At 45.5% G+C, this 72089-nt stretch overlaps 1 protein-coding gene and 1 long non-coding RNA gene across 3 annotated transcripts; both read left to right on the top strand.

The window, feature by feature from the left end:
• Positions 1 to 18380: 18380 nt before the first annotated feature.
• Positions 18381 to 23233, top strand: LOC123148988 (uncharacterized). Of its 2 annotated transcripts, none has more exons than XR_006474301.1 (6): positions 18381 to 18739; positions 18819 to 18984; positions 19119 to 19831; positions 21064 to 21175; positions 22712 to 22840; positions 22938 to 23233. It is a non-coding gene; the product is annotated as an uncharacterized lncRNA (long non-coding RNA). The 2 variants fall into 2 exon arrangements; XR_006474300.1 differs by having other exon boundaries at positions 18382 to 18739; positions 18814 to 18984.
• A 27470-nt stretch (positions 23234 to 50703) lies between these two features.
• LOC123148987 (uncharacterized) lies at positions 50704 to 53595 on the top strand. Its single transcript, XM_044568522.1, has 2 exons — positions 50704 to 50991; positions 52295 to 53595. The coding sequence occupies exons 1-2, from the start codon at positions 50925 to 50927 to the stop codon at positions 53338 to 53340; spliced, it is 1113 nt and encodes a 370-aa protein (XP_044424457.1). The 5' UTR covers positions 50704 to 50924; the 3' UTR covers positions 53341 to 53595.
• The last annotated feature ends 18494 nt before the right edge of the window (positions 53596 to 72089 follow it).

Below are 72089 nucleotides of genomic sequence, written 5' to 3'. Positions count from 1 at the left end.
CTTTGGAGACACCTGTAGTACTCCTTTATAATCACCCAGTTACGTTGTGACATTTGGTAGTACCCAAAGTGTTCCTCCGGTAAATGGGAGTTGCATAATCTCATAGTTATAGGAACATGTATAAGTCATGAAGAAAACAATAGCAACATACTAAACGATCGGGTGCTAAGGTAATGGAATGGGTCATGTCAATCAGATCATTCTCTTAATGATGTGATCCCATTAATCAAATAACAACTCATTGTTCATGGTTAGGAAACATAACCATCTTTGATTAACGAGCTAGTCAAGTAGAGGCATACTAGTGACACTTTGTCTGTCTATGTATTCACACATGTATTATGTTTCTGGTTAATACAATTCTAGCATGAATAATAAACATTTATCATGATTATAAGGAAATAAATAATAACCTGGGGGGCGCCCTCCTACCTCGTGGCTTCCTTGTTGCTTCGCTTACGTCCACTCCAAGTCTTCTGGATTGCGTTTGTTCCAAAAACGATCCTCATGAAGGTTTTATTCCATTTGGATTCCGTTTGATATTCCTTTTCTATGAAACACTGAAATAGGCAAAAAAACAACAATTTGCACTAGGCCTTTGGTTAATAGGTTAGTCCCAAAAATAATATAAAAGTGCATAATAAAGCCCATTAAACATCCAAAACAGATTATATAATAGCATGGAACAGTCAAAAATTATAGATACATTGGAGACGTATCAACAGTCCGGCGCTGGAGTTCAGATACATTCCGGCGTTGGAACTCGGAAGCGATCCGGCGTATGTGCTCGGCTGCAAAAGATACCTCGAATGCAGTCCGGCGTTGGAGCTTGGATGCAAGAGGACATTGCTGCACAATAAACACTTCAAACCCGAGGTGTGGCATAAAAATAATAAGGAATTGATAAAGGCCGAAGAATTAAAGGGCTCCTAGGATACCCGACGTGTGAGATCTTCAGATTTAGCTCGTCAATCCTCAAGATAGAAGATGGGAAGATTTGTTGAACCAGTTTTCAAGACCGACGACCGAACACGAAGAATAGTTCGAAAGAACTGAGGAGCGTCCCTGATACGTCTCCAACGTAGATATAATTTTTGATTGTTCCGTGCTATTTTATTATCTATTTTGGATGTTTAATGGGCTTTAATATGCACTTTTCTATTATTTTTGGGACTAACCTATTAACCGGAGGCCCAATGCCAGTTGTTGTTTTTGTGTGCCTATTTTAGTGTTTCGTAGAAAAGGAATATCAAACGGAATCCAAACGGAATGAAACCTTCGCGAGGATCTTTTTTTCGAACAAACGCAATCCAGGAGACTTGGAGTGGACGTCAAGGAAGCAATGTGGCGGCCACAAGGTAGGGCGGAGCGCCCAGGGGGGCCAGACGCGCCCCCACCCTCATGGGCCCCTCGTAGCTCCACCGACCTACTTTTCCACCGCCGCAACCTTCTGTACCCGTGAGATCCCATCTGGGGACCTTTTCCGGCGATCTGCCGGAGGTGGATTCGATCACGGAGGGCTTATACATCAACACCATAGCCTCTCCAATGATGTGTGAGTAGTTTACCACAGACCTTCGGGTCCATAGTTATTAGCTAGATGGCTTCTTCTCTCTCTTTGGTTCTCAATACAAAGTTCTCCTTAATGTTCTTGGAGATCTATTCGATATAATTCTTTTTGCGGTGTATTTGCCAAGATCCGATGAATTGTGGGTTTATGATTAAGATTATCTATGAACAATATTTGATTCTTCTCTGAATTCTTATTTGCATGATTTGATATCTTTGCAAGTCTCTTCGAATTATCAGTTTGGTTTGGCCTACTAGATTGATCTTTCTTGCAATGAGAGAAGTGCTTAGCTTTGGGTTCAATCCTGCGGTGTCCTTTCCCAGTGACAACAGGGGCAGCAAGGCACGTATTGTATTGTTGCCATCGAGGATAAAAAGATGGGTTTTAGATCATATTGCTTGAGTTTATCCCTCTACATCCTGTCATCTTGCCTAATGCGTTACTATGTTCTTATGAACTTAATACTCTAGATGCATGCTGGATAGTGGTCGATGTGTGGAGTAATAGTAGTAGATGCAGAATCGTTTCGGTCTACTTGACACGGACGTGATGCCTATGTTCATGATCATGCCTAGATATCATCATAACTATGCGCTTTTCTATCAATTGCTCGGCAGTAATTTGTTCACCCACCATAATATATGCTATCTTGAGAGAAGCCACTAGTGAAACCTATGGCCACGGGTCTACTTTACATCATATTAGTTTCCCGTCAACTAGCCATTTCTGTCGCCGTTTATTTTTGCAATCTTTACTTTTCAGTCTATACAACAAAAGTACCAAAAATATATATCTTATTATCTTTATCAGATCTCACTTTTGCAAGTGGCCTTGAAGGGATTGACAACCCCTTTATCGCGTTGATTGCAAGGTTCTTATTTGTTTGTGCAGGAACTAGGCAACTTGCATGTAGTCTCCTACTGGATTGATACCTTAGTTCTCAAAAACTATGGGAAATACTTATGCTACTTTGCTGCATCACCCTTTCCTCTTCAAGGGAAAAGCAGCGCATGCTCAAGAGGTAGCAAGAAGGATTTCTGACGCCGTTGCCGGGAGATCTACACTCAAGTCAAGACATACCAAGTACCCATCACAAACTCTTATCCCTCGCATTACATTATTCGCCATTTGCCTATCATTTTCCTCTCCCCCACTTCACCCTTACCGTTTTATTCGCCTCTTTTTCGTTCGCCCTTTTCCCGTTTGCCTTTCTTTCGCCATGGCCAAATCAAAATGGGGTAAGGTTTCTCTCTCGGGTTTTAGTACTTTGGATAGTCCCTCTGTCCTCTCTAAGCTCATAATAATGATGCTATGGAAAGACCTACCGGGGTTATCAATGAGAGTTTGAATAATTTCGATGAAGATGATCTCGTGATTTTTCGTTATTTTCTTGATGAGTCTTTGAAAGATGCTTGGGATAGGCTGTTATGGATCTAAGCCAGTTATGTACCTTAATATCAAACTAAGATATACTTAAAAAGCGTTTATGTTGGCTTACCCTCTTCGTTCAAGCAAGTTTTAGATTGTATTTTTTAAGAAGGTTTTCTTGAGGGGGATGCCATATATACCTATGAAAAGATGAAAACTATATTTGGGCACCCCATGAGTGGGAGGGTTGAATCCACCTCTCTTTTGTGCTTTTATCAAAATGAAATTATCAAAGAGTTGAAGGCTAGCTTAGATGCAAATTTTCGTAGCGTGCTTAATCTTTCTTCCACCATTAATGGCCATGTGCTTTCTCAAAATAGAAGGATAAATGCTATAGATAAGAAAATTTCTCTTTTCTTTCCCAACACCAAAGATGGCAATACTTAGATCTATCCTTGTTTTTATGCCTAGCTAGGGGCGTTAAACGATAGCGCTTGTTGGAGGCAACCCAATTTTATTTTTGTTCCTGTTTAGTAATAAATAAATCATCTATCCTATGTTATGATTGTGTTTTTATGTTTAATTTAGTGTTTGTGCCAAGTAAATCCTTTAGGATCTTCTTGGGTGATTGTTATTTGATCTTGTTGTAAAAAAACAGAAAGTATGCACTCACGAGAATAATTTTCATTTTTTACCAGAGAGCGATAAAATATCAATTCCAACTGAAGTAGATCAATATACAAATTATTTAGGACTTCCTAATTTTTCAGGATTTTTGGAGTTACATAAGTATTCAAAACCAACAGATTTCTACAGTATGTTCTGTTTTTGACAGATTCTGTTTTTCGTGTGTTGTTTGCTTATTTTGATGAAACTATGACTAGTATCGGGGGGTATGAACCATAGAGAAGTTGGAATACTGTAGGTTTAACACCAATATAACTAAAGAATGAGTTCATTACAGTACCTTGAAGTAGTGGTTTGTTTTCTTATACTAACGGAGCTCATGAGATTTTCTATTGAGTTTTGTGTTGTCAAGTTTTCATGTTTTGGGTAAAGATTTGATGGATTTTGGAATAAGGAGTGGCAAGAGCCTGAGCTTGGGGATGCCCATGGAAACCCAAGGTAAAATTCAAGGACAACCACAAGCCTAAGCTTGGGGATGCCCCGGAAGGCATCCCCTCTTTCGTCTTTGTCCATCGGTAACTTTACTTGAGGCTATATTTTTATTCACCACATGATATGTGTTTTGCTTGGAGCATCTCGTATGATTTGGGTCTTTGCTTTTTAGTTTACCACAATAATCCTTGTTGTACACAACCTTTTGGAGAGACACACATCAATCAGAATTTATTAGAATACTCTATGTGCTTCACTTATATCTTTTGAGCTAGATAAATTTTGCTCTAGTGCTTCACTTATATCTTTTTAGAGCATGGTGGTGGTTTTATTTCATAGAAATTATTGAAATCTCATGCTTCACTTACATTATTTTGAGAGTCTTTTAGAACAGCATGGTAATTTTCTTTGGTTAAGAAATTAGTCCTAATATGATAAGCATCTAAGATGGGTATAATAAAAACTTTCATATAAAGTGCATTGAATACTATGAGAAATTTGATACCTGATGATTGTTTTGAGATATGAAGATGGTAATATTAGAGTAATGCTAGTTGAGTAGTTGTGAATTTGAGAGATACTTGTGTTAAAGTTTGTGATTCCCGTAGCATGCACGTATGGTGAAACATTATGTGATGAAGTCGAAGCATGATTTATTTATTAATTGTCTTCCTTATGAGTGGCGGTCGGGGATGAGCGATGGTCTTTTCCTAGCAATCTATCTCCCTAGGAGCATGCGTGTAGTACTTTGTTTCGATAACTAATAATTTTTTTCAACAAGTATATGAGTTCTTTATGACTAATGTTGAGTCCATGGATTACACGTTTAATGGGCTTTAATATGTTTTGGATGTGTGAGTAGGCCCAGTTCTCCAACATATCTATATTATCTATTTTGGATGTTTAATGGGCTTTAATATGCACTTTATATTATTTTTGGGAGTAACCTATTAACCGGAGGCCCAGTGCCAGTTGCTATTTTTTTGCCTATTTCAGTGTTTCGCAGAAAAGGAATATCAAACGGAACCCAAATGGAATGAAACCTTCGCGAGGATCTTTTTTGGAACAAACACAATCCAGGAGACTTGGAGTGGACGTCAAGGAAGCAACGAGGCAGCCACGAGGTAGGGCGGCGCACCCCATCCTCGTGGGCCCCACGTAGCTCCACCGACCTACTTCTTTCGCCTATATATACTCTTATATCCTGAAAACATCCAGGGGAGCCACGAAACCACTTTTCCACTGCCGCAACCTTCTGTACCCGTGAGATCCCATGTGGGGACCTTTTCCGGCGATCTGCTGGAGGGGGATTCGATCACGAAGGGCTTCTACATCAACAGCATAGCCTCTCTGATGATGTGTGAGTAGTTTACCACAGACCTACGGGTCCATAGTTATTAGCTAGGTGGCTTCTTCTCTCTCTCTTTGGTTCTCAATACAAAGTTCTCCTCGATGTTCTTGGAGATATATTCGATGTGATTCTTTTTGCGGTGTGTTTGCCGAGATCCTATGAATTGTGGTTTTATGATTAAGATTATCTATGAACAATATTTAATTATTCTTTGAATTCTTATTTGCATGATTTGATATCTTTGCAAGCCTCTTCGAATTATCAGTTTGGTTTGGCCTACTAGATTGATCTTTCTTGCAATGGGAGTAGTGCTTAGCTTTGGATTCAATCTTGCGGTGTCCTTTTCTAGTGACAGCAGGGGCAACAACGACACGAGGTGGGCGATTTGACCAGCGCAACATTCTTGTGTGTCCATTTAGACATCCAGGCAAGAATCTGGTCCTTGTCTTTCCATGCACACCTGTATATTTAGACATTCTTGTTTCTATGTATGCCCATAGAAGACATTAAATATGTCTAAAACATGTGAAAGCATGCATTTTTTTTACTGGGCTCGAAACATATCTGACCTCTGCTGCTCAAGGAGGAATTCTAAATGCCCAATTTGATCAATTTTTTTAGTTTAATAAAGGTTGTCCCTGATTCTCAATCTCTTAGGTACAGTATGTTAGTTAAATAAAGGCCATTCATGTCCATAGTTTAATAGGTACAATGAGCTTTTCAATTTGTTGTTCTCATCTTTCTTAGAGTGGTTTCATCTTCATCTTTATGCACACATGATTTCAGTCTTTAGATGAAGCTTTTGTGGGTACGAGGAGGCGCTGTTCGTTGACGAGCAGATGAGGTATGATGGTGGCGGCGACGAAGGGGTCATATCCCCGTTGGCGAGCTGGACGCGCCCCCTCCTCCCTCTTTCTTGCTTCCAGGTGAGCATCTCCACCGTCCTCGGAAGGTAAGCATTCTTGATAGATGGTTTAATCTGGTTTCGATTGGTGCACTGTGTCTCTGCGGTATATGGATTTTGATTGAGGCAATCATCATATAAATAAAATGCTAACATGCTCTGGATTCCTGAATTTAGTTGTTAAACTGCTATTCTCTTTCTGGATGGCATACCTGTTTTGTTTGGTGTCCTTGAACCAAATACCACAATATGAGCTTGAAGGTTTCAACTTGCTTGATTGCATACATGATATGTTTGATGTCCTTAAGCAAATATCATAATGTGAGCTTGAAGGTTTCGAGGATATATAATCACTGGGATACAGAGGGAGCATGCCGTCGTCCACGGTCCGCCCAACCACCCCGTTGCCCGGCTGTCATCCTAGCCTGTTGCACCCTCGCCCTGGCCCGGTGAGAAAACCCTTGCAATTGTTTGGATGTGATTACTGCTGCTCATGTATTGTAATACATGCGTCTCAAATAAGTGTCTCAACTTTAGTACAAAGTTGAGACACTTATTTGGGACGGAGGGAGTATGTTAAATTTAGATGGATTTACGCTTGGATTTTACATTTATCTTCCCGCTCTCTTGGTATTTTGTTGTCCTTGTTGGGTGGACTACCGTTTTGAATTGACGTCTTTTCGTCATGTCTACAGGGTCATCGCATTGGATGTCCTTGGTGGCTTGTCAGGGTTGTTTCAGGAGCACCAGAATCTGGCGTTGTTCGGGCAGGTGTCACATATCCTCAACAACCTATTGAGTCAAGGTGACCCCTGGAGAAGCCACTTTTTGTTTCGTCTACAGTATACTCCATGTTTAGTTCCAATGATGCCCTATCCCTTTTGTTCCTGCTCTGAAGAATACCACATGTATAGGCTTTAGATTTTTGTAATCATCTATGTGCTAAACATCCCTTTGTGCTCATGTGTTTTATATATAATCAAGCATCTATCCATGATGATATATATGCCCAGCTAATGTTTGAAAAGACCCATCATCTGTATCACCACTGCTGGATAACCATTATAAATCTATTAGCGGTACCGGTCATATAAAATAGCTACTGTTACTGATCATTTGTATTACCACTGCTGGATAACCATTATAAATATATCACCTAATGTTTCTTTCATTTATTTGATTTAACTTTTTATTTGTTTGATTTAACATTTTTTTGACAAAATAATTTAATTTAGTTGTGCCAATTCAAATTTACACCATGTTGTTGGGCTTAGAAAAAATAAGTTTTGTTGGGCCGACGTGGGCACCAGGCACGGTTGCTGACGCCTTGACCTTATCGACCCCCTTCCCTGCGTGTACCAAACCTTCTCTCGCTCACCCTATCTCTTCCAGACTATCGGCATTGTTCCTCAACTTCGATTGCAATATCAGCACGACAGTTCCTCAGGTGGATCCTCACTGAATCAGACCGCTTAACCAACTTCAAGGTGAACCTTTACCAACATGGTACTATTTCCATTTTGAGTTAGTGTTGTTCCGTAGAGACATGGTCAAAGATTGAGAAATTTTAGATTTGCTTGCATCTTGGTTTGCCTGTGACTGAAATGAATATTTTTTTCGTTGCTAACAAGAAAAGATCAGTCGTCTCATGCAGATGCATACCCTGTTGATCTGTTAGTGCTCATTTCAGAAGTGTTTGATTCATCCTAGCTAATTCAAGTAAACCTGGGTACAACAATAGATAGACATTTATTTATGGACAACAATAGTAGTGAGCAGGCAATGTAAAATGCACTTATGTTAGTTCAACGAAACTGACCATACTTTGTTCTTGCTTCTATATCCTGATTTGGCAATTTTATGATCGGTCTCTAAATATTTCAACTTGCACGGTTCGAATTAGTTTCACATGCGAAAGTATATAGTTTGAACATAGGTATTCCTTAATTTTTCATATAAAAGGTTTATAATTATTACCCTTAGTGCTTGCTAAAACTTGAAGTTACTAGCAAATGCAAAGGTTTCTGTTACAAAAGGTTTTTAATCATTATCCTTGATGCTTGAATTTGGACCTTGCACCTTACTTGGGTAACATAGAGCCAAATGGCACATTGTCCAAATACACGTTCAAAACACTTCGGGTTTGCCATGGTCTCTATCCTCAATCAAACATAAAGTTACTAAAAAAAAGGAAAATATTTTTCAACACGGACATGGTTTCAAATAGGTCTCTGCGCCATTTGGCGCACCGGGTCATCTAGTACTACTTAACAATAACAATGTTAGGCAACTTCTCAAGACAGGTATTCATCTTCAGGACAAGCGATACACAAACTTCACAACAAAAATAGGCAATAACCAACAACTAAAAGCAACTTAGCGACTTCACAAGAACGGTTGGCAGCTTTACCACAACAATATAGAACTTCACAATGGCGGAAGGCGACTTAGCAACAACTGAAAGCAACTTAGCAACAACTAAAAGTAACTTAGAAACTTGACGGAATTTAGCCCTGCCGACACAAGTGATGTTGGTCTTCACCGAAGTCCGTATACTCGTGAAAGACGTTTATCATGATTCCGATATGTGATGGTGTTATCTGACCTTGCGAGTGATGCACTCCACGGTTAGTACGAAGAGGAGGTCGTGATAGTTACCTCTATGGCATGGACCGATGACGAGTTGTGATACGATGTGATAGAAGATGTAGTCGTATGACGTATAGGTGGTCGCAAGATCTCCCGTTCTGATAAACTTGCTCGATATAGATGAGGACCATGTGACGACATGGACCGCAATGGAGTGATGCCTTGGCTCCAGGGGCGTGGCTCTGCTTCATTTTGAGATAATAGTGGTGGTCGTCTTAAGAGGCACAGATTGGCTGCTGTATTGATCATCGTAAAAGAGATCGCGACGTGATCCAGCAAATGCCCTGAAAGAAAGGAACACGAAGGGCGTAGTCCGGCGTCAGGGCCATAAGATCAGTCGGCCCGGCTCCCAGCCAATGGTATTAATGAGCGGTACGCTAGGCGGCACACGGATGGATCGCCCGTCGAGGTGGTGCTCGGCCGTAAGACTAGCCGACCTGGCTCCCGGCCAACGCTGCCAATGAGCAGTACATCAGACGGCATGCGCGACGGATCGGTCGGTGAAGCGGCGCTCGGCAGAGTACGCGGACGAATTGGTTGGCGAGGAATTTGAGATAGACAGCGACAGGGCGAGCTAGGCAACACGAGCTGTCACGTGCATGCAAGAACATATAGCAAAGCGGACAGCAGCAAGCTGGCAGACGCAGGTGGTACGCACCAGCTACTTTGCCATGCACACGTACGTGGCTGGCTAGCTGCTGCCGGATGGATGGATGCATTGCGGAGCGCTGGTTGTTACTGCTAGCAACGTATTCATCGCATGGAGGAGTGCTGGAGCCGTTATGTTCGGCGCGCACGCGAGGTAGGGTGCGCTCCATACCACGAACCAGCGCACCGGCGCTCCCAAGCCAGGTCCAACTTGCTATGCTGGGCCGGCTCATTCCCGCAGCGCTGCGGAAAGCTTAAGGCGAGGGGATGCTCTTGCGTACCTCTTCGCACAAACGCAAAACAACGCACCACCATGTAACGGTCATGAACAGCTCGCTGCTAGAGTAAATTAGAGCAATGGGGGGTCATTGTTACTACACCACCGGAGACCCGGCCAGGCTGGCAGCCCCAGCTCTCCACTGTACATCCGCCAATTCTTGCACACATGAACAATTTGCTTGTTTGAAGTTGCTCGATACTCTATATTCGAAGCGGACAGTTCTTACATACTCCCTCTGTCCCAGAATATAAGAACATTTTTAACACTATGCTAGTGTTAAAAACATTCTTATATTTTGGACGGAGGGAGTAGTTGATAGTATTTGTATGTATCTTTTTTTATCTACTTGTATTGACATCTCCAAAATATTTATAGTTTGAATTTATTCTAGGGTACTACTGTTTTGAACTATTGTGAATGAGTACCAAGCTTGAAATTAGTCTGCGACACATGGCTCGTCAATCGTGCCGCTGCCGGTCTGCAGCTCCCACTAGTGCAGAACCGGGCAATAGCATTGGTTCGTAAGGCCCTTTAGTGCCGGTTTAGGAAGCGGCACTAACGTTTCGGCACTAAAGCCCTCCCCCCCCCCCCTTTAGTACCGGTTCAGCACAAACCGGTGCTAAAGGGAAACCACGTGGCACGAGCCAGCTCCGGGGGCCGGGAGCCCTTTAGTACCGGTTGGTAACACCAACCGGTACTAAATGATTGTGGGTTTTTGTTTTATTTTGTATTTTTAATTAAATTTGTGTTATCAATTTAATTTAGGATTGTTTTACGTTATAATGAGTTGTAGTCGTCATCATCATCATCATCATCGCATATTAATAAATAAATAAACTCTAGCTAGCTAAAAATTATCATAGTCGTCTAATTACCACTATTTAATCATCATAGTCATTACCGCTAGCTATCTAATCATCATCAACGCTGGCTAGCTTAAAGAAGAAACATTCACTTTGTAACAGAAGCAAAGATATCATCAAGTTCAACATAATCATCACCAACATCGAAGTTCAGGACACGGACATGAGACAAATACTAATTAAGAGCATGAACTAGTAGCTACTGATCCTGCTGCTCCCTCTCAGGTAGAATAGCATAGAACATGTATAGTTCTCCTGATTCATCATACTGGAGCATGCAGATGAATCTGTCTCCTAATCTTGGGTTGCGCTTCTCCTTGCTGCCCCCTAGTACTTCTCTGCGATCGTTAACAATTTTGCTCCAATCTTTCACTATTAAGCATTCTTCGCTTTCAGAAATCCTGAATGCACTCATGTGCAATGTAGGAAATCTTGGTCGTAAGCTAACCATTGACATGCGACCTTTTATCTTGATCCACTAAGGCACAACTGTCATCGAAAGTCCCTGTTGAAGAACATCGTATAGTAATTAATATACTAAGCAATGAAAGTTTAGCTTCAAAAATAATGTATGCAAAAGATGCACTAATTAAGGACAAATATTTAAAATTTTACCATCTTTCGATTATAGATGTGACCGTAGTTCAATACGATCACCATTGGTCGCACGTTTTGAGTACTAACATTTCTAAGTTCAGGAAAAAAATTTGTCTTGACAGTATTAAGATTCTCAAGCCATGAAACATAATGACTTATCTCCTCGCAGTTTAGTTGAGCCCCGGGGCAGTAGTAGGTCCTATCTACCAAGCGTCGCACATGTTTGCTTGAACCGAAATAAGCTGACAATACAAATTAGTTGTCAACTATTTTTAAATAAACTGTATCAAAGACATAAACATATGCATGCATGGTTGAGAAAACTCACCAAATGGTAGAACTGGAGGCGTTTGCACATCGACCCAGATGTCTATATTACCTTTAATATCATCTTCCAGACGAATATCAAAGGTGATAACCATATCAGGCTCAAATGCATAAGCCTTGCATAGTGCTTGCCAAGTTTTGCATTCAAAATGGGTGTATGTGTCTCCATTATATAATTTGACGTTGAAAGTATACCCATGCTTCGTCTTCAAGTAAACTCTCTTTACCTCCATATCATCTATAGCACTAAAACTTATCTTATCCAAGACAAAAATTCTTGCATGGCAGGGGATGCGCTAGTAGAATAGTGAAAATTTAAAATTATAAGTTGAAGCAAATGAACCATAAGTTTTGCATTCAAATAATAATTGACAAAGTGACTTACTGTATCAACTTCGAATGTCTTATCCAGCTTGATGCTGAAGCACCTACCATCAACAAGGAAATTTTGGTCGCATAGGCCGCGCTGATCTTCACAGTGTTCGCACATAATGAAATCTTTTTCGTCGTCAGATGACATTTCCTATGTTCATATAGGTGAAACATTAAACACCTATATCTAGCCAAATATATATTCATCTAACATTTGACATTAATATATCTAACTATATTCATATCTAACAATTGACATTACTATATATTTAACTTTTCAATCGAATTCATCTAACATTCGACATTAATGTAACATTTATATAAACTAAAAATATATAAAAAATTAAATAAACAGAAAAACTCATTAACAAATAATATTTTAATTAGATCATCAAATCTCAGATACCTAAATTTTCTTACTAAAAATAAACTAGTTATATTAATTATTTAACTAGTTCAAATCTCATATACATAAATAAACTAGTTCGACAATTTTCTTACTAAAAATAAACTAGTTATATTAATTATTCAACTAGTTCAAATCTCATATACCTAATTAATATCTAGCTATATTCATCTCTAACAATTGACATTAATATATATTTAACTTTTCTATCTAATTCATCTAACATTCGACATTAATCTAATATTCGATCATCTAATTAACTTTTCTAAAAAACAGAAAACAGAAAATATGTAAAAAAATGTGTGTGTGTGTGTATGTGTGTGTGTATATATATGTGTGTATGTGTGTGTATGTGTGTGTGTGTATACTGCAGTGCCGCCCCGTACGTCGCCGCCCCGTACGTACGAGCGGGGACGCCGGCGTACGGGGCGGGGGCGGCGGCGTACGTACGGGCCGATGCGCGCGGCGCGGGTGCGAGAGAGACGTACGGCCGCGGCGTGACGACGGACGGCGGCGGCGTTCGGGGCGGCAGCGCGAGACGACGACGACAGGCGGCGGCCGGGACAGCGACAATGACGACGGACGACGGGCGACGGGCGGCGACGACGGGATCGAGCGGCGCGCGGCGATGTCTCGCGAGAGGTTGGAGACGAAGTGGGGAGATGAAACTGAAATTTTCGTAAGTGCTATATATATAGGATGGGCCTTTAGTACCGGTTCGTGGCTCCAACCGATACTAAAGGCCTATTTTCGCCAGGCCAAGCGGCGGGAAACGAAGGCTTTTAGTACCGGTTGGAGCCACCAACCGGTACTAAAGGGTGGGCTTTAGTACCGGTTAGAGCCACCAACCGGTACTAAAGGCCTTGCGCTGCCACCCCAAAGTTTAGTCCCACCTCGCCCGGCGAAGGGCAGCCGCACTGGTTTATAAACCCAGCCGTGGCTACCTCTTCGAACTCCTCTATATAGCAGGCTTCTTGCCCTAATTAATTAGGGCGCGCTGACCTGTGAGTCTGCTGGCCCTTCTGGGCTTGCATTTGCACACCCTAGGTCTGGCATGCCCACTGGGCAGCGCGCCAACAAATTTTTTATATAGTTTTTTCTTTTCTGCATTACTTATTTTCTTCTATTTATTTTTGAGTAGTTTTTATATAGTTTTTCTTTTCTGCATTATTTATTTTCTTCTATTTATTTTTGAGTAATTTTTTGTATAGTTTTTTTATTTTCTGCATTATTTATTTTCTTCTATTTATTTTCTTCTGGAAATTAAATGCTGCATACTGAACAATTAGGTAAATGACCAAAAAACAACAAATGATGTTAGAACATGTTGGAAATTGATGACATCGCTTTAAATGCTGGATACTGAACACAAAAGAAGTCCGGAGTTCAAATAAGTTTAAAAAACATTGAAGTGGCCATATAACAGATGAGTTCTCGTCCGAAACCCTGATACTCGGAAAGAGTATGTCCAGTTTGTACACGAAGTGCGTCCAGTTTTTGCCGTGACCCTCTCTACTCTTTCGCGCATGCTATGCGGGTGATATGATGATACCATGCCAAGTTTCAACATTTTCAGGATTCATTTTGTAGTGATTTTCAATTTCACGGTCATTTAGCTCTCTAAACAATTAGGTAAATGACCGAAAAACAACAAATGATGTCAGAACATGTTGGAAATTGATGACGTCGCTTTAAATGCTGCATACTGAACACAAAAGAAGTCCGGAGTTCAAATAAGTTTAAAAAACATTGAAGTGGCCATGTAACAGATGAGTTCTCGTCCAAAACCCTGATACTCGGAAAGAGTATGTCCAGTTTGTACACGAAGTGCGTCTAGTTTTTGCCGTGACCCTCTCTACTCTTTCGCGCATGCTATGCGGGTGATATGATGATACCATGCCAAGTTTCAACATTTTCAGGATTCATTTTGTAGTGATTTTCAATTTCACGGTCATTTAGCTCTCTAAACAATTAGGTAAATGACCAAAAAACAACAAATGATGTCAGAACATGTTGGAAATTGATGACGTTGCTTTAAATGCTGCATACTGAACACAAAAGAAGTCCGGAATTCAAATAAGTTTAAAAAACATTGAAGTGGCCATGTAACAGATGAGTTCTCGTCCGAAACCCTGATACTCGGAAAGAGTATGTCCAGTTTGTACACGAAGTGCGTCCAGTTTTTGCCGTGACCCTCTCTACTCTTTCGCGCATGCTATGCGGGTGATATGATGATACCATGCCAAGTTTCAACATTTTTAGGATTCATTTTGTAGTGATTTTCAATTTCACGGTCATTTAGCTCTCTAAACAAGGTAAATGACCGAAAAACAACAAATGATGTCAGAACATGTTTGGAAATTGATGACGTCGCTTTAAATGCTGCATACTGAACACAAAAGAAGTCCGGAGTTCAAATAAGTTTAAAAAACATTGAAGTGGCCATGTAACAGATGAGTTCTCGTCCGAAACCCTGATACTCGGAAAGAGTATGTCCAGTTTGTACACGAAGTGCGTCCAGTTTTTGCCGTGACCCTCTCTACTCTTTCGCGCATGCTATGCGGGTGATATGATGATACCATGCCAAGTTTCAACATTTTCAGGATTCATTTGTAGTGATTTTCAATTTCACCGTCATTTAGCTCTCTAAACAATTAGGTAAATGACCGAAAAACAACAAATGATGTCAGAACATATTGGAAATTGATGATGTCGCTTTAAATGCTGCATACTGAACACAAAAGAAGTCCGGAGTTCAAATAAGTTTAAAAAACATTGAAGTGGCCATGTAACAGATGAGTTCTCGTCCGAAACCCTGATACTCGGAAAGAGTTGTCCAGTTTGTACACGAAGTGCGTCCAGTTTTTGCCGTGACCCTCTCTACTCTTTCGCGCATGCTATGCGGGTGATATGATGATACCATGCCAAGTTTCAACATTTTCAGGATTCATTTTGTAGTGATTTTCAATTTCACGGTCATTTAGCGCTCTAAACAATTAGGTAAATGACCGAAAAACAACAAATGATGTCAGAACATGTTGGAAATTGATGACGTCGCTTTAAATGCTGCATACTGAACACAAAAGAAGTTCGGAGTTCAAATAAGTTTAAAAAACATTGAAGTGGCCATGTAACAGATGAGTTCTCGTCCGAAACCCTGATACTCGGAAAGAGTTTGTCCAGTTTGTACACGAAGTGCGTCCAGTTTTTGCCGTGACCCTCTCTACTCTTTCGCACATGCTATGCAGGTGATATGATGATACCATGCCAAGTTTCAACATTTTCAGGATTCATTTTGTAGTGATTTTCAATTTCATGGTCATTTAGCTCTCTAAACAATTAGGTAAATGACTGAAAAACAACAAATGATGTCAGAACATGTTGAAAATTGATGACGTCGCTTTAAATGCTGCATACTGAACACAAAAGAAGTCCGGAGTTTAAATAAGTTATTAAAAATAAAAAAGAGGTGCAATGCTGGTTAATTTGCTTCAAGCCATTCGGAATAGTGTAGACTGCACTGCACATAGCTCAGTGCAATCTATGCTATTCCGCAAGGCTTGAAGCTAATCAACATGTAGGTGAGCATTGCAACTCTTCGTCATTGTCTGTGCACTCACGGCTTATAAACCGCTCATACTGCCTCTCTCTTGGCGAGGTGGGACTAAAAACAGCTTGCCATAACCTCATTAGTACCGGTTCGTGGTACGAACCGGCACTAAATGGTGATGGTGGGGCCATAGCCTGACCGCAGGCTGACACAACCTCTTTAGTACCGGTTCGTGGCATGAACCGGTACTAAAGGTTCGCCACGAACCGGTACTATTGATCGCCGCCACGAACCGGCACTAATGTACACATTAGTGCCGGCTCTAATTCAAACCGGCACTAATGTGCTTCACGTTTGACCCTTTTTCTACTAGTGTCCCTCCTCCTTGTCTTGCCATCGACGACGGCGGGGCGTTCCCAAAAGTTGGCCTCTCTCACCTAATCTCCGTCCATCAGTGGCAGACCACGGGATGCCTCGGTCGATCCCATGAGCGTCTGCCCTCATGATGCCTTCGTCCGATCTGCAGGGAGACAATGACGGGGTAGCGATACTCGCCGGTGAGCGAAGGCATGGTGTCGCGATGCTGGGAGGCCCAGATGCATGGCTTGTTGGGTGGCTGGTAATGGTTGGCGTGCTCGAGGCAGAAGCGCTCTGGTCGTTCGGTCTGGTGTCTGTTTCGAGCGGTGTGGTCCTCGGTCTAGCTGTGGGTGCGCTTCGCATGCGAATTGTTGATCTACTCTTTGTGCTTCAACATCGGCCATGTCGGCCACTGGCTAACGGGTCTGTCCAGTGCTCTTTCCAGCGAGGTGGTAGCCGGCGGCAGTGTGCTCCGCCCTCAGTGTTGGTCCTTATGACATCCACTCCGGCTTATGGCGGTGGACTCGCCGTGGATTGTGGTTACCACCGAAAGGTCTTCATGAGGGTTACTCTCCCTTGACCCAGTGGTTTGACATCGCCGGGGTGTTGCAAACTATGGACGGCAGCTGATTTAGAAGGATGATTGTGCAGCAGAGGCAGTCCACATTATATCTAGCTACTAGGCTCTCAGAAAAGTGGCGGGGACAATGCATAAGAGACGTCGATTGTGGTGCAACTCGAGAACCCTGTCTCGAGTTCCCGGGTGAAAGACTGGGTCTGACCAGTGTTGGTTATTCATGGAAATGGTGATGTTTGTATGTTGTTATGTTATTGAAGGCATTGCTTGGATATGTTCGGATTGGTTTTTTAAGGTGGAAACCTAGATTTTAGCCTTGCGTAGTTGGATACGGTGACGGCGGTGCTAAAGTGTCGCACCCTTATTTCTGTAGGCATTGTTGTTGTGAAACCTCATCGTTCTTATGGTCTCGTGAGATGGTTGGTGTGGATATGGTCATTGTTGCAGTCTTATAACTTTGCAATTTGCTAGCATGTGTTTTTGTGTGTGTGTGTGCGTGTGTTGGTGATGATTGTGTGTATACTAGCTATGCAGAGACCAGGTGTGTGCTTATTGTGTTTCTATCTCTTGATCCTGCATTTAAGTCAATAAAGTTCACACTTTATCGATTTTTTTGATATTTCGGAGTCTCTATCAACCACCTCTACACCGACGGACTGAGCCCTTCGTTGGCCTGCTTCACATGCTCGTGTTTCCTCCCTATCACGTACGAACAAAAATGAAGTTGCTTTATGTTCTTATCAAACTCTTGAGCTACTTCCTGGCTACTCCCTCCGTTTGAAAAAACTTATCTCAAACTTGTCCCTCAAATGGATGTATCTACCACTAACTTGGTGCTAGATACATCTATTTGAGAGACAAACTTTTTCAAACGGAGAGAGTACATGTGTACCAGGTTGAACTGGTAACTCTGTGTTTTGTTGCTTAAAATTTAAAGTGCAATCATTTTCCCTCGAGTAGGTATTGAACATATAAACACCGCTATGCAACCCGCATAGCGGAGGCACCTGCGAGCGCAAGCAACTTTGGGTCGCTCGATCTACCTGCGTGTAAAGTTTTTCGTACTTTTCATCTGTTTGGCAAACATTTGGCCATCAGTTTTGCCTCACATGACCTGGTTTCAACGGATGAGGGTTGGGCCATTTGTCGCAGGACCGACTATCCAGTGTGCATTACATGGCTCGTTCAGGTGCATGTTCGGTTTGTGCTGCGGTAAAAGGTGGGTGGGCAGCGATCGTGGTGGGCTCGAGCGCTTGTCTCTTGCACATCGTCAACTGTGGGCTGCTGGTTCGTGTTGCAGTTGATGACAGGTGGGTCAATATGTAGCGCGGGCCTGCCGTTTCAGTCACCGCATGCGTGTGTGTGTGTGTTAGGCTGGAAAAGAGGGGGATAGAGCGATCGTGGGCTGCAGGCGGTCCAGCCTGGGATAGAGAGTCAGGACCAATCCTCTCCCCGAAACCTAGCGCACTCGGCCAATCCTCTCCGTCCTTCGAGCCCTCTTCTTCTCTTTCCGCTCCGTCTCGTCTCCCCTGCTCTCGCACCGCCGCCTTCTCTCCCGGCGCTCAAGGTGCAACAACAAGGGCACGTTCTCCATCCAGCCGGAACCTGGTAGGGTGCAGGTCGCCGGCATCACGCGCCGCGTCCCATGATTCTGGATCTGGCGCATATCTTCGTCAGGAGAGTAGGAGCAGCAGTGAGGGCAGCAGAGGAACCCATCCTGAACGAGCCCCGCTCCGGCGTTTGCCCGCAAAGGAGAGGGCAAGGATGGCTCCCAGTTCGTGGAGGAGACGAACGGGCACAGGTGAGCTCTTTCTTCATCGTTTACTTATCTTCACGTAGTAACCTGAGCTCATCCCTTGATTCGTGGGAGATCAGGGCAGGCATGTCTTCATGGTGCTTGCGGAGGGGCAGGGCCGCTGAGGAAAAGTGGTGGTGGGGGAGGAGGACGCCCTTGTCCTCGGTGTTCGGGCAGCCATGGCTGACGCCAGAGCCGTTGGCTGGCTTTGAAATTGTCCGTTGTCGGCGTCCTCGTCATCCAACCACCAGGTCCTCGATCCATCTGCGACCGTACATCTGCGGCCGTACGGTCGCCGCCTACTTCCACTCCCCTCCTGTTGCTTTATTCCTGATTTTCTCATGCGGTGCTCGCTTTTGTTTCCCTCTTGTGTTCATCATCTCAGAAATTTGGTGGCACTGGATCCTGCGGGAGGAGGTCCCTGAGGCATTTGATTCTTGTGGGATTCCCACACATCTTGTAGGATCAGCAACAAGTGGCTGGGCCTCTACATTATTCATAAAAACTATTTTATCTTTCATTTATTTGTCTAATTTCGGTGCCCGTGTCCTCGCCTCTGTTCGGCTCTTGTTGAAGTTCCAACGAATTTCTGTGCTACCTAAGAAGTACTAATGCTCATATATTACAATTTGCTATCCACAGCTTTCAGTCACGGGATCTTGAGAAAAGTAGTTTAGGCATTTTGCTTGTGTCAACTATACGGAATCTGCAAAGTCTTTTTTGTGTGCAGAAAATTTCTCACTCTGCATTACTTGCAAAAGATGCTGATTTTGATCTTAACAATTATAGTTGTTGTTCAAGCAGTAGAAGATCTGGCAACCTCACGGCCATCTCATTCGAAATTGAAGTCCTATCCTCAAAGTTTAGCTAAGTGTATTATTTATTTTCTGGTTTAAATTATTTTCCTCATGTGACACAAAAGGCTTGAAGCCTTCTTTTAACTCGCACTTCTATGCTAACCGAATTTATTTCTGGCTGTCAGAAGAGTTCGGAGCGAAGCTGGCCAGCATCTTCGCATGTGACACAAAAATTGTTGTTCAAGCACACAGCTGCTGTATTTTGTAAATCGTGACGTGTTCATATGATTTTTTACTGAAGGTATTAGTTTTTTTCCAAACCTTTTTGTCTAATCAACTTTGCTACTTTAAATTTTTGTTAGCAAGACATGTTCATGGTTCTATTTGCTGTCTACTCTTACTAAAAGTTCAAACACTTGTGTTAGTATGAATGATCTCTCACTACTTTTAAGTTTTTGTTATGGTGTTGTGTGCTGATTCATGATTTAAACACACAAAATGTCTGGTTTGCATATTTGTGCCTAGCCCTGTTACCAGCAGTGTATTTTTTGCCGAAAGAAAGATAACAGTGCTTTGTTTCTTTAACTTCTTGACCGTGTCTAATTTCTGGTAAAAGAGAGAGAATTTGAGAGAGACAGACAACCTGAAGAGCTTTGAACAGCTTTGAACGTTCGAGTGTGCAACCTCCTCTCTGTTGCTGTTGCGTAGCTGGCAGCAGTGTGTGGCTGCTGCCGACATAAGTGCAGTTTACTCTAGGTTTGGTGATGGTTTTGAAAAACACCTGTCAAGGAATTTAGTAGCATTGTGGGACGATAAACCAAAATTTTCTGTTTTCTGTGCTCACAGAGTAAGAATATGCCTGCAAGTTCTTTTCCCTAGGATGTAATTTCTTTTGCTGAGATAGGTTAAGCCTGGGTCGAGGTGGCTGCTGTGTGCTGGTTGCCCAATACTTGTTTGTTGTAATGCCTTACTCAGTGAGATTTTTTTCTTGTTGCCTATATTCAGAGGTTCTGCTTGAAGATTCTCTAATCACTTTCTTTGAATTTTTTGCTAAGATCTGCTTCCAGTTCACTTCAACGTTACTAGACTTAAAATGTACTATCTAGCATACTAGCACATGTGTAGATGATGCCTCCTTTTATCTTTAAATTTATGGCAAATGGTGTTTTCCCCATCGTTATGTTGAACGAAAGTGATGTTCTGTTGTAATATTCAAAACAGTTCTTTTGGGCAATTCTCCGAGAATTGACCCCCTCCACAGCTTCTCCTAGAATTGCCACTTCATCTTTTTTTACAATTCCTAGCTAGTTAAGATCTAGTTAGCTAGGAATTGTAAGAAAATATAGAGTGGCAATTCTGGGAGAAGTTGGGGAGGGGGTCAATTCTCGGAGAATTGCCCAAAAGAACTGGCTCTATATCTCTTTGTTTGCAGTATCTTGGAAGGGGGCAATATTTTGATACTTGCTTTCTAGGAATTCACTTTCTTTGCCTAGAACTTGTGATTTATGGCTGATGTCAATTCCACCTCTGTAGGTGCTTGTCAATTATAGGTGAAAAACTTGGCATGGAGGCGCATAGGATTGCTGCTTCTGTTTTTGGTTTGGCCCTTGCGAGGGAGACCGAAGCAAACTCCAGCAGGTTTCAGGTGTGCATCCTCTATTCCTGGTGTTTGTTTCCCTACCTGACCTTGAGAATTGTACATTTTGGTAAATATAGTTAGTTAGTTTACTGTCAGTTGCGATAGTCAGAGGACATACAAGTTTGGTTTTATGTAGGTTAGTAGATGTCATTCAGTAATAAGTGAAAATTAGGCCTGAAGAAAGTCTGCCTCCCTATTTTGTGCACATAAATGATTAACGTAGTGTGACCAAATTAAGTAAACTTATACAATAATAAGCTTCTTCATTGTTACGCTTGTGGAAACTAAACTACTGCTGTATCGGTTGTTCTTTTGCATTTTTCCTCTGTGAAGATATGTATTAATGGACAAACAGTGCGTACATGTTAGCCTTATGTCCGCGATGGCCGTATTAGCATGCCTAGCTGCCAAGTATAAATAGTATGTGCGTCACTCAGAACTAGAGCATCCCGGTGGAATATGGATGAGGTAAGAATTAGGAAATTTCTGTCATATTTGATTGATCTCAGAAAAACTGATCTCCTACAGTGTAGAGTGAATCTCACTAAATAAAACCCTTCTGTAAAATATGTCCACATGTAACAAATATTGCAGCTTAACCTCACCATAATAATTAACAACAACTGTGAACTTAGAGGGACAATTATTACTACAGTTTTTGTACACCTGAGATTTTTTGTTGTGATCTTTGTTTGGAAAGGGGAAAAGGCCTATCTAAAGATTCGGGTCAAAGGTTGATCCGTTGTGTTTCTATGATTATGGATTTCTAACATTTTTTTACGTAACAATGGAACTATGCAGTGCAATCTTCTGTAGTTTACTACACCTTACCTGCCTCCTTCCCTGTACAAATGTTGCAAGTCTTTTAGAGATCTCCACTTAGTGCAAATGCCTGGTGACTAATTTCATTTTGCATTGCATACTTTTGAGTAACACAGCAGTTGTTGTAGCTTTTGTATATCTCTTTTTCTGTAAATATGGACCCCCCCTGCTCTAGAGGAGTACGATTTGTACACATTACTCTATTTTTCTAATGAGTGTATGTGGATGCATAAAAATAGTTGAGGAGCAATTTCTATTCTCTATTTCTTTAGTGAGTTTATGTGGATGCGTAAAAACAGTTCTCTATTTTCTTTCATGGATATATGTTGATGCATGGAAAACGTATATGGTGCGTCTCATTTCTGCTCATCCTGATCTAACCAAATTGACCCCATGGATTTGAGGTTGCCTTGCCTGTCAGGTTTGGACATCTCCTTATTTGTACTAAATCACTAAAGTAAACTGTATAAAAAAAGACCCCCCTTTCCAACAACTTAATTATTTATTATTAGAGCGAGCAATGACACGTTATCATACTCGGTATCCTGTGAACAGTACTTTAGTTAGATTGACATATAATCTTTGGTATATATCATTTTTGCCTACATCTTGCTTATTTTGAATAATAAGGCCTATGAGTCCTAAGTAAGTGTGATAAGCAAGCCCTGCACTTCTATTTACTATTAACCGCCAACTGAATTTCTGATAATGGCGTTTCAGGGATAATACAACCAATACAACTACTACCTTTGGTGTGCTTTTTGGATGGACTAATCTGAAGATGCTGACTAGCTTGCACCACCATCATATAGTCACCAAGCAAGGGCAAGGATTATAGGGAAAATAAAGGTACAATGCTCCCAATATATTTTACTTTCTTGGTGAAGTTTTGCTTCTTGCACAAGAAAGTAACACCATCATTATACCTAATGCTCTCTTTTTTCAGGCAATTCACCATCCGGAGGAAATGCCAACTAATACATTTTTGTACTTCCTCTATTACTATTGTCTGTTTGAACTCTTGTAGTACGGCTCGGACTTTCAAAGTTATTAGGCCTGTGGACATGTTTTTATTTTAGTTTGTACAGTTTTGTGTTCTTTTGGCTTCAGGTTGGTGCTGCACAGAAAGTGCAGTACACTCAGGTGATGCATGAAACAAACTGCAGACCTAGCATAGTTTTTGTATTTGGATTTTGTAACTAAGGTGATGCTTTTATGTTAAAATGCTTGTTTGTTCTCTAAGTAAGCTGACAACGGGTGCTAGCAATAGTACAAACATATCAACAATTCTAAGGAAGTGCATATGCCAGGATGCATAGCATATATATATGAACTCTAAATCATCTGTGATTTAATTGGAAAATACTCTAAAGCATCTGAAACATCTAAAGGCAATCACTAAACTAAGTATTTTATACTATAATCTAACCAACTCGATGGAGTACTCCAATGTTGAATCACTCAGCTAAGTATCAACACTGCCCTCAAGACTTGGCTATTAGCATAGTAGCAACGAGCTAACAAAATTTCTACAGATTCAGTAACCACCGAAGGAAGTTAGTTTTACCTGAGCAGAAACGACGGCTGCAGTGGTGATGTACTCAGTGGTGGAGCTACTTTGGGGCCAACCCGTGCTTTGGCCCGCCCATCTCAGGCAGAACACTGCCCAGCTAGCCTGCTAACTGACTTGCCCATCTCTTTTCTATGCTTTTTTCTTTAGAATGTCCCGCCCAACTAATCTAATGAAGCTCTGCCACTGGATGTACTCCATCTTGATGTGCGCCTGCACGACGTCCTGCGACATCACGGTGAAGCGGCGCTTCATCACCGGCCACCCGCCTTGCAGTTCCCCATCTTCTCCTGGGATCACGGCGAAGCGGCGCTTCACCGCCGGCCACACGCCTTGCAGTTCCCCATCTTCTCCCGGGGATCTGCTCGGTCCATGAGGGGAACGACGGCACGTGAGAGCAGGGGAATGACGACACGCGAGAGCAGCTGCTACAGCCTTGGCCGGGGCTTAGGCGCGTTGTAGTCTGGCAGCACTGGCCGCAGCTGCTCCCTCATGTTGCTGGCCACGACCACGACCCCTTACGGGGGACCTCACCTTGTGGAATCCTCTCTCATGGAGCTCAGCTGAGTGAAATAATGGCAGCTAGAAGTGTCCGCCGGATAAGGCAAGGGAAAGCAATTCTTTATAGTAAAGTAAAGGAAAACGCTTGGCTTAAAAATGTGTTATTCGGTGGTGGGGTCCAAGACATGTGTTTCTCAGTGACTGGACCTGCATGATAGAATTAAAAATTTGCCACAGGGGCAGTAGAGTCATTTCGCATGGTCAAAATAGGCATAAAAATAAAAAATGACTATAGTAATTAAAAGGGGCATATATTATCTATAGGAAAAGGAAAAGCAGGGCAAATCATCTAACCGAATGTAAAGAGGAGCAAATCATAAGTGCCCAATGCAGGGCAGAGCAGCAGGACGTAGCGTAGATCGCAGATCGCATGGACGGCGAAGCAGCGCCCCAAGCAGCAGCCATGGAACCAACACCGACAGCCGAAACGACACGACGGCGGGGATCCTCGAACCACAGCAAGGAAACCAGGCGTGCCTAGCACCCCCCCCCCCCAAATCAGCAATGTACTCTATCTAGAGCTACGCCGAGTCGCTAAGCCATTGAGAGGACACACACACACACACCCGACACGCAGGTTTGGACCAGTGGGCGCCACCAGGCAAACGCATGTCAGAGCGCTCCCAACCAAAAACAAATCTATTCCCAAGGAGTTTTTCTTTTTTCGAGGATCTATATTCTCAGGTAGTTTTATTCCGTAGAAACAAGTATGACGACCCTGTCAAAGTCCTTACATAGAACCCTTACAAAGATCTGAAATACCTGGCACCAAATCTCACCACATGACGATAAACCCTAACCTAGGGAGGTCCACTGGTCATCTACTTGTGAAGTCAGCATAAACACGCAAAATGAATGACCGGTTGACCGAGTGCCAGCGCCAAAAAACGCACTACAGTAAAAAGATCGAAGGACCCTCAAGTAGTACCGCCCCAAAGTGCGTTGGTTAGGCGGGTAGCCTAACGAGGTTTATAGGAGAGATGTGGTAGCCGTGTGCAGGTTTTCCCACCACAAGTTTGTTGTACTAATGCCTTATTCATGGTGAGGATTTTGTATTTCGTTTAGTTCAACGCTAAAATAGTAGCCTATTTTTGGATCTTTGACAAGTTACATTAGCATTGTGTAAAGGTTTGTGTATGCTCTCATTTCTTATTTTCTATAAATTGGACAGCCAAGATATATTTGTTCAGTAATGGGCCTACGATGAAGTATGGCCCTTAGTAATATTTATCACCTCTATATCTATGATTAATCATAAAACAATTAATGTTGTGTCTATATGAAGTGTCTACTTCATGTATCATCATATTTGTTTTCCATTGCAGATCAGCTTTATAGATTACCCCAGTCTAATTACAATAGTGTATAAAAACATGTTCAGAACTATATGAAACAATAACAAACCAAGGTTGCTTATGCTTTAGGGCCAACTTATCTCTCATGCGCCATTTTCCTATTACCTTCTCAATACAATATGCAGATCCTTGCCTAACACCAAACAATCTTAATCAGATCCATTCATCAACGTGGCCAAGAAAGTTCAGCCACAACCAAGCACAAGAATGCCCTACATGATGTAGCTAGATATGTATTTTGCTTTATAGAGCCAATGTAAACAAGAAATCGTGAACTACCTGCAATCTACCGGCTACCGCTATAATTCATTTAATAGTTTGCTCTTGATTCTGTCAGAAAGGCTTTTCATTTGCACATTCATTAAGATTAAACCCATCCTACTCTTATTATTTTCTACATACTTATGATTTATCGTGTCGACAAGATGTTTGATGAAAAGCGAAGCAACATGCATGTGAGTTAATCAATTGGGTGTGCATATCAATGATATTAGTAGAACACATTTCTAGGAGATATTTGCAATTTAGTTTCTTTGGAGTGCGTCGGCGAGGATATTAGTAAAATATATTTGCAAGTGGTATGTGTAGTTTAGTTTTGCTCGAGAGCATCTGAGAATACTCAAATGTCTTCAGTTTTATCTTTGCGTATGAGATCATGTTTATCTATATCGGTTAGTGAAATTCTGTAGGAAACATACATTGGTATTTATATCAAAATCTTACTTCAGTACCAAGTCTTGGTGTGCATGAAAATAGCACCCTTTAGTGTTAGTAGACATGGCTGAACTATCTGGTGTGTTGAAAGTACCTATAGCTACAAGCCTAAAACATGGTGTGATGCTGACATGTTTTATCTGCATCCCCCAATATTTCTTTGCATTTTGGGTTCATTTGGTATGCATATCTTTAATAATGTCCAACAGGAAGGAAGATGCATGAACAGTTTGTGTTCTCTTATGAAACCTCAGTTTCCTGATAATTTTTTGATAGCATCCAGATGGTTGTGAATGAGCTTATATCGAAAAAGGCATATTTTTTTGGGACAATGAAATTAGTGAACATAAAGTTATATGCTCGGTTTATCCACTCTTATTTCTACATTCTGGTTAGTGTTGGCAAAAAGGTTCTTGGCTAGCTCATATGTATACACATCTGCTTGTTATTACTCTTGAAAATTTAGTCAGTGAAATGGTTGCCGATGTTTGCTATGGGTAGCCACTCGAAACTGCTCCATATAGTTTAGTTTGTGATAGGTATTGACTGAAGGACTATAGTATTTCAACTTTTCAAGTTATTAACATAGATAAGTTCTTGATTTGTTTGCATTTATAGAACTTTACTTGTGCATGTTCCTATCTATTTTCTTGGTCAAATTTCATGCCGTGACAGGTACCATCCCATAGCATCTTCTTTGAATTCGCAGTTGTATCACAATGCTCCTTGGGATTTCCACCACTAGGCTGTGGAGGTCCTATTTTTTTACCATACACAACTACTCCAGTAATGAATATGACCCTCTTGTACCAACATTTTTCCGCCATCCTCATTCTACCTGGATTGTGTGCAAAAAATCTATTCCTTAGGATTGACGTATGGAGGAAGGAAGAAGATAAGCTAAAAATGGTTCAGCCATATGATGTATTTATCAGGCCCTCGTGCTTCATTCCCTAGGATTGTTTGTAAGTACTCCCTCTGTAAAGAAATATAAGATCGTTCTGTATTTCTTTATAGAGGGAGTGCCTTTCTGTGTTTTAATGTTTGCACATCATACAACTTTGAAGTTGTAAATTTTGTCTTTGATATTCAACAATTCATTTTATCAACTTCTTTCAAGAAAAAGATTTTGCATTTACTTGCTTAGAGATTCCATTCTTAACAATATTTTTATTGACATGCATTTCCTTCTCATTGCTGCATTTCAAATGTATATGATAATTTAACTTGCCTATTTTGTGATGTTTTGATGTTTCATGGTATTCTGCAAATCAATGCTATTTTCTACTTCCTATGCATATATTATCACGAGCAACTTTTTGGCCTATTAGATGCGCCAAATGGTTCAATGTTTAATATCGCTCTTGTTGTGCAGGTGCAGTAGTAGCCATGGTTCTTTGCAGCATTCTTCAAAAATAATGCGTGCAACACGAACCATGAAAAGATAATATCTTCGGGTCAAAGTTTGTCGGTTGTACTTTCTTCAGAAAGATGGATGAGTGAGAAAGTTCTATATTAGTTGAAAGAGGTAGTCAATGCTTTCGTGCTTATGTATGTTTCTATTTACTTTGATCTATGTGATGATGTGATTACTCTACCTTCTTTTGGTCCATGAATGCTTGGATGGTCCAAAGTACATTATCTTAATTTTGCAGGACTATCTAAAAATCTATTTACCTATCATCCTATTATGCTATAGCAAATGAGATTTACAATAGTGCTTATCATTACATTTTATTACCCTTCAATTACCACATGATACTCGGTCCTAACAGGCTTATTGTGCCATGGGTGCAACATGTAGTATACCATGAAATTCAGTGATATGGAAGACATTTCTGCTCCAAACACAGTCACCATGAAGAGTTTCTTAAACGATGAAATCATGGTTGATACTGATGGGACACGCTGTTGGGGAACGTAGTAATTTCAAAAAAATTCCTACGCACACGCAAGATCATGATGATGCATAGCAACGAGAGGGGAAGAGTGTGATCTACGTACCCTTGTAGATCGACAACGGAAGCGTTAACTTGGTTGATGTAGTCGTACGTCTCCATGGCCCGACCGATCAAGCACCGAAACTACGGCACCTTCGAGTTCTAGCACATGTTCAGCTTGATGACGATCCCCGGACTCCGATCCAGCAAAGTGTCGGGGAAGAGTTCCGTCAGCACGAGGTGTGGTGACGATCTTGATGTTCTACTGTCGCAGGGCTTCGCCTAAGCACCGCTACAATATTATCGAGGACTATGGTGGAAGGGGGCACCGCACACGGCTAAGAATATGATCACGTGGATCAACTTGTGTGTCTAGGGGTGCCCCCTGCCCCCGTATATAAAGGAGCAAGGGGAGGAGGCCGGCCGGCCCTATAGGCGCGCCAAGGAGGAGTCCTCCTCCTAGTAGGAGTAGGACTCCTACTAGGAGGGGGAAGGAAGTGGGGAGGGAGAGGGAAAGGGGGGCGCCGTCCCCCCTCTCCTAGTCCAATTCGGACCAGGGGGGAGGAGGCGCGTGGCCCACTTTTGGCTGCCCCTCTCTCTCTCCACTAAAGCCCAAATAGCCCATTACTTCTCCCGGGGGGGTTCCGGTAACCCTCCGGCTCTCCGATTTTCTCCGAAATCACCCGGAACACTTCCGGTGTCCGAATATAGCCGTCCAATATATCAATCTTTATGTCTCGACCATTTCGAGACTCCTCGTCATGTCCGTGATCACATCCGGGACTCCGAACTAACTTCAGTACATCAAAACTCATAAACTCATAATATAACTGTCATCGAAACCTTAAGCGTGCAGACCCTACGGGTTCGAGAACAATGTAGACATGACCGAGACACGTCTCCGGTCAATAACCAATAGTGGAACCTGGATGCTCATATTGGCTCCTACATATTCTATGAAGATCTTTATCGGTCAGACCGCATAACAACATACATTGTTCCCTTTGTCATCGGTATGTTACTTGCCCGAGATTCGATCGTCGGTATCTCAATACCTAGTTCAATCTCGTTACCGGCAAGTCTCTTTACTCGTTCCGTAATACATCATCTCGCAACTAACTCATTAGTTGTAATGCTTGCAAGGCTTATGTGATGTGCATTACCGAGAGGGCCCAGAGATACCTCTCCGACAATCGGAGTGACAAATCCTAATCTCGAAATACGCCAACCCAACATGTACCTTTGGAGACACCTATAGAGTACCTTTATAATCACCCATTTACGTTGTGATGTTTGGTAGCACACAAAGTGTTCCTCCGGCAAACGGGAGTTGCATAATCTCATAGTCATAGGAACATGTATAAGTCATGAAGAAAGCAATAGCAATATACTAAACGATCGGGTGCTAAGCTAATGGAGTGGGTCATGTCAATCAGATCATTCACCTAATGATGTGATCCCGTTAATCAAATAACAACTCTTTGTTCATGGTTAGGAAACATAACCATCTTTGATTAACGAGCTAGTCAAGTAGAGGCATACTAGTGACACTGTGTTTGTCTATGTATTCACACATGTATTATGTTTCCGGTTAATACAATTCTAGCATGAATAATAAACATTTATCATGATATAAGGAAATAAATAATAACTTTATTATTGCCTCTAGGGCATATTTCCTTCAGTCTCCCACTTGCACTAGAGTCAATAATCTAGATTACACAGTAATGATTCTAACACCCATGGAGCCTTGGTGTTGATCATGTTTTGCTCGTGGAAGAGGGTTAGTCAACGGGTCTGCAACATTCAGATCCATATGTATCTTGCAAATCTCTATGTCTCCCACCTGAACTAGATCCCGGATGGAATTGAAGCGTCTCTTGATGTGCTTGGTTCTCTTGTGAAATCTGGATTCCTTTGCCAAGGCAATTGCACCAGTATTGTCACAAAAGATTTTCATTAGACCCGATGCACTAGGTATGACACCTAGATCGGATATGAACTCCTTCATCCAGACTCCTTCATTTGCTGCTTCCGGAGCAGCTATGTACTCCGCTTCACATGTAGATCCCGCTACAGCACTTTGTTTAGAATTGCACCAACTGACAGCTCCACCGTTTAATGTAAACACGTATCCGGTTTGTGATTTAGAATCGTCCGGATCAGTGTCAAAGCTTGCATCAATGTAACCTTTTATGATGAGCTCTTTGTCACCTCCATATATGAGAAACATATCCTTAGTCCTTTTCAGGTATTTCAGGATGTTTTTGACCACTGTCCAGTGATCCACTCCTGGATCACTTTGGTACCTCCCTGCTAGACTTATAGCAAGGCACACATCAGGTCTGGTACACAGCACTGCATACATGATAGAGCCTATGGCTGAAGCATAGGGAACATCTTTCATTTTCTCTCTATCTTCTGCAGTGGTCGGGCATTGAGTCTTACTCAACTTCACACCTTGTAACACGGGCAAGAACCCTTTCTTTGCTTGATCCATTTTGAACTTCTTCAAAACTTTGTCAAGGTATGTGCTTTGTGAAAGTCCAATTAAGCGTCTTGATCTATCTCTATAGATCTTAATGCCTAATATGTAAGCAGCTTCACCGAGGTCTTTCATCGAAAAACTCTTATTCAAGTATCCCTTTATGCTATCCAGAAATTCTATATCATTTCCAATTAGTAATATGTCATCCACATATAATATCAGAAATGCTACAGAGCTCCCACTCACTTTCTTGTAAATACAGGCTTCTCCAAAAGTCTGTATAAAACCAAATGCTTTGATCACACTATCAAAGCGTTTATTCCAACTCCGAGAGGCTTGCACCAGTCCATAAATGGATCGCTGGAGCTTGCACACTTTGTTAGCTCCCTTTGGATCGACAAAACCTTTTGGTTGCATCATATACAACTCTTCTTCCAGAAATCCATTCAGGAATGCAGTTTTGACATCCATCTGCCAAATTTCATAATCATAAAATGCGGCAATTGCTAACATGATTCGGACAGACTTAAGCATCGCTACGGGTGAGAAGGTCTCATCGTAGTCAATCCCTTGAACTTGCCGAAAACCTTTTGCGACAAGTCGACCTTTGTAGACAGTAATATTACCGTCAGCGTCAGTCTTCTTCTTGAAGATCCATTTATTCTCAATTGCTTGCCGATCATCGGGCAAGTCAACCAAAGTCCATACTTTGTTCTCATACATGGATCCCATCTCAGATTTCATGGCTTCAAGCCATTTTGCGGAATCTGGGCTCACCATCGCTTCTTCATAGTTCGTAGGTTCATCATGATCTAGTAGCATGACTTCCAGAACAGGATTACCGTACCACTCTGGCGCTGATCTCACTCTGGTTGATCTACGAGGTTCAGTAGTATCTTGTTCTGAAGTTTCATGATCATCATCATTAGCTTCCTCACTAACTGGTGTAGGTGTCACAGAAACAGTTTTCTGTAATGCACTACTTTCCAATAAGGGAGCAGGTACAGTTACCTCGTCAAGTTCTACTTTCCTCCCACTCACTTATTTCGAGAGAAACTCCTTCTCCAGAAAGTTTCCGAACTTAGCAACAAAAGTCTTGCCTTCGGATCTGTGATAGAAGGTGTATCCAATAGTCTCCTTTGGATATCCTACGAAGACACATTTCTCCGATTTGGGTTCGAGCTTATCAGGTTGAAGCTTTTTCACATAAGCATCGCAGCCCCAAACTTTCAGAAACGACAACTTTGATTTCTTGCCAAACCACAGTTCATAAGGCGTCGTCTCAACGGATTTTGATGGTGCCCTATTTAATGTGAATGCGGCCGTCTCTAGAGCGTATCCCCAAAACGATAGCGGTAAATCGGTAAGAGACATCATAGATCGCACCATATCTAGTAAAGTACGATTACGATGTTCGGACACACCATTACACTGTGGTGTTCCGGGTGGCGTGAGTTGCGAAACTATTCCACAATTTTTCAAATGTACACCAAACTCGTAACTCAAATATTCTCTTCCACGATCAGATCGTAGGAATTTTATTTTCTTGTGACGATGATTTTCTACTTCACTCTGAAATTCTTTGAACTTCTCAAATGTTTCAGACTTGTGTTTCATTAAGTAGATATACACATATCTGCTTAAGTCATCTGTGAAGGTGAGAAAATAACGATATCCGCCACGAGCCTCAATATTCATCAGACCACATACATCTGTATGTATGATTTCCAACAAATTTGTTGCTCTCTCCATAGTACCGGAGAACGGTGTTTTAGTCATCTTGCCCATGAGGCACGGTTCGCAAGTACCAAGTGATTCATAATCAAGTGGTTCCAAAAGTCCATCCGTATGGAGTTTCTTCATGCGCTTTACACCGATATGACCTAAACAGCAGTGCCACAAATAAGTTGCACTATCATTATCAACTCTGCATCTTTTGGCTTCAACACTATGAATATGTGTGTCACTACTATCGAGATTCAATAAAAATAGACCACTCTTTAAGGGTGCATGACCATAAAAGATATTACTCATATAAATAGAAGAACCATTATTCTCATATTTAAATGAATAACCGTCTCGCATCAAACAAGATCCAGATATAATGTTCATGCTTAACGCTGGCACCAAATAACAATTATTTAGGTCTAATATTAATCCCGAAGGTAGATGTAGAGGTAGCGTGCCGACTGCGATCACATCGACTTTGGAACCGTTTCCCACACGCATCGTCACCTCGTCCTTAGCCAATCTTTGCTTAATCCGTAGTCCCTGTTTCGAGTTGCAAATATTAGCAACAGAACCAGTATCAAATACCCAGGTTCTACTGCGAGCATTAGTAAGGTACACATCAATAACATGTATATCACATATACCTTTGTTCACCTTGCCATCCTTCTTATCCGCCAAATACTTGGGGCAGTTCCGCTTCCAGTGACCAGTCTGCTTGAAGTAGAAGCACTCAGTTTCAGGCTTAGGTACAGGTTTGGGTTTCTTCTCTTGAGTAGCAACTTGCTTGCCGTTCTTTTTGAAGTTCTCCTTCTTCTTCCCTTTGCCCTTTTTCTTGAAACTAGTGGTCTTGTTGACCATCAACACTTGATGCTCCTTCTTGATTTCTACCTCCGCAGCTTTCAGCATTGCGAAGAGCTCGGGAATAGTCTTATTCATCCCTTGCATATTATAGTTCATCACGAAGCTCTTGTAGCTTGGTGGCAGTGATTGGAGAATTCTGTCAATGATGCAATCATCTGGAAGATTAACTCCCAATTGAATCAAGTGATTATTATACCCAGACATTTTGAGTATATGCTCACTGACAGAACTGTTCTCCTCCATCTTGCAGCTATAGAACTTATTGGAGACTTCATATCTCTCAATCCGGGCATTTGCTTGAAATATTAACTTCAACTCCTGGAACATCTCATATGCTCCATGATGTTCAAAACGTCGTTGAAGTCCCGATTCTAAGCCGTAAAGCATGGCACACTGAACTATCGAGTAGTCATCAGCTTTACTCTGCTAGATGTTCATAACATCTGGTGTTGCTCCAGCAGCAGGCCTGGCACCCAGCGGTGCTTCCAGAACGTAATTCTTCTGTGCAGCAATGAGGATAATCCTCAAGTTACGGACCCAGTCTGTGTAATTGCTACCATCATCTTTCAACTTTGCTTTCTCAAGGAACGCATTAAAATTCAACGGAACAACAGCACAAGCCATCTATCTACAATCAAGCATAAACAAGCAAGATACTATCAGGTACTAAGTTTCATGATAAATTTAGGTTCAATTAATTTACTAAAAGAACTCCCACTTAGATAGACATCCCTCTAATCCTCTAAGTGATTATGTGATCCAAATCAACTAAACCATGTCCGATCATCACGTGAGATGGAGTAGTTTCATTGGTGAACATCACTATGTTGATCATATCTACTATATGATTCACGCTCGACCTTTCGGTCTCCGTGTTCCGAGGCCATATCTGTATATGCTTAGCTCGTCAAGTATAACCTGGGTATTCCGCGTGTGCAACTGTTTTGCGCCCGTTGTATTTGAACGTAGAGCCTATCACACCCGATCATCACGTGATGTCTCAGCACGAAGAACTTTCGCAACGGTGCATACTCAGGGAGAACACTTCTTGATAATTAGTGAGAGATCATCTTATAATGCTACCGTCAATCAAAGCAAGATAAGATGCATAAAAGATAAACATCACATGCAATCAATGTAAGTGATATGATATGGCCATCATCATCTTGTGCTTGTGATCTCCATCTTCGAAGCACCGTCGTGATCACCATCGTCACCGGCGCGACACCTTGATCTCCATTGTAGCATCGTTGTTGTCTCGCCAATCTTATGCTTCCACGACTATCGCTACCGCTTAGTGATAAAGTAAAGCATTACAGCGTGATTGCATTGCATACAATAAAGCGACAACCATATGGCTCCTGCTAGTTGCCGATAACTCGGTTACAAAACATGATCATCTCATACAATAAAATTTAGCATCATGTCTTGACCATATCACATCACAACATGCCCTGTAAAAACAAGTTAGACGTCCTCTACTTTGTTGTTACAAGTTTTACGTGGCTGCTACGGGCTTAAGCAAGAACCAATCTTACCTACGCATCAAAACCACAACGATACTTTGTCAAGTTAGTGTTGTTTTAACCTTCGCAAGGACCGGGCGTAGCCACACTCGGTTCAACTAAAGTTGGAGAAACTGTCACCCGCAAGCCACCTATGTGCAAAGCACGTCAGGAGAACCGGTCTCGCGTAAGCGTACGCGTAATGTCGATCCGGGCCGCTTCGTCCAACAATACCGCCGAACCAAAGTATGACATGCTGGTAAGCAGTATGACTTATATCACCCACAACTCACTTGTGTTCTACTCGTGCATATAACATCAACATATAAAACCTAGGCTCGAATGCCACTGTTGGGGAACGTAGTAATTTCAAAAAAAATTCCTACGCACACGCAAGATCATGGTGATGCATAGCAACAAAAGGGGAAGAGTGTGATCTACGTACCCTTGTAGATCGACAACGGAAGCGTTAACTTGGTTGATGTAGTCGTACGTCTCCATGGCCCAACCGATCAAGCACCGAAACTACGGCACCTCCGAGTTCTAGCACAAGTTCAGCTTGATGACGATCCTCGGACTCCGATCCAGCAAAGTGTCGGGGAAGAGTTCCGTCAGCACGACGGCGTGGTGACGATCTTGATGTTCTACTGTCGCAGGGCTTCGCCTAAGCACCGCTACAATATTATCGAGGACTATGGTGGAAGGGGGCACCGCACACGGCTAAGAATATGATCACGTGGATCAACTTGTGTGTCTAGGGGTGCCCCCTGCCCCCGTATGTAAAGGAGCAAGGGGAGGAGGCCGGCCGGCCCTATAGGCGCGCCAAGGAGGAGTCCTCCTCCTAGTAGGAGTAGGACTCCTACTAGGAGGGGGAAGGAAGTGGGGAGGGAGAGGGAAAGGGGGGCGCCCCCCCCCCCTCTCCTAGTCCAATTCGGACCAGGGGGGAGGAGGCGCGCGGCCCACTTTTGGCTGCCCCTTTCTCTCTCCACTAAAGCCCATATGGCCCATTACTTCTCCCGGGGGGGGGGGGGTTCCGGTAACCCTCCGGCTCTCCGGTTTTCTCCGAAATCACCCGGAACACTTCCGGTGTCCGAATATAGCCGTCCAATATATCAATCTTTATGTCTCGACCATTTCGAGACTCCTCTCGTGTCCGTGATCACATCCGGGACTGTGAACTAACTTCGGTACATCAAAACTCATAAACTCATAATATAACTGTCATCGAAACCTTAAGCGTGCGGACCCTACGGGTTCGAGAACAATGTAGACATGACCGAGACACATCTCCGGTCAATAACCAATAGCGGAACCTGGATGCTCATATTGGCTCCTACATATTCTACGAAGATCTTTATCGGTCAGACCGCATAACAACATACGTTGTTCCCTTTGTCATCGGTATGTTACTTGCCCGAGATTCGATCGTCGGTATCTCAATACCTAGTTCAATCTCGTTACCGGCAAGGCTCTTTACTCGTTCCGTAATACATCATCTCGCAACTAACTCATTAGTTGTAATGCTTGCAAGGCTTATGTGATGTGCATTACCGAGAGGGCCCAGAGATACCTCTCCGACAATCGGAGTGACAAATCCTAATCTCGAAATACGCCAACCCAACATGTACCTTTGGAGACACCTGTAGAGTACCTTTATAATCACCCAGTTACGTTGTGACGTTTGGTAGCACACAAAGTGTTCCTTCGATAAACGGGAGTTGCATAATCTCATAGTCATAGGAACATGTATAAGTCATCAAGAAAGCAATAGCAACATACTAAACGATTGGGTGCTAAGCTAATGGAATGGGTCATGTCAATCAGATCATTCATCTAATGATGTGATCCCGTTAATCAAATAACAACTCTTTGTTCATGGTTAGGAAACATATCCATCTTTGATTAACGAGCTAGTCAAGTAGAGGCATACTAGTGACACTGTGTTTGTCTATGTATTCACACATGTATTATGTTTCCGGTTAATAAAATTCTAGCATGATATAAACATTTATCATGATATAAGGAAATAAATAATAACTTTATTATTACCTCTAGGGCATATTTCCTTCACACGCAGCTATGAGTCTATATCGACTTCATGTCTTGGTCTTTCTTGTTGGCAGAAGATATAAGAATCAGCCAAAGGTTAAAAGATGAGTTAAATCTATGATGCATATCTGCTAATATAACTTGCTTTATAAAGCCAATGTAAGATATCATCAAGTGATCTCATAACTTCATTTTGAGCTCTAATGCTACCATGTAATAGAATATATAGCGATATGTGTACCTAAAAGTATCTATTAAATTGGTTCTAAATAACTCTTGTTTGCATGGTATGAATGCTCGGCTTGCTGTCGGATTTTGCGTCACGGAAGAGGCATGCCCTACCTGGCAGCGCCCATACTCAAGGAATATAGCACTATCATTTAGCACAAACTGTTCCAGGAGAAACAGTAATCATGAACAGAAACAGTAACCAGCAGTAAGTACTCATTATTTCGATCTGTGTCTGAGTTTTCCTATTACCACTCTTACAATACTTGGCTTGCTGTCGGTCTTTGTGCCATTGGCGCAACGGGTCATCTAGTTTGAATCAATCATGCTGATATATTCGTCTTGACAGGCCAAATCGAACAGAACTTATGCCAGTGGAAAAGCCACACCGACTAGATGCCGCTGTTGAAATCCCTCAAAAGCAATGATGTCACCGTTGACGCTGTCATTCGTCCTAGTGACATCGCTTCTACTGACCTCGTGCTACCAAGCCATGAAATAGGTCTCGAAGGTGCAGAGTCAACCTAGGAGGCGGGAGCCATGGTCATTGTCGAGCTCTTCAAAGCAGTCATTACAACTCCACCAGGACATGCTGAGTACAAGTAACAAAAAACACTTCTCAAACTGGTTGCTTCCTCTCTCCCGATACCAATCATTCTCATGCGCTGCCCCCCCCCCCCCCGCCCGCCCCCCGCCCTACAGGCTGAAGAACGCGCGGAAGGCACTGTAGTAGTCATCGGCCTCCTCCTTCACGCCGTTGTCGTCCTTTAGGGCGGCCTCATCGTCGATGGCCAGGTCGTCGTACTCGCTCTTGATGGCGACGAGGCCCGGCTCCGTCTTGGGCTTGATGACGCTGGAGGAGGAGGAACCGCTGCCACCCTAGTTGATGATGATGTCGCGGGTGCGCTGCCCGAGCGGCGTCCCCACGGGCTCGGCCTTCACGCTGGTGAGCGCCAGCGAGCCAGAGGAAAGGAAGGAGGAGGAGGACGACGACGAACCCGCCATACGCCACGGTAGCCAAATGCCGCCGCTCCGGTGGGGGCCCGGCACCATGGCCACCGGGTAATGGAGCGAAGGCTCATTGCCGCCCTCGAGGTGCGGCATGACGTAATGGAGCGTCCGCCCGGGGACGCCCCAACACAGGCGACGGTCGTTGGTGTTGTGGTGCCCCTCACCGGCCCATTGTTGGTGGAGGCGAGTTGCTTCTCGTGACGGCGTTGGAAGTACTCCGCCCAGCTCACGTGGTTGTCGGCGGCGTACTCCGGGCGGCCGCGCACCTCCTCCGGCAAGGAGGCCCGGACGCGCTTGATCTCGTCGTGGAAGTGGCCAGGGTGCTCGGGGTCAGGCTGCGGGGGACTGGGACACATCCGGCGCTGAGCTGCCACCTGCCCGGCACGCGCATGTCCAGCGGCGCCGGGTAGTTGGCCTCGTGGAGGAGGTGCGCCTTCCACTCGTGCAAACCGCGGCGGCCGAAGCCGTTGGCCGCCGCAGCGTCGCCGGGGAACCGTTCACCCATCAGAAGTTGGTGGGGAGGAGAGAGAGACGAGAAGGGCGCCAGCGACGAGAGAGAGAGAAAGAGAGGCGACGGAATGTGTGTCCACCGGCGAGGAGGATGGCTTTTTATAGCGCATGACGTGTGTGTACGTGTGGCGTGAGGGGGATTAGTGGAAGGCTGACCGGTGGCATTACTGCGCCGCCCGTGGGGAATCAGCTAGCGCAAGGCTAACGGGCAGCAGCCTTGACATTGATTCCCCATAGAAAAAGAAGGCGATGAGGGAGGACGATGATGCACCGTATGTCGCTGACTCGGCGGTCCCATCCGGCTTTTGCACCAAAAACGCTTCCTCCAGCGCCTCTGGGCGCCCCCCAGCGCGTCGGGTTCGCTCTGAGTCCGCTGACGCCAATTTTAAATCAAACCGACGAAAAAGAAGTTCTGAGGACACGACTCGGCTGTTTTTTTAGAGCTGGCGCTTAAGGCCTTCTTTGGTTCATAGGATAGGAATTTTATAGGAATATGAAAATCATAGGAAGTGAGATAACATGTATGTCAATTCCTATAGAGAAAGAGATGCCATTTGATGCATAGCATATGATTTTTTCCATTGAGTCTATGCTAATGTTTTTTTCCCTCCAAAACATGAAGGATTGATTCCTATCCTATATAGGAATAGGATCCATTCCTACAAACCAAAGGACTTCAAAAGAATTTTTTTTCTTTGCAAATCTTATCATATAGAATCCTACAAAAATCTTAGAAACCAAAGGAGGCCTAAAAGAGGCCTTTAGAGACGCGGCTGGAGATGCTCTTACAACCATCGTACATAGCGCTCTGAGTCTAACTCATGTCCCGTGCGTGCTTACGGTCAATCATTTCCGTGCAGTTAGCAAGAAAGTTCCTAATTGGTGCTCTAGGCGCTGATTGGAGCGTCGTTGCTCACGCGTGTCTCGGATGGGCCGACCCATTAGCACTCCGCTTCTCGCTCCCTCGCTCCGCTCGGTCTTGCTCGCTCGGTTGACTGGTTGAATGGTTTGGTACATCGTAGACTGTTTACTTAAAAAAAATCTCATATCTAGATTTTTATAGTGACTTTAGAATAATTTCATGTATTCAAAAAAGAGTTCACGCATTTAGAAAAATCACGTTTCTGAATTCAAAAAGGGTTTTGAATTTGAAAAATGTTTAATAAATTGAAATAAAAACCTGTATTTTAAAATTGTTAGCAATTTTCAAAAAGTTCAGAAAATTTACAAAAAGATTGCAAATTTGAAAAAATAGGAACTTAAAAAATCCTTGTGAATTTAGAAACTGTTCAAAATTTTATAAAAGTTCACGAATTTGAAAAATGTTCATTAACTTTAAAATGAATGAAAAATAAATAAAAAAGAACAGAGAAAAGAAAAAAACTAAATATAAAAAATGAGACTAAAAGCATCTAGAAGCTTGCCAAAATCGGAACACCATTGGATGCAAAAGTTGGCATGTCAGTTGTGTTTATGCAATATTACTTCTGCAATAATTGTGATTTAGTGTTTTAGTTAGTGTTTGTGCCATGTAAGATCTTTGGGATGATCTGTGGTGATAGTTGATTGGTCCAGTAGCTGAATTTGTAAAAACCACAGAAGCGACGAAAAATCTGAATTTTTTACACAAAATTGATATACAAATTTCCTATGTTTTCAAAAAAAATTGGAGTTACAGAAGTTTGGCAAAAGTCCAAATTACTATAGACTATTCTGTTTTGACAGATTTTTGTTTTTGTTATGTTGTTTGCTTATTTTGATGAATCTACGTGTAATATCGGAGGGTATGAACCATGGAGAAGTTAGAATATAGTAGATATAACACCAACATAAAATTGGAATGAGTTTACAACAGTAGCTAAAAGTGGTTATTTGCTTTGTTTCACTACCGGATCTCACGAGTTTTTCTGTTGAGTTTTGTATTGTGATGTTTTCGAGTTTTGAGTAAAATTTTGATGGACTACGAAATAGGGAGTGGCAAGAGTCTTAAAAATAGTATGTCAATTTTCTTAGGTTATGAATTTGATCCTAATATGATGGGTATTCAAAAGGGATATAATAAAACTTTCATGTAGATCAGTGAATATATGAGAAGTTTGATTCCTTGTGATGGTTTTGAGATATAAAGATGGTGATATTAGAGTCATGCTTGTTGGTAATTGTGGGATAATAGAAATATTTGTGTTAAGGTGTGTGATTCCCGAAGCATGCACATATGGTCTCTAGTTATGCCATGAAGTTAGAGCATGATTTATTTCTGATTGTCTTCCATATGAGTGGCGGTCGGGGACGAGCGATGGTCTTTTCCTACCAATCTATCCCCCTAGAAGCATGCATATTAGTACTTTGTTTCGAGGGCTAATAAATTTTTGTAATAAGTATGTGAGTTCTTTGTGACTAATGTTGAGTCCATGACTTATACACACTCTCACCCTTCCACCTTTGCTTGCCACTCTAGTACCGTGTAACTTTCCCCGATGCATTAAACCACCTATACCTTTCCTCAAAACAGCCACCATACCTACCTATCATGGCATTTTCATAGCCATTCTGAGATATATTGCCATGCAACTTCCACCGTTTCGTTTATTATGACACATACCATCATTGTCATATTACTTTGCATGATCATATAGTTGACATATTATTTGTGGCTTGGCCACCGTTCATATTTTTCATAGATGTCACACTAGATCATTGCACACCCGGTACACCGCGGAGGCATTCATATAGAGTCATATCCTTGTTCTTGTATCGAGTTGTAATTCTTGAATTGTAAGTAAAGAAAAGTGCGATGATCATCATTATTAGAGCATTGTCCTATGTGAGGAAAGGATGATGAAGACTATGATTTCCTCACAAGTTGGTATGAGACTCCGGACTTAAAATAAAAAGAGGCCAAAGAGCCCCAAAAAAGAGAGGCCAAAGAGCCCAAAAAGAAAAAAAGAAAAAAAGAGAGAAAAAGAGAGAAGGGACAATGTTAGTGTCCTTTTTCCACACTTGTGCTTTAAAATAGCACCATATTCTTCATGATAGAGAGTCTTCTATGTTGTTACTTTCATATATTACTAGTGAAAAAATTTCATTATAGAACTTGGCTTGTATATTCCAATGATGAGCTTCCTCAAAATTGCCCTAGGTCTTCGTGAGCCTTTGGATGCACACCCACTTAGTTTTCTTTTGAGCTTTCATACACTTATGACTCTAGTGCATCCGTTGCATGGCAATCCCTACTCACTTGCACCAATATCAATTGATGGGCATCTCCATAGCATGTTAATTTGCCTAATTGGTGTGAGAATTTCTTTCTCCATTTTGTCTACTACCACCTTCTATTCCACCCATAGTGCTATAGCCATGGCTCACGGTCATGTATTGCGTGAAAGTTGAAAAAAGGTTTAGAACGTCAAAAGTATTAAACAATTGCTTGGCTTATCATCGGGGTTGTGCATGATAAATACTTTGTGTGATGAAGACAGAGCATGACACGACTATGATATTTTAGGGATAACTTTCTTTAGCCATGATATTTTGAAATGTTATGATTGCTTTGTTAGTATGCTTGAAGTATTATTGTTTTATGTCAATATTAAACTTTTGTTTTGAAGCTTATGGATCTGAATATTCATACCACAATAAGAAAGATTACTTGATAAACATGTTAGGTGGCATTCCACATCAAAAATTCAGTTTTTATCATTTACCTACTCAAGGACGAGCAGGAATTAAGCTTGGGGATGCTTGATACGTCTCCAATGTATCTATAATTTTTGATTGTTCCATGCTATTATATTATCCATCTTGGATGTTTTATATGCATTAATTTGCTATTTTATATCATTTTTGGGACTAGCCTATTATCCTAGTGCCTAGTGCCAGTTGCTGTTTTTCCTTGTTTTTCTCTTTTAGAGAAAATCAATACCAAAATATTCCTAGGGCGCACGGGGGGGGGGGGGGCAGGCTTGTGGGCCCCTAGGGACCCCTAACCCTAATTTTATCTCCATAAATAATGAAATATTCCCCGTACACCAGGGGGAACACCAAAAATACTTTCCGCCGCCGCAAGCTTCTGTTCTCGTGAGATCCCATCTTGGGGCCATTTCTGGCACTCTGTCGGAGGGGGATTCGATCACGGAGGGCCTCTACACTAACCTTGCAGCCCTACCGATGATATGTGAGTAGTTTACCATAGACCTACGGGTCCATAGCTATCTATAGTATCTAGATGGCTTCTCTCTCTTTGATCTTCAATACAATGTTCTCCTCGATGTTCTTGGAGATCTATTCGATGTAATCTTCTTTTGCGCTGTGTTTGTTGAGATCCGATGAATTGTGGGTTTACAATCAGATTATCTATGAATATTTATTTGAGTCTTCTCTGAACTCTTTTATGCATTATTAAGATAGCTTTGTATTTCTCTCTGATCTATTGATTTGGTTTGGCCAACTAGCTAGATTGATATTTCTTGCAATGGGAGAGGTGCTTTGTGATGGGTTCAATCTTGCGTGTCCTCATCAAGTGACAGTAGGGGTAGCGAGGCACGAATTATTATTGTTGTCATTAAGGATAAAAAGATGAGATTTTACCATATTGATTGGATCTATCCCTCTTCATCATGTCATCTTGCTTAAGGAGTTACTTCATTTTCTTTAACTTAATACACTAGATACATGATGGATAGCGGTCATTGTGTGGAGTAATAGTAGTAGATGCAGACAGGAGTCAGTCTACTTGTCATGGACGTGATGCATATATTCATGATCATTGCCTTGAATATCGTTATAACTATGCGACTTTCTATCAATTGCTCAATAGTAATTTATTTAGCCATCGTATGTTTCTTTCAAGAGAGAAACCTCTAGTGAAATCTATGCCCCCGGGTCTATTTTTATCGTATTATTTTCAAATCTATAAAACCAAAAACCAAAAAATACCTTGCTGCAATTTATTTATATTTAAATTATTTCACACTTTTACTTATCTTTTATATCAATCTCTATCAGATCTCACCCTTGTAGTGACCAGGAAGGTATTGACAACCATTTTTCGCGTTGTGTGCAAATGTTTGTTAGTTTGTGCAGGTGCATCTATTGAAGACTTGTGTGTCCTCCTATTGGATTGATACCTTGGATCTTAACTGAGATAAATACTTATCTCTACTTTGCCGCATCACTCTTTCCTCTTTAAGGAAAAAAATCAACGCAAGCTTAAGAAGTAGCACCGACAAACCCAAAAAATACATCAGTCATCCATGCTCTCCATATGAAGAATATGCATGATGATTACGAACAGCCGCAAGTTTATTACAGGTGAAGAATCGTGCTCATCCTGCATATCCTCCAAATAGAGTACAGTGAAGATCGACACTTGTAAAAATAAAAAAATATGAAGGTATTTAAGCAGGTCAAGGACATGCTCGGGGCACAAGGTCGGACTTAATTTTGTTAGACGTGATCGCGGCACGAGATCGTACAAGACATGGGCTAGCTGGCGCTGCAATGCTTGGATGGGTCGGGCTTTGGGGAAGGAGGCAGGGTCGACGTGGAAAATGGCTTACGTGCATGCATGGCATTGGTAATCACTCATGTAGATCGGCGCACCCCGCCGCTAGCCAGACATGCATGCGTGCCCACGGATCGCGTGGGGTATCCGCCTGGGCCCGACTGGCGTAAATGTTCACACATGTACTAAGTTTCCGGTTAATACAATTCTAGCATGAATAATAAATATTTATCATAATATAAGGAAATATAAATAACAACTTTATTATTGCCTCTAGGGCATATTTCCTTCAATGAAGTGGAGCTGCAGCAAGCGCTAAGCAAATATGGTGGCTAACATATGCAAATAAGAGCGAGAAGAGAAGCAATGCACGGTCGAGAAGTTAGAAGTGATCAAGAAGTCATCCTGAAACTACTTACCTTTATACATAACACAAGACCGTGTTCACTTCCCGGACTCCGCCGAAAAGAGACCATCACGGCTACACACGCGGTTGATTCATTTTAATTAAGTTAATGTCAAGTTCTCTACAACCGGATATTAACAAATTCCCATCTGCCACATAACTGCGGGCACGGCTCTCGAAAATTTATACCCTACAGGGGTGTCCCTACTTAGCCCATCACAAGCTCATGATCCGTGGAGATAATCCTCCATCGTGGGACACCCGATCAGACTCGGAATCCCGGTGCACAAGACATTTCGACAATGATAAAACTAAACCAGCAAGACCGCCTGAATGTGTGGACAAATCCGATAGGAGCTGCACATATCTCGTTCTCAGGGTGACGAAGTTATGTACCTAGGGTAGGGTCATGGATCTGTTCAAGATACCCTCCCCAAGGACATCCCTAAAGGTACCATGAGCATTCGAAGAAAAATCATCATCCACTCGACCATGAAGTTATGTTCCACTCAACAATCCTGAAGACACTCGACCGTATAGATAATCACTCGACTACGAGAAGATCCCTCTTCACTCTGCAACGGTCGGGAATTAAGTCATAGCTTTAATGGCCATTATGTATCTTTATTGCAGGCGTTACCAGTAACGTCTCCTTCTTTATGTACCTTAAACCCTCTGTGACGTGGGCTGGCTGGGGTCCTGGCGCAATCTATATAAGCCACCCCCCTCCACAGGCACAGGGGTTCGCACTTTCTGTAACACACACGCATATAATCTAGTCGACCGCCTCCGGGCTCCGAGACGTAGGACTGTTACTTCCTCCGAGAAGGGCCTGAACTCGTAAAAATCCCGTGTACAACTCCCCCATAGCTAAGATCTTACCTCTATATTCCTACCCCCCCCATTCTACTATCAGACTTAGAACCACGACATAAGGCACACCAGATAGGTCAAGCTACGAGTAAAACCAGCCCTCAAGTTTCCCCGAGGAGGCCCCGCAGGCTGCCCATTTCGGACAAACACTTAGAGAAGCACTGGCCCGGGGGGCTTAAAATAAAGATGACCCTCGGGTTTGCAACCCCAAGGAAAAGTTATAGGTTGTTAGGCAAATGTAAAACCAAGGTTGGACCTTGCTGGAGGAGTTTTATTTAAAGCGAACTGTCAAGAGGTTCCCATACCCCTCATCATGTTAGGGACGCAAAAATCAAGGAACATAACACCGGTATGGCGGAAACTAGGGTGGCAAGAGTGGAACAAAACACCAGGCATAAGGCCGAGCCTTCCATCCTTTGCCAAGTATATAGATGCATTAAGTTAAATAAGAGATAATGTGATATCCCAACATATCCATGTTCCAACATGGAACAAACTTCAACTTCACCTGCAACTAACAACGCTATAAGAGGGGCTGAGCAAAAGCGGTAACACAGCCAAACAACGGTTTGCTAGGAAGGTGGGTTAGAGGCTTGACATGGCAATATGGGAGGCATGATATAACAAGTGGTAGGTAGCGCGGCATAGCGATAGAACGAACAACTAGCAAGCAAAGATAGAAGTGATATCGAGGGTATGGTCATCTTTCCTGAAGTCCCGTTAGGAAGAAGAACGAGTCCAAGAAGTAGACAAGCGGACGTAATCAAACGAATCCTCACAATTCCGGAACGAAACTGAAGCTAATGAGAGAAGCAAACCGGAAAGAAGCAAGCAACATGGTAAACACACAAGCATAAACATGGCATGACACACAACCAAGGATGATGCATGTCGGTTTAAATAAGCATGGCATGGCAAAGTGCACAAACAAAACTACAAGTTAAGTGGAGCTCAACATGTAACAAAATGCATGTTGACGAAAAACCACATTCGATTATTTGGTTCACTCTCGGTTAGGTACTCAACAATATTAAATGTTGGTTAACATGGCAAGAGGTGAAACATAATTAAACTAACTATTTAGGCAAGTTTAAATGAGGCCGGAAATAACAAACAACAATTCCGAGAAATCACCATATGCATAGCAATTTAATGCAAAAAAAAATTTAAATATTTTAAATGTTGTTATCATGATGCGGATGACATATTCAAGTTGGATGCAGTTTTATGAAAAAGTTGACATGAACATGTTATGAAGCATTTGTTACCGTGGTGGAAAGAAAGGGTGCCACGGTAACGAACCCGAAAATGATGCCACGGCAACATATCGGTTCCGGTAGCTCATGGAGATACCGGTGCAAAAGGAAGTGGGCGGATGTGTGGAACACGTAAGAGATGCTGGGGTGATCCCGGATACTGGGTTCCCACATGTCGATGGCATGGCAAATGAGGAGGACCGTACGAAGACAACCCAGACACGATGCAAACACAAGCATCTCATACAACATGCATTCATCCACGGGCGTCGTTCTGACGGTTATACCTTCAAAGCGTGCGTTCGGGCCAGTTCGGTTTCGGTGCAAAGTAGAGGAAGTAGATATTCTCGGGACGGTCGTAGTGGAAGTAGTCGTTCATGTTCGGGAAGCGGTAGAGGTACGGGTCTTCGACAACGGTCGTCGTACACGCTCCGAGGTCGTCGGTAGAGGTTCTCGCAATCTCGGCGATGGTAGTGGTACACGTTTTCGTAGATGTTCGAGTCATCAGTAGCAGTACTTGGTGAATCCCGAAACGGTCTTGGCATCTTCGCGCGTAGGGGTACTTGGCGTTTCCGTGTAGCCGAACTTGAGGGTCGTCGACATCGGGGTACTTGGGGTCTTCGGACTTGCCGGCTTGATGTGGTCGAAGTAGACGGCTGACAGGAGGTGCTCGTGGTCGTCGGTGTTACGTGTGCGTTCATCGGACCGGGGACTTGGCGAAAAACCCCGAAGGGGCTGCTCGTTCGTTTGACAGGGGAAAAACAGCGGCAGCAGCAGGCATCGCAGGAGTCAACGAGCGCGGTCGTCGCTGGACTTGGCGAAGCAGGGAAGGAGTTAGGGACTAGGCGCAGCGGGGACGAGCTCACTCCGGCGAGGGTGCAGAGGTCCATGGCACGGCTCCTGTCGATGTGGACGAGGCAAGGAGGAGCTGCTGCCGTTCGTCCCGGTGCGCAACAGGGGAATGCAGGCGGGATTTAGCGGCGGGGCCCCAGCAGCAGGGAGGCGCAACGATGGCGCGAGGAGCTTGAGGGCGCGGCGCGGCGAGAGGGTGCTGCAGGCATCGGCGGCGCCAGGGGTATTCACATGTATTCATATGAATACCCAAGATTTGGCCCCAAAAAATTAATACATGTCTTATTTAACGGCCCACAGCCCATAGCCCACACTGGATACCGGCTACACTCGTCCCGTTCACTTGATCCAACCCCCACTCGGCCGTTCCCCAAGTCCCCAACCTAACCTAGCGACTGCGGCCAGCGGCGGTGGCGGCGGCGAGTAGCGGCCAGCGGCGACGGCCAGTACTGATTGCAGGTCAAAGAAAGTTACACGCAATACATGTCAGCAGTTGCTCTTAGCATGACTTTAAGATCCCGGGTCCATTCCATCGTCCGCATAGCACAAAACAATGCCTATCCTTAAGAGCAATTTCAACACGCCGACCCAAACAAATGCACACTTTATCTGTTTTTTGTCCGTTTGAATCGGTTAGACGAAAGTGTTCGTCCGCTTTTTCATTTGAGTTGGCAGGTACTCCTAATGGGAGGCCGACTCATTTATGTCGACGTGCCCGAAACTAACTTAATTAATCATAGTTATACATAAAATGGTCAGTCAAACGCCAGCCAAAGTTCACTTAAATATAACTAAAAACTTAAAAAACTCTAATAAACGCCCGCGCGCTGCCCTAGTAGACTGCTTTGCCCTTGCCCTTGCCCTTACGGTCGTCGTCGTCACCGCTGGTGAGGTCAATGAAGACGAGGGGGCGCCCAGCCCAACCGAACGCGACTAGATAGGCCGCCAGGGCAACCTCCTTCGGCGTCTGCTGCGGCGACGGCATAGCGGCAAGGCGGGTGCGCTCCTCCTTCTCCTCAAGCGGCAGTGCCTCCTCGTCGCGGTGCAGCTGCTGCTCATATTGCATATGTCGCTCGCCGTCGGCCCCCTCCTCGATGAGCCAATGGATCTTCCAGCGCTCAAGGTGGACCGCCTCTTCTTTCAACGTGGAGGCATAGTAGCAGGGAGGTGCACTCACCCACGCGCGAATCTCGCCGGTCCACGAATAAGACTCCTCTTGTCAAGTGGGGGCAGCTGTGACCGCTTCCACGTGCGCGTTGGCTCGCGCTCTGGCTTGGCCTTGGGCTCGACAAGGGACGGTGCCGACGGCGGTGGCGGCATGAATATGGGCGCCTGGACGGAGTCCGCCGCCGCGGACAAAGCTAGGGCTTGCTCCAGCCCATCCCAATGGGCGTCCTCCTTGAGCTGGCTCGCCTTCAGCGTTTGCTACAGGCCCTCCTCGAGGGCGGCTTGATACTATGCCTTCACCTCCTCTTCCTCTGACTTTACCCGCAGGGGCGGCGGTGGAAGGGCGTGGTTGATGTGCATGCCGAGGCGGTGCTCCTCCTCGTGCTCTAGCGCAAACCAGCACTCCCAATTGGGAGAGTCTGGTGCGTAGGCACGCATGGCGCGCTGCTCCGGCATCAGGAACCGGCGCCGTCAGGAAACCTCCTTAGCGTGCGCCCGCGCGGGCCGCGGCGCCGCCGGGATGGGGATGTGGTGCGGGTTCAGATGCCAACCATGCGGCAAGTTCACATCTGGATACGACAGGGGCTAGCGGTACTGCCAGTGCCACCATGCCTGGTGGACTGGGATGTGCAGCCGCTCCCGCTCCCACGGTGGCATGCCACGTCTAGCCGACGACGATGTAGCTGGGTGCCCGCGGGAAAAGCTCGCTTCGGCGCTGAACCTTCCCTTCTTCCCTCCCTTCCCACAGAAGATTCCCATGGCTTTGCTAGGGTTTGTTGCTGGTTGGCTGTCTAGGGTTTTTTGGTCGCCGGCGAGGAAGCAAAGGTCCCGCCACACGAGTCCATTAAAAGGGACGGGCACGCGGCCCTTTCACACACTGCCAGACGGGTCCTCTGTTAGTGGCCGTGTTAATTATGACCGTTGGGCTGGTTAGGCAGCTGACATGCGGGGCCGTGGCGAACACCGAGCCGACGCGCGGCGCGTCTGCGCCAACACATTTCAGACATAATTTTAGGCCTGAAATGAGTCTAAGTACAATAGACACGAAGCGGATGGTTTTTGAAATGGTCGACACATTGGGTCAATGTTTTACTACGCGGTGACCTAAAACGAACATGGACGGACAAAATAAATCACCGGTTGAAGTTGCTCTAAAGAAACCTCACAAGGGCAGGCGAACCATCCTGCACAGACACGTACACCTGTCTGATGCCAAACTCGAAATCGGCGCCTGGCCACACGGAAGTTAGCAGCGCACAGTGTCCACCATGCGGCCTCACATGGCCTCCAGATTTTAGAGATAAGATCTGGCCTTGCACTCGTAGTTTATGAATGGCACAGCGGCGGGCACTGTGCGTCCGACAGTGCACGGCACATGGAGACGATAGAGAACCATCACTTGTTTTTATGGGGCAGCGCATCGCTGAACCTGGATCACTGAACAGAGACAGAGAGAGGGGCACATGCGGCTGCGTGCAATCAGGACGCCCGCGGTGACTCGTGTCGCCCTCGTGCCACCGCGCTCCTTGACCCCGGTTTGACGATGATTTGATTTTCCATCTCTTTTCTCATGGTGACAGATTGACGATGATTGACCGGATGCATGGAACCGCAGGAGCTAGCCACAGTTTGCTAACCGATAATACATACATCCGAAATTAGTTGTCGCTGAAATGGATGAGTTAGATACTGCATCTGTTTGAGTGATAAGTAATTTCGAACAGAGAGCAACTGAGCAAGTACTGTGCAGGAGCACACGTATCTGTCATCTTTACGGTCTTCCAATCCAGTACAATAGAAGAAAATATCTGAGGACTTGACGACGGGGCGGATCGGTGGGTGCGCGCAGGCCACAGCTGAAGCCGGTCTCTTGTTGGTGTGGAGTGCAAGCGAGCTGCTTCTTCTTCTTCTTCTTCTTGTCTTGGGTTGAATAATAATCATTTCCCTTCTGTCCGCTTCCATGTCTGTCTTGATCAGCGGATGCACTCCGATCTGCGAGGGGCAAGGGTCGCATGGCTCACGTCGCATGCACATGCACACATGGCCACCATGTGTCAGCTGAGGCCGATGCGTGCACATGCAGACGACAGGATCGCCATCTCGGAGCCCGTCGTCGGTGCCGTCCGTCCGTCCCGTCTCCGAGGGCCCAGATCGAGCGGCCCCTGGCGCGGCTCGCGGTGGCATTTCCTCTGCAAATACGGGCGCGCCCCGAGGCCGTTTAGACGAGGAGCTGGCCTATAAAGCGCGGCCGTGCTCCTCCCTTCGTCTCATCCTCCACCCTGAGCTCGAGCTCGTAAGCTTGAACCAGCTCCAAGCGGAAAACTAAAGAGCGAGGAAGACGGAGGACGCCGCGATGCGTTGCGCCGTGCTGCTCCTGCTCGTCTTCGCGGCGGCGCGCGCCGCCGCGGTCGTCACCGACGGTGAGGCACCCCTGCTCTGTCATGTACCCTCAGATAGCGAGCTACAGTACTTGCCGCCGCATGATTAGATTTCAGGAGTACATGCCGATTAAGAGAAGTGCACGATATCATGCCTTTATCCCTCCTTTCTCCGCCTGTTCTTGTTGTCTTCTTCGTGTCATATTCACTGCTTTTGCTTGAGGCGCTGTACTTTGATTGGTTCTGCGTAAAACCAGTAGTAAGTATAGTTAGTTGGTCGTCAAGTAGGCGAATCACCGACGAGAGATTTTTCTTTCATGAAAATGGGTAGAGCACTTGACCCGGCCTGGCAGACAAGCGGGTCGTTGCATGGTTGACCCACATGCATTAAGGACCATCTTGCGATCACAAAAACTGATCTGGTTAGGTGTGGCACACCATGCGTGCATGCATCGAGGATCTTGTTTGTAGGAAATGATTCTGGTTCGCTGTCATGTGCATGGTGCTTGAACAAGGTTGATCATGATTCGATTTTATTGACGTAGGGTATAACTGTCGGCCCACCCTCACATGGCAACGCATCTTCCTCGCATGTGTGCATGGGCCACCTTTCCGATTTGAAACCAGTAAACGCAGTCTCCATGCACGCTCACCGTCCAAAGTCCAAAGAATCTCTCTTTGTTTGTATAACTTAATAAACATTGCTACATCGTATAGTACAAGTACATGTATATACTAACCTAAAGAAAGTGCGTAGTGTACTAGCAGTGGCGTGAGCTTGTGTTGGGTTCGATTCGGTTTCCGCTGCATCGACCTCTCGTGCGTGTGCAGAAACCGCCGCAGGGCTCTGCATCTGCGCCATGTGCATGCTCGACGAAGTGGGTAGTGAATGCGCCTGGCCTAGGCTGAAGCAGAGTAACATGCACCCTGTCAGCTTACACTATGACGCCTGTCTGTCGGTGTGATTGTTAAACGAAGCATGAGTTGGGGAGACAGCCCTGCGTGCTCCAGCACCGTTGCAGCTTGCTTTCCTTTTCTAGCTCCAGCAGTAATGGCCGAGGCTCGGTGAAACACCAGAACCAAGAACAAATGTTACCTGCTGCAATTTAATTAACTGTATTGCTAAATCTCAATTGACTAAGACTTAGTTAAGTCTCAATCAACGTCTTACTCGTGAGATCTTATATTAAGATCCGTGCAAATTTTTTATTCTGTTTTTCGTTTTCCTTTCTTATCCGTTATATCATTTGATCAAGTCTTAGTCCTCCTAAAAAAGATTAAGTCTTAGTCGATTGAGACCTAGCTACATCCATTTTTATTTACTCTGATGGGCTGGTGCATGCAGGGCTCCTGCCGAATGGCAACTTCGAGTTGGGTCCGGCCAAGTCGGAGCTGGTGAACGGCACGGTGGTGAAGGGCGGCAAGGCGATCCCCAGGTGGGAGACGTCGGGCTTCGTGGAGTACATCGAGTCCGGCCACAAGCAGGGCGACATGCTGCTGGTGGTGCCGCAGGGCGCCTACGCCGTCCGCCTCGGCAACGACGCCTCCATCCTCCAGCGCATCCCCGTCGCCCGGGGCTCCTACTACGCCATCACCTTCAGCGCCGCCCGCACCTGCGCGCAGGCCGAGCGCCTCAACGTCTCCGTCAGCCCCGAGTCCGGCGTGCTCCCCATGCAGACGATCTACGGCAGCAACGGCTGGGACTCCTACGCCTGGGCCTTCAAGGCCAAGCTCGACGTCGTCGAGCTCGTCCTCCACAACCCCGGCGTCGAGGAGGACCCCGCCTGCGGCCCGCTCGTTGACGCCGTCGCCATCCGCACGCTCTACCCGCCCACGCTCTCCAAGGGCAACATGCTCAAGAACGGCGGCTTCGAGGAGGGCCCCTACTTCCTCCCCAACGCCTCCTGGGGCGTGCTCGTGCCGCCCAACATCGAGGACGACCACTCCCCGCTCCCCGCCTGGATGATCATGTCCTCCAAGGCCGTCAAGTACGTCGACGCCGCGCACTTCAAGGTGCCCGAGGGCGCCCGTGCCGTCGAGCTCGTTGGCGGCAAGGAGAGCGCGCTCGTGCAGGAGGTCCGCACCGTGCCTGGATGGGCCTACCGTCTCTCCTTCGCCGTCGGCGACTCCGCCGACGGCTGCATGGGATCCATGGTGGCCGAGGCCTATGCCGCGCGCTCCACCCTCAAGGTGCCCTACGAGTCCAAGGGCGCCGGCGGTTACAAGCGCGCCGTGCTGGACTTCGTCGCCGTCAGGGACCGCACCCGGGTCGTCTTCCAGAGCGCCTTCTACCACATGAAGGCCGACGGCACGCTCTGCGGGCCCGTCATCGACGACGCCAAGCTCGTCGGCCTGCGCAAGAAGCCCGCCGCACGTCGCCTCATGCTCTAATTAAGCTAGCCCTGCCACGACGTCTTACTACAAAGAATGTACGCAAGCACGGCGCCGGATCGGAGTGAGTAGTATTTATTGCTAGGCTTTTGGTGTGCCAACCGGGTGGGTTTATGTGTGAGAGTTCGCCGTTGTCCGCCGTGCTTATATTTGCGGTGGCCCGGTGCTTGTTATTTTTGTTTCTTTCATCATGCCAATCAACAAAGAAAAGGGTCATGCTGTGGCTTGGCCCGACGGAGGGCCACGTTATCATCACATCACATACGCCAAACCAGATGATACTACAAGGCACGATTCAATGACAAATGCATGCTACTATATTTCTGATTTAGAGAAGTTCATATTAAACCTCGAAAACTATTACCAAAGTCTAACATACAACCAACCCTGAACTATAAAACCGTCTATTTGACAACCTTAAACTTTTAAAACCAGACAAAAAACAACCACGTGCTGAATTTTGACTGTCTTTGATCGACGGAGGATCACATTAACATCACTACTATTTCTCGATCGTTCGGTTAAATCACAAAACTGTGCTCACTACGTACAACCGTTTGTGATGCAAATTGTCCGGAGCCATGGACATCCCAACTTCTTATCGGCCAGTATTTGAAGGTGGACTACTTTGTGTGTCAGCCGTTGGTTTCTTTGATCTATCGCCACCTGGGCAGTTCACATTAAATCGACCAACTTCATACCAAAAAAGAAGAGTTAATTGCACGGAAGTACCACAATTGGGGCATTACATGCGGATTGGTACCACTTTTGGTAATTTTTACATGTCAGTACCAAGTCTGGGGCTAGCCGTTACAAAAAGGTCTAAACCGCGTATAAACACGTATTGACGGGGTATCTGACCAGCGGGGCCCACCTGTCGGGTGCCGACGTGGCATGTTTTTTTTTGCAGAAAGCCCCCTTTTTCACCGGCGCTACTATTCATCGTCTCCACACGCGGCGGCGCCGATCTAAATCGAGGGGAGGAGCCCCTCGAGCCCGAGCTCCTCTGCCTCTTGTAACCTCCGCCCCGCCCCGGCGTCCCGCTCACCGTGCCTGCTTGCAGCCGACGCAGGGAAGGCAGCCGGACTTGGCGCAACTCCGGCGACAGGGAGCGACGAAGGGTGCAGGAACCGACGGATCTATATGGCGACTCGTGCGGCGGAGGGCGAGAGGGATGGTGCTGGTCCTCTGTTCATACGGCAGAGAGGGAGGAAACAGGGAGGTGGCTAGGGGACCTAGTCGCCAGCGATGGCTGCTCCGGCGAGGTGCATGGGGCGGGGTCGACAAGACCCCCGGGCGGAGAAGGCTGGGAGGAGGAGCCTGGGCACGAGGAGACGACGCCGCGCTGGTGAGCGAGCTGGGGAGCTCGGGAGGAGGCGCGAGGGATCCTCGTGGCTGCTGCTCGCCGGCGATGGCTGGGGGCGGGGTCGATGAGACCCTCGGGCGGAGGCGGCTGGGAGGAGGATCCCAGGCATGAGGAGGCGGCGGCGCGCTGGTGAGCTCGGGAGGAGGCGCGAGGGGACCTTGTGGCTGCTGCTGCTCGCCGACGACGGCTGGAGCGACTGGTCTCCTCCCCTGCTTCTGCTGGTTTTCTGTCGGGGGGGGGGCGGGGGGGGGGGGGGGAGGGGGTTTCTGAAAAAAAGTGCCCCGTCGGCACCTGACAGGCGGGCCCTGCCAGTCAAATACACCGTCAATACGTGTTTATACGCGATTTAGACCTTTTTGTAACGGCTAGCCCCAGACTTGGTACTGACCCGTAAAAATTATCAAACTTGGTATCAATCTGCTTCCAATGCCCCAATTGTGGTACTTCTGTACAATTAACTCAAAAAAGAAAGAAAGAAAAAGCGAAACAGACAGCTACGTTTGATCGTTCGGCCGACCGGAATCAATGGAAGCTGGATGCGCAGGAGATCATGACGCGCCCGTGCATGCGATGCTTCATATGCATGCACGGATGCACCCAAAAGCAGGGGCGCCATAACAATCAAGGCACAATCAAAGTAGTACTATTTCTCGCTCGTTCGGATAAATCACAAAACTTGTGCTCACTGCTAGTACAACAGTTTATAATGCACACTGTCTAGAGCCATGAACGTCCCAACTTTCTATCGGCCGTTGGTCTCTTTGATCTTTCCACGCCCGGGGCCGGGGCAATTCACAGTAATATCTACGGAAAAAGAGTTTCATCAATCCAAAGAAAAACGTGAAACAGATGGCCACGTTCGATCTTTCAGCCGACTGGAATCAACCTGAAAGAAGTGTGACACCCCCCACCCCGCCAAATGGAATGACACCAATGAACTGATGGTTCCATAACAACACCTTCACGACCATAGTGTGAACTTACAAACATAACACATATATTTTCCATCCTAGAGAAGGAACCCAAAATGGGAGCCATATTATCAAAGTTGCAATATGCTTCTTATGACATGACATGTCGAGATGATAGGGTTCCACAAGAATCTGCATAGATAGAGGTGGTTGTTGTACATATGATCAGATTCAAGTGACATAACCCAAGCCAGGTTTTTACGGGGAAGTTGAGAAGCTGAATTTTACTATAGGGAATATAGGAGTATTGTTAGACTGTATTTACATGTGTATATTGTAACGTTGTATACCACCTCATTATATATATATGTGATAGGCCACCCCTAGAGGGTTGTGCCGGTCCCCCCAAAGCCTATTGTCTTACATGGTATCACGCTAGGTTACGTCCGCTTCCGCCTAAAAACCCTAAACCGCCGCCGCCGCCGCCGCGCCCGCCGTCGCCGTCGCCCGACTGCTATGACGTCCGCCGCTGCGTCCGGCTCCACCGCCACCGGTTTTCTGCCGGCCTCCCTCGCGGCACTTCTCTCGAGGCCGCTGGATGCCGCCTCCCTTCAGGCGCCGATCGGGACACGGAGCGTCGGCTCCCTCTTCGCGCTCCCGCCGGCTGCTACTTCGCCCGGGCAGGCGCTTGTGGCCCACACCGCCGCCGCCCCGTCAACCGCGGCTGTCGCGCCCTCGGCCACTGCGCCGCTGGTGGCGGAGGACATCGCGCTGGCAGGCTTCGCGGCGTCAACCGCGGCCATCGCGCCCTCTGTCACCGCGCCGGCTGCCCCTCTGACTGTCTCCACGGTGGTCTCACCTCAGCCAGTCTCCTCAATGGAATCGCAGCCGCCGCCACCGTTTCACTTCGGCCATCTCATCACCATCAAGTTGTCGTCGGACAATTACATCTTCTGGCGCGCGCAGGTTCTTCCGCTTCTTGGGAGTCACTATCTGCTTGGCTATGTCGACGGCTCTCTCCCTTGCCCTCCTGCGCTGGTTGACAGCGTGCACGGTCCGGTCTATAATCTGGCTCACCGTGTCTGGACAGGGCAGGATCAGGCGAACCTCTCCTCCATCCAGGGGTCGCTCTCTCCGGCCGTTGCTGGGCTTGTTGTCTTCGCCAAGACGTCCCACGAGGCATGGACTATTCTTGAGCGCTCGTTTGCGGCACAGTCGCAGGCTCGTGTATCTGGGCTCCGTCGCCAACTTGGGGAGAGTTCTACAACAAAGTCAAGAGTCTCGCCGACACGCTGGCCTCCATTGGACAGCCCCTCACCGACTCCGAGTTCAACTCGTTTATTGTCAATGGTCTTGATGAGGAGTATGACGCCCTAGTCGAGATCATCAATGAGAGAGGCAACTCCACGCCCATGCCAGCACACGAGGTCTTTTCACGCCTCCTGCTTACTGAGCAACGAGTCGAGACGCGCCGATCCAGGGGCAACGACGCCCTCTCGGCAAACGCCGCCACCAAGGGTGGTCGCTCCTCTGCTTCATCCAGGGCTCCTTCGGGGCAGTCACCACCACCCGCCTCGGCCCCTCCTCCTACTGCGACGCTACCAGGGGCCGGCGGTCCACGTGTATGCCAGCTTTGTGGTCGCGATGGGCACTGGGCCTCGAAGTGTCACAAGCGCTTCCAGCGGGGTTTTCTTGGTCTCGGCAATGACGGGAAGGATACACGCAACTTTGCTCGTCAGGTCGCCATGGCTGATCGTCCGCCGCCGCAGAAGCCACAGGGACACACTCAGTCCTACTCCATTGATCCCCACTGGTACATGGACTCTGGGGCGACAGAGCACCTGACCAGTGAGATGGGGAAGCTTCACACTCGTGAACCCTACCATGGCTCCGACAAGATCCACACCGCCAATGGAGCAGGTATGCACATCTCTCATATTGGTCAAGCATCACTTCTCACTAGACATGCCAATAGGAGTCTTCAACTTCGCAATGTTCTTCGAGTTCCATCTGTGACACGTAATCTTCTTTCAGTTCCTAAACTCACTCGTGATAATAATGTGCTTTGTGAATTTCATCCTTTTGATCTTTTATTAAGGATCGGGGCACGAGGGACATTCTTCTTAGTGGGCGGCTCTGCCAAGGTCTCTATCGTCTGGAGCATCCTGGCGTCGCTCGCGTCTTTAGTGGAGTTCGGGTATCTCCGTCACAGTGGCATGCTCGTCTTGGTCACCCGGCCACACCTATTGTCCGGCATGTTTTGCGTCGTCATGAGCTTCCTAGTGTGTCTAGTAATAAAGATGTAGCAGTGTGTGATGCTTGTCAGCAGGGGAAGAGTCATCAACTTCCTTTTTCGGAGTCCAGTCGTGAGGTGAAACATCCTTTAGAACTTGTGTTTTCAGATGTATGGGGTCCTGCTCAGACTTCTGTTAGTGGTCATAATTACTATATCAGTTTTGTTGATGCTTACAGCCGCTTTACCTGGCTTTATCTTATCAAACGTAAATCTGATGTGTTTGACATTTTTGTTCAGTTCCAAAAACATGTTGAACGCCTTCTCAAGCACAAAATTGTTCATGTCAGTCGGACTGGGGTGGCGAGTATCGCAACCTCAACTCCTTCTTTCAGTCGCTTGGGATCACTCACCGTTTAGCATGTCCACATACACATCAGCAGAATGGTTCAGTAGAACGTAAGCATCGTCACATTGTTGAAACTGGTCTGACTCTTTTGGCCCATGCATCTGTTTCGTTTCGTTTTTGGAGTGATGCTTTCACCACTGCATGTTTTCTCATCAATCGTACTCCCACTCGTGTTTTGAATATGAAGACTCCCATTGAAGTTCTCCTTAATGAACAACCGGACTACACCTTTCTCAAGGTGTTTGGGTGTGCTTGCTGGCCCCATCTCCGTCCATATAACAAGCGTAAGCTCGAGTTTCGTTCCAAGAAGTGTGTTTTTCTTGGTTATAGCTCTCTTCATAAAGGATACAAATGTCTTCATGTGCCCACTAATCGTGTCTACATCTCTCGGGATGTTGTGTTTGATGAGCATGTTTTTCCCTTTGCCAAACTCCCTGTGTCCACTACCGAGCCACCTGTCATGCATTCATCCTCTGTTGCTTCTGACCAATTTGATGATGTTGCATATTCTCCTCTATTGTTGCCTAACCATGGTGCAAGCACTGGTCGTGGGGCTCGTTTGGAGATTCTGGAAGTGTCATCTTCCTCTTCGTCGCCATCGCCTTCATCCTCGGCACCTTCTGTTGTGCATGAGGAGCACATGGCGCCCCTGCATGGCCTCGGTTTCCGTGCTCATGCACGGCCGATCGACGTCCTGGCCCGGTCGCCTCTGGCTTCTAGGCTGCCTTCGCCATCGTCGCGCCCTGCAACCCCGCCGACTGGGCCGGCCTCCTCGGTCCCCGTCTCGCCCAGGGCGTCGGGGCAGTCATCACCAGGCCTGGCCTCGCCCGCCCCTGCCTCGCCCAGGGTGTCTGGGCCCTTCTCATCAGGGCCAGCCTCGCCTGCTCTCGCCTCGCCAAGGCCGTCTGGGCCGGTGTCACCGGAGCTGGCCTCGCCCACTCTCGGTTCGCCCATGGCCTCTGAGCCCCTGTCGTCGGGCCAGTCTTCGCCATGCAGCCCGGAGTCGTCTGTCCCGAGCTCGCCTGAGGTGATTCCTGCATCTCCGGCGACCGTCACGTCTCCGTCACCTTCGCCTCCGCCGGCTCCTGCTGCTGCTCTACGTCCACATACGCGCAGTAGGAGTGGCATTTTTCAGCCTAAGCAACGTCACGATGGCACAGTTGCTTGGTTAGCGGCGTGCATGTCTGCTGCTCTCGCAGATCCATCCTCTGAGCCACGCGCGTATCAAGCTGCTATGCGCATTCCTCATTGGAGAGAGGCCATGGAGCAGGAGTATCAAGCGCTTCTTCGCAATCAGACATGGACTCTTGTTCCTCCACAATCACGGGTAAATGTCATTGATTCCAAATGGGTTTTCAAAGTCAAGAGGCATTCTGATGGGTCCATTGAGCGCTATAAGGCTCGTCTGGTTGCTCGTGGTTTTCGACAGCGTTTTGGACTTGACTATGAAGACACCTTAAGTCCAGTGGTCAAGCCTACTACCATCAGACTTCTTCTCTCTCTGGCTGTTACTCGAGGTTGGTTTCTTCGTCAGCTTGATGTTCAAAATGCTTTTCTTCATGGTGTCTTGGCGGAGGAGGTTTACATGCGCCAGCCTCCGGGTTTCTCTGATCCGGATCGCCCTGATCATCTCTGTCGTCTATCCAAGGCAATTTATGGTCTGAAGCAGGCTCCTCGTGCTTGGCATGCTCGTCTTGCAATGGCTCTTCGTGCTCATGGTTTTGCACCATCAACTGCTGACTCCTCATTGTTTCTTCTTCAAAGGCCTGAGGTTACTATGTACTTGTTGGTCTATGTAGATGATATCATTTTGGTCAGCTCCTCTCGGTCGGCTGCTACTGCGCTTGTTCGCTCACTTGGTGCTGATTTTGCGGTCAAGGACCTTGGGAAGCTTCATTACTTTCTTGGTGTGGAGGTTACTTCTCGTGCTGCTGGCCTTGTTATGACGCAGAAGAAGTACTCTCTGGATTTGTTGCAGCGAGCTGGGATGCTTAAGTGCAAACCGACGACTACACCCATGTCTACCACTGATAAGCTCAATGCTGTTGATGGTGTGCTTCTTTCTTCTTCTGATGCGACAGAGTACAGGAGTATTGTTGGTGGGCTCCAGTACTTGACGATCACGCGACCAGACATTTCCTATGCTGTTAACCGAGTCTGCCAGTATCTGCAGTCACCCCGTGACACTCATTGGTCTGCTGTTAAGCGGATTTTGCGCTATATTCGTTTCACGGTGGCTCATGGTTTGCATATTCGGCCGTCTGACTCTGGTTGTCTTTCAGCATATTCTGATGCAGATTGGGCTGGCAATCCGGATGACAGGCGATCCACGGGGGGTTATGCTGTCTTCTTTGGCTCTAACCTGATTGCCTGGAGTGCTCGGAAACAGGCTACTGTCTCGCGTAGCAGTACTGAGGCTGAGTATAAGGATGTGGCCAATGCCACATCAGAGATCATCTGGGTACAGTCCTTGCTTCAGGAGTTAAGTATACCCCAATCACAGCCTCCTGTTCTTTGGTGTGATAACATCGGTGCTACATACCTTTCTGCAAATCCGGTATTCCATGCCCGAACGAAACACATTGAAGTTGACTATCACTTTGTGCGTGAACGTGTCTCTCAGAAGCAACTACAGATCAAGTTTATTTCTTCCAAGGATCAACTTGCTGACATCTTCACCAAGCCATTGCCTTTGCCACAGTTTGAGACTTGCAGGCGCAATCTTACCCTTCTAGATTCATTAGAAAGTGGCTAAGATTGAGGGAGGGTGTTAGACTGTATTTACATGTGTATATTGTAACGTTGTATACCACCTCATTATATATATATGTGATAGGCCACCCCTAAAGGGTTGTGCCGGTTCCCCCCAAAGCCTATTGTCTTACAAGTATCAGTGCCTCTACCCAAGTGAGCTTAGAAGAGAGCTAGGTGGCAAGCAAGAAAATTGGGCTACCGGGAAAATGGCGTAATGTTAGCCTTAGAAATAGACCTCTTCAAAAACTGTGCTCAACAGAATTTGTCAGCCTACCAGGTATTCATCGTGTAACGATGAGCCGTGTAAATTTTTATCCAGTAGATAAATAATCTATTAGTAAATAACTAGGAAATGAGAAGCAAATTTGGGTTGGATGGTTAGGAGGGTGGTTGTACCGTAGCCCATCAAGGATAAAATCATTGGTTTGACACCTATATGTCTCATAAAGGCGAAATATTATTTCATTGGGACGTGATGTTCCCATCGATAGAGAGCGCTTGCATCTGCGCCGTGCTTTAATTTTATTTTTGGAAACCACATGAACAATGCTCAATAGTAAATAATTTGTCAACCATGTAAGAAAAGGTCAATGTAAGACAAAATAAAACATGATAGTGTAAAAAACGACCCTAATAGTGTAAAAAATGACCCTAGAACCAATGGCGTCGCCTCCTCCTCTGAGATGTCGAGTTTCCCCAGCCGTTCCTCTAGGCGCGCCCTGGCTGACTTGAGCGACAAGGCACCCCTCGCCGCCGCGCCGCCGCTGCCGGAGGGTGTCGCCATCTCCGGCCGGCAGAAGTCCGGTGCGCCCCGCCGATCTGATCCACGGGCGCCGTCAGGTCCGCAAAACTCTAGTCACCTGGGGCTCTAAGGGTTTCCGGAAAAAAAAAGGGTCATGTTATCTTTTGCTAATAATGGCCATTTAACTTTTGGATAAGCAAAATCACCCTAAAGTTGAGACGAGAGACAGCCATCGTACCTACCACAAAACACAATACGATTGAAAATAGTGAACAACAGAACCAACATTAGCAGAATCAACAAAGAAAAGGGGGGGAGGGGGGGGGGGGGGGGGGGGGGGGGGGGTGGGGGTGCGCTTACTGACGAAGGAGAGGGAGCAGCATGATGCGCCCAGATATCGCCTCTCCCTGGGTTTAGGGAGAAACGGTCCAGGAAAAGGGAAAATGTTAGTATAATTGTTAGTCGCTGGTATTAACTTTTGTCTTCTATAGGTCGTAAAGCCTAAAAGTTTATTAAGAAGGATTATAAAAGGACTTAACAAAGCAAATGTTAACAAGATACTGATGGAAAGAGGAAAACAGAGTCCACGTACACTCCGTGACAACCGACAAGCCGGTCGTAGACTTCCTCTTTATCTGAAAGCGACCGACCGTCCATGCTTTTGATTCACCGACCAGCCATTCTCCGGCTTGAAATCAGTTAGCATGGGGAACTGTGCGCATGTGGCGCAAGTTCACGTTACCACGTATGGACCCCACCTCCGGTCTCATCGATGGAACCAAACACAAGCACATGCGCGCCGACGTGTACATGTTCTGGAATCTGGATAACCAAACCGGACGACGAGCGACGACCCCGCGTATGTCCAATCCAGACAACTCCGAGGACCGAGGTCGCCTTTAGCTGCAGTTTCCTTCCATGGACTGGCCTTCATCACTAGCAACCCAACGCCCAGATGGGTTCAGGCGTTCATCTCCTTAGCAATGGCCACCCGTGACTAAGCATTTGCATGGAGGCTACACGATTCCGCCGTTGGTCCATTTACGAAACAGAGAGGTGGATGACTGATAAACAATCAAGAACTGTGTGCCGTGGCCCCAGCGGCTGTGACTGAAGGAGGCTCGCGGCCAGCAGCGGTCCGAGTGGCCCAGCTTGAACGACGAGGGGTCGAGTTCGAGTAGCTGGCGCCCACGAGCTAGCTGGTTCCCCGATCTTCCCTCCCGTCGTCGGTTCCTCTGCCGAGCGGGGCCCGGACGGAGCACAGGCACGTTCACGTTCAGCTGATGGGGGCGGCAAGTCGGCATGCGGCGCGGTCCGGCGGTGATGAGCGAGACGGCGACCCACATCATCTGCAAGGTTCGTTGCTAATTATCCCTTGTTAGATGATGCAAGGGACAAATAGTCGACTGTCTAATTCCGCAACACTCCTCTTTCCATGTACTGTGCGGTGCGGAGCGCACATGAAAAAGAGAAACACATTTAGGATAGCATCACAAGAGCAAATAATCGTGAGGATTTGAGCATCATGTTGAACCCTCAGGATTAGCTGGCTTTGAGAAGCTACAATATTGCTGACTCTGCTCTTTGTGAACCACCTGATTAGATGCTACAGGGCATGTATACAGTACTGTGCTGCAGTACAAAATACTACATTGCGGTGATTCCTGACTTCATGTACAGTAAAATTGATCTGGGTTGCTAGGTTTTAACCTGATGGATGTAGAGACACAGTCAGGCTACTGTAGACATGACTTTGCTCTCCAAAGTCAACAAATCTAAACTGTGTTATCAATCTCTACTACTATTAAATAAGCAAACATATTCAACGCTGTGGGCACCCCGTCTAATGTACACACAATAACCCAAAGCAATTAGAGCCACCCAATCAGACTCACTCATTTAGATCTAACCGTCGAGATAATCCTAACCCTCACGAGAAGTGCGCTTAGCAATTTCAATCTGCGGACGAAAAAAACTCTGTCCGTAGACGAAAAGTCCCCCGCAATCGACTAAAAAAAATGTCCCCCGCAATCGTCGCCTCACGACCCACCATATCCTATTCCTACGTGCTCTCCAACCCCACGCCCGACCTCAGCGGCGACTTCGACGTCGACCAGCCGCCCATCGCGCAAACGCCCCATGCCTCCCCCCGCCTGCTCAGTGCCCAGGAGCTCGGCCGACGACGCCACAAACGCCGACAAGTATAGCGCGCCGTGCGCCGCGGCCGTGCCCTTGATCTCCTCGATCTGGTCGTGCGTTAGCGCGAAGGACGCGATCAGCGGAGACGGAGGTGGAGGCCCCTGCGGTGTCACTACGCCGACGCCTCGAAGATCGGCATGGTGTTGGCCGGCTTTAGGTCGGCGCGGGAGATCCCATCGGCGGCAAGCGACGCGCGCGCCGGCAACGCAGCAGCCTGGTCCGAGTAGTGGCGTAGGCGGGTGAGCGCGTTCTTGTGAGGAGTGGATCGCTGGAGAACAACCTGCTCCGTTTTTCAATCGCGTCCTGGTAAAGCAATCGATCGCCGGAGAAGGAAGTGCTCTATTCTTCAATCTTGTACCCAATTCTGAAGTTTGATTTCTGCAATCTTGTACGTAATTCTGAAGTTTGCTTTTCTCCTGCTATCTTCCCCATGAAATGGCTCAATGGAATTGATGGAATCAGGAACATCATATTGCTTTCAAGTTGATCAACCTCTGCCCTTTATTCATGGAAGAAGCAGCCGAGTGAGGACGACCTGCTCTCTTCTCTATCTGGTGCGTACCACCCTCCCATGAATAGGTCACTAGAACTGACAGAGTTTTGAATAGTGCTTTCAACTTGATCAACCTATTTCCCAATAATCAGCCGGTTGTATTTTTTCTATTGAGATGGAAGAAGAGGCTAACACATAGTACCATGTTTCCAATACGAAAGTAGCACCACTTTTTAATTTCATTCTGTACACTAGATGGATTTAGCTGTCCCAACAGAATTCCTACTTCTTGCTTATTTTCATGAGGTCTCTGCAATTTTTAGTAAGAATCACGTTTACTTTTCTCTTATCCTGAAATATGGCACTTGCACAAGTTCTTTGCTCATGATTACTTTTCCACTGCAAGGTATATTGTCCGGTTTGGTACCTCATGTTGGCATGGAATTTAAAAATTCAGATGAAGCTTGAGCATTTTGGCTTATCTATGGTCGTAAAAAGGGCTTTGGGGTCAGGAAAAGGTGCACGAACAAGAGATCCGCCGATGGCAAGGTTACTTCATGCCAATTTATTTGTGCAAGGAAATGGAATGCTTAATCTCTTTTGCCAAACAAAATTCAGTTATCCTTATCAAGTCTGAAAATGTACAAGTAGCAAGTGGAATGCTACAGAGACATGGCCTAATTCAGTTAACAAGTTTGAAAACTAGATTCAGTTATCAGCTAATCGGCCTGCAGCGGTGCGGAAACGACGGCGTGGTTCAGCCGACCACCACCATGGAGATGGGTGTGCAGGTGCTCGACATGAGGTTGCTGCGTGCGTACGCCGAGCTGTCCACCACGGGCGGTGACTCGAGGAGGCCGACCAACTGGACGCCCTTAGACCCGCATGAAGGACGGGAGCCCATGTAGCGCGCGTGGCCTGTATCCTGGACGCTGCCGACCACAGGGGCTCCCGCTGCACGTGCTGCCATGTATCCTGGCCGCCTCCGACCAGGGTGCTCCCTCTGCGTGTTGCTCTGTATCCCGGCCGCCGCCGACCACGGGGGCTCCCGCTGCACGTGTTGCTCTGTGCCCACGGCTCCTTTTGCGAACGAATGGCGACGGCGAGGATGCGCCGAGAGCTTGTTCGACCACGGCGGAGAAGGGGAATTCCAGGGGAACAAGGAGATATCCATTTTGTTCTTTTCTGTGTTTATTGTGGGCTGCTGACGGGCCGAAGCGTCGCTTCTTTTCATTGCGAGTGAATGCTTCTGCCATCGGATGGCTTACTAACGGGGTATACGCACATCACGTCCCTCTGCAGTAGGCTGAGCTACGTTGGAGGATCTCGATCCGTATAGATAGGTGGGAGAGCTTTGAGATTGCTATACGGCTGTATAGTTTGGTCCATTCAGCAAAAAAATTGGACTTCTGTAGTGTTGTACATATGCAAAAACTTTTGAAGGTGCGTGTCATCAACTTATGGATTCCTTTTTACTGCACCTCTTGTCCATTTTTGTTGGTCATATAAATCTTAAGGGCAGTCTATTTGTGCAGCAATGAACTTTCATAAATTAATAATTTGATCCTTTATCATAGTACTATCAAGTATCAACTTATATTTTCATGAAATTATAAGATTTATTATCCTTCCATGTAGTAATAAACCAGTACTTATAGCCTATTTAAGCTCGAGATGATAATGATATTGAAATTAGGAGTTCATAATGGTTTGGAGATTTTTTTTCTTCAGTTTCATACACATTAAGGAGCATCATGGTCATGTTAGCTACTATTGGATTTTGTTGTTTCTCACTAAGAGCAATTCGACTTATAATCCCAATGTTATGTTAATTTCCAGACGATTAAAAATTGGGTATGTGCTTTATTGTGAAAGTTCACAAGAGAAGCATGCTGTTTGAAATAACAGGTTGCAAATACCTTCATGGCTTTGGACCTTGCCATCGGAGGATTAACACTAAATGCCCACAAATGAACTACATTGCCAAGGACCTTCAGCTTATGAGTAAGCGTGGTTCCACCATTAGTGGTTTGTGCATCTGATTTGTCTGTTAGTGAGTTCTGTGACTGGTTTCATGTGTACCTGACATTGCTTGGTACAGCTGTAGGGGCGAGGATGTCATATTGATGCATCTTGATGGTTTGTTTCTGTATGAACTAGCAATCTTTTGTTTCTTAAATGTACAAACTGATATCTCAGAACTCTGATAAAATTATGTCATTTGATCAGCTCATGTGGAACCTACTAATTTTCATTGTCTCTATACACACACTTGCATATATTTTTTCCCCAGTGGCCCATTCGTAGGTACCAACTAGAAGAAAATAAGATTGAAAGTATGTTTCTCTTGATTGTTTTAGATTCAATGATGACTGAATAACACGTGAATTAAGTTATGCAGTTTCAGAGGTCATGATTGTGATAGATGACAAGCGTTTTGTCTACATGATGACCATCTATATGGTACCATGGTTGCCGGCGAGGTGTTGTGATGGCGTCCGCTTCCGAGATGCACTAGCTGGGTCCATAATTTAATTTTTTGATGGACTGATTTTGTATCTATCAATTAATTATCTTTGGTAGTTGTTGCACAATGGACGTGGGCATGTTGATTCATAAAGCAAAATATTTCCAATCATTTAAATGACTTAGTAATTAGGAATTATATGCTCTTTGCATGAGATTTCAGCTTCTCAGGAAGTAGATTTGCATTATGATAAAATTATTATTTTCATAATAGAACATATTTTACTCAAGACGTGCACGTGCATACTTATACTAGTTAGAGTAAATTACAGAAAACCACCGGTTTGAAGGTTAGGTTTGCGAAAAACACTGCACTACAATTTTTTTTTTTTGCAAAAGCCACTATATCTTCAGTAATCTTTTTGCAAAAACCACTGATCGGCGGATCTGGCTCTGTTAAGAGATGGGGCCCATTTTCTGCTTACGTGGCGTAACTTTTTGTGTTAGATGGGTTTTAATCTAAAATTACAAACTAGACCCTCAAATTTTACACAAACACCCTAAAAAAAATTGAAAAACACAATTGACCACCACTGGAGCTCGTGCAAATCAGCCTCATCCCGCCCTCGACCTCACGTTGACCATGGCCGACTGGCGATCCCCCCCACCTCATGTCGTCCTTCTCCTCCCCAATGCTCCTCCGTGGTGCAACTTCTCCTCCCCGATGAGGATCTGGATCGGGGGGGGGGGGGGTCCTTGCCCTCCTCCGTGGTGGAACCGCTCCTCCCCGACGAGATCTGGATCGGGGGTCCTCGTCCTCCTCCGTGGTCAAACTGGCATGGTGGGCGCCGCCGTCCTGCCGTCGTGGGGGGCGCCGCCACCCTACCGTCGTGCTACAGTACGCCGTGGTGCATCAGTGGTGGAACTGCTCCTCCTCGGTGGTAGACGTCGCCGGCCTGCCGGCCGCCAACTAGATGCGCACGCCGTCCTGGTGCATCGATGACCGCCCCTGCTGCTCCAGTCTTTGCCCTCCCGCTCTCTTCTTTCCCAGGTCGTCTCCCTTGCCCTCCCGCCCTCTTCTTCCCCAGGATGCCCCTGCTCCTCCGGTCGCTGACCCGACTGCCCCGGTCACAGCGTCCTTGTCGAGGAACGACAACCACGACTCCCAGTGGCGGCCGTCCTGCCGGTGTCGGGCTCTGGCGCTGACCCTGGCCTTTTCTTCTTCATCCCGGCGCCGCCCCATGGTCAACGGGGATGGAGGGGCGGCACTGAGCTCGTGTGCACACTTGCCGGCTGCGGAGGGAGAGAGGTTGGGAGCGAGGGGAAGGGCTGTGGCGTGATTGGAGGGCCTAGGAAGCAGGGGGAGAAAGTTGGAGGGCGTTTTTGCATTAAACCTAAACCGTTATGCCACGTAAGCAGGAAATGGGCCCGATCTGTCATAAACACGCTTAACAGAGCCAGATCCGCCGATCAGTGGTTTTTGCAAAAAGATTACTGAAGACGTAGTGTTTTCTGCCAAAAAAATGTATTGTAGTGTTTTCTGCAAAGCTAGCCTTCAAAGTGATGGTTTCATGCAATTTACTCTTATCAATTAACTAGATATGATCTTCTCTCTTTGTGCAAAGACTAGTCATAAACCTTCTCACGTCCCGATACCTCTCTTTCCTAGGGTAAGGAACTAACAAGAGAACCAATAGGCAATTTGCTCGAACTAGCAACCTTAAACCTCAAATGATTCCACAGCCCTCTTAGGATGGGAATGAGGCATATATAGGATGGACTAGCGGAGAGATTGAGAAGGATTCTAGAGGTAGCTCCGCCTCAATTTGATTTAAAAAAAGCACAAAAATGATGTGTAAATGGTGAGTGCGAGGTTGGCAGTGTAAAGAGTATCCACACTTCTTAAATACACATCAGTTATCATTCTTCTCAAGCTACGCGATCCGGCAGTAAAGAGCCAGACAGCGACCGACACAAACCAGGCCGGCCCTTAGCGATCTGCGCAAGGGTTTCTCTGAAAGAAAATAGAGATTAACATCAGCCTCATCTCCGATGGCCTTAGGACCATGGCGGCGCGGTGGATCCCGGGCCTTGCCGGTGGGAGGGCTCCGTCTTTAGATGGTCCTTTAAATTTTGTTAGGGTTTGCGTCCTGCTCAGGAAGATGAGACGATGATGGCTTTCTGAAGATGGAATAAGGTTCTTTTCCCGCCTAGTCCTCGTTCCAGTGGTGTGTCTAGTATTGTTGGTGGGTGTGTGGAGGTTTGTCTATGGATCTATCATTGATGGATTTGCTCGGATCTTGTCATAGTTCGTCTATGTTCGTGTGTCTTCGGGTTGGATCCTTCCAATCTATATTATTTTTCAACGGCGGCGGTTTCTGTTCTGGTGTGCTGGTCCTATGGGGCCTTAGCACGATGACTTCCCGATTGTCTACTACAACAAAGCTTGCCCGGCTCCAGCGAGGGAGGGATGATGATGGCAGCGCGTTTTCGGCTTGCTTCAGTGCTTGTACTCGTCGCTAGGTGGTGTACGGTTCTAGATCTAATTTTTATTATTTTTAGTGTTCGTTGTACTACCAATGTTTGAAGATGAATGGATTAGAATTTTTTCAAAAAAAAACATGTAAACAAAGATTTTTTTTAGAAAAGGAGGTTAAACCAAGGCCTATGCATCAATCTATGCATGCATCCATCTTTATTAATTATTCCACAAAGATTTGGCAAGAACATACATCAATCCATCCGAAACAACCACTCAGACCTACAGACTCGATAATGTGGAGTGCTCTCACTCACCATATCTAAAACCGGTCTCATCGCCGATCCATCCACATAATGTATCGGGACCAACAGCCGGTGCAACCTACCTAAAGCGCACATCACATGCACACGTTTTAGAAGCCGTCATCATCATTGGACCACTGACCCACCTTCAGAAAAGAGATCCGCATCATCCTTGCCAGTTCGGACATCCGTTAACGCGACCACGACGCCCAACGGCTTCACCGCACTGCGCTCGTCCGTCCAGACGCGAAGGCTCTGAAAGATCTGTCGTGCGTAGCACCTGCCAACCAGACATGACTCAGTGTAGCACTTGTCGGCCAGGCATGACTTGACAGCTCCACCGAAGCTCCGTGCAAGACAAAGCCGCTCCATCTCCTGCCTTTATCTTCCAGCGCTGCTCCACAAACAATGCTCCGAAGAGAGAAACAACACTGTAGTACTGTCATTGTCCGATCTGGAAGACCAGATCCTAGGGTTTCCCTCGAAGCAGCACAAGTGAGTCGACAATAGTTACACGACGATGCCTTCATCAAGGTAACGGCGCAAAACACTGGCATCACCCGCCAACGATTCGGTTTTCACCGGCAGCTATGTCTTCCCGACTTGCAGCCGGGACTAGATGACGAATCTCGAGATCCGACCATCCAACCGTAGGCCGACATGTAAACAAAGATATCTCTATTTTCACTGGTATATAAACAAAGATATCTCTATTTTCTTTTATTGCGGGAAAGAGATGTCTATTCGTTGCTAGTTATTCTGTAGACGAGTCGACGGTCAAACAATTGCTAGTTATTCAGTTGTCTAATTCCACAACACCACTGAATCTCTTTTCTTGAGCTGTGTGGAGCACGTGAAAAGAACGTACGTATAAGACAACTTGACAAGAGTAAACAAACGTGGGTATTTGAGCATCATGTTATTATGAACGCTTTGGATTAGCTGACTTTAGAAGCTAAGTCAGCAACGGTACAGTATTGCTCAGTTTGCTCAAACAGTGTACTAGTACTATGCTGTGCTGGGTTCAGATTAGATGTTACAGGACAAATTAGCACACCAAGTACTTCGTGTACAGTAAAATTGATCTGGGTTGTTCATTTTTAATCTGCAGACCCTAGTGACAAAGTCAGGCTACTCTAGCCGTGACTTTGCACTCCAAAGCCAGCCAATCTAAACCATATTATGAATAAACGAGAATTCTCCATACCTCTTGGCACAATGGCTAATTATGCACCATCTCGCGTCCCGATACCTCTCTTGCCTAGGGTAAGGAACTAACATCAGAACGAATGCACAATTTTCTTGGACTGGTAACCCTAAACCTTTACTGATTCCTCATCTTTCTTAGGATGGACTGACATAGAGATTTAGCAGGACTCTAAGGGTAGTTCTGCCTCAATTTAATTTTTTAAAAACACAAAAATGATGGGTAAATAGAGAATGAGAGGTTGGCACCCCACAAGGGAAGGAGTAAATAGAGAAGCATCCACTCTTTTAAATAAACATAACTTATCATTCTTCTCATGAAACCAAATGGTTGTGTATATATATTCTCGTGGAGTTCGGTCTCGAACCATCCTTTGGGTGCTTGTCAACCCGATATCTTATCAGCTTGAAGATATTGCATATGAAGGTCAATATGCACATACAAAGGAACTGTTATATTCCGTCGTACTCACTACTCAGCTCCTCACGCTACCCCGCCTTCGGCCTCACTGCAAAATCGATTGACGCGCGGAAAATTTTCAGGAACCTGATGAGTGGCAAATCCGGAGTTCTAAACACGATTACAGTTCTCAGTTATCATTACATCTTGACATGTTTGACCAAGTCAGCCTACGCAGCCTCTTTAACCTTCGGCTGGACCTCGCTGACTAGAGCTATGGATAGCACCTAGGGGAGATTATAAAGTTAGCTCCCTCTACGTAAGATACTGCTAGCAGAGCAGTAGCTGACAGATCTGTTGTACCTTCTCGTCTCCTGATACCTCCCATGCCTGGGTATAATGAACTAACAGTCTAACATACAGACAGGAAATTTGCTCACTATATGTTCCTCCTTACTACATGGAGAATAAGAGTAACCAACAACCCCTAAGTCTGTTGATTGATTCCACGTCTCTCTTCCCATGGGAAGTGAGACATATATAGGATGGTCTGGGTAGAGAGATCGAGCAGGGTGCCATGGCTAGTTTTGCCTCAATTTATTTTGGAAGTGGCGCAAATATGATGGGGTAAGATGAAGGAGAGGTTAGCACCCCACAACAACTGTATATAGAGAAGCAATAACACATCACAAAGACCATCTCCTGTTGTCTTCTCTAGTTACCAAATGTTTGTGCATATATATGTTTTCATAGGTATTCAACCAAACCTTTGGGTGCTTGTCAACC

The sequence above is a fragment of the Triticum aestivum genome, chromosome 7A (assembly GCF_018294505.1).
Source record: "Triticum aestivum cultivar Chinese Spring chromosome 7A, IWGSC CS RefSeq v2.1, whole genome shotgun sequence".
Lineage (NCBI taxonomy): Eukaryota > Viridiplantae > Streptophyta > Magnoliopsida > Poales > Poaceae > Triticum > Triticum aestivum.
This window is presented reverse-complemented; position numbering and strand designations above follow the sequence as displayed.

What these genes read in the sequence shown, in the direction of transcription:
- LOC123148987 (XM_044568522.1), top strand. Translation starts at nt 50,925, where the DNA reads ATGCGTTGCGCCGTGCTGCTCCTGCTCGTCTTCGCGGCGGCGCGCGCC. An exon ending in CGCCGCGGTCGTCACCGACG is followed by an intron (nt 50,992 to 52,294) that starts GTGAGGCACCCC and finishes TGGTGCATGCAG; the next exon opens with GGCTCCTGCCGAATGGCAAC.